The 60487-nt window shown below is 41.0% G+C and overlaps 1 protein-coding gene across 1 annotated transcript; it reads right to left on the bottom strand.

Annotated features, from left to right (window-relative positions):
• Positions 1-16007: 16007 nt before the first annotated feature.
• On the bottom strand, positions 16008-55044 carry PITPNB (phosphatidylinositol transfer protein beta). The gene is made up of 11 exons (XM_062590215.1): positions 54987-55044; positions 52664-52694; positions 51672-51817; positions 49657-49748; positions 49037-49044; positions 47688-47762; positions 46277-46360; positions 29771-29848; positions 23355-23465; positions 22261-22383; positions 16008-17962 (listed from the first exon to the last, which is right to left on the bottom strand). Exons 1-11 carry the CDS (start codon positions 55004-55006, stop codon positions 17912-17914), a joined length of 819 nt encoding a protein of 272 aa, XP_062446199.1. The 5' UTR covers positions 55007-55044; the 3' UTR covers positions 16008-17911.
• Between the last annotated feature and the right edge of the window lie 5443 nt (positions 55045-60487).

The raw sequence follows: 60487 nt of genomic DNA, 5'->3' as shown, positions 1-60487 counted from the left end.
ACAAAGAAAATATCTTTTCTGGTATCTTAAGACAGTATTGAATTGTATGTGTTTAATAAAAATCATAGTTATGGCTCCAAGTTTGAGACTTTGCTGTCAAAACAGAGCAATGTCCCAGGCTTGCTCTCTTCCCCACCTTGCCCCCGGCTCATGTGAGAAATTGCATTCCCAAAAGGAAAATTACTGAAAGATTCATTAATGATGTAAATATAAGCAGTGAGTTTGTGTGACCTGTGAGCACTCTCAGTTTTACTGCAGCAATCTGTAAGAATTGCTTAAGGCCAAGAGTGGAATTTGGGAGGCACCAGAAGGTTGAAAATGGGGTAAGGAGATAGAGGAGACAGGAGCATCTCTGAGAGCATTCACTCACCCAGCTGGACTAAGTCAGACCTGTCTTTGCAGAACGCCATTTATTTCCTCAAATCACCTCATTGGTTGGGATCAAGACCTTTTGGCAGGATCTCAGAGCAACCTTAGTTTATGAAAAACCTTTAAAAAATAAAAGAATCAAATCACTTTTTGTCAGATTTACAAAAAAAGGCCATCACCAACTACTAATTTTTTTTCAGAGGTTAGTAAAAAGGTAGCTACCATTACCACTACATTCCACTGTTGCTTATGCAGGAGTTTTATAGTTAGTGATATTAGTTTGTTAAGAATAAATGAGCTTATGGGGGGAAAAAAAAAAGAAGTAATTCTAGTATAGTTCCTAAGAGCAAAGACTCTTGGGAAAAAATAGCATTGCTAGAAAGTGTGAAAATACAGAAAATGACACATTTCTGTTGGAAGAAACACATATACCAAAAAATTATCCACAGTCTCCCCATGGATCATTTGATCACAACAACCAAATAAATAAATTCTTTTTTTTTCCCTGCAAGAGTCATCCATAACTAAATAATTCATCTTGGTAGACATCCAGGTATCCTGTGAGAGGTTGTAAAGGCGACGGAGCCAGGCTCTTCCCAGCACTGCTGGCAAAAGCACAAGAGGCAATGGGCAGAGGTTGCAGCATGGGAAATTCCAGATGGATGCAAGGAAAAGCTCCTTTACCATGCGGGTTTTCAGACAGGGAGTGGGGTCTGGTGGGCTGTGCAATCTCTGTGCTTGGGGAGACAGCCTCCATCAGGCACAGCACTCCGTCACCCCACTTCACTTCAAAGCTGGTCATGCTTTGAGGGGGTTTGACCTGCAGGCCCCAGCAGTCCTGCCAACCCAGAGTATTCTGCGAGTCTGTAAAAGCTTCATAAACAGTCAAAATATTAGCTCTTCTTTCAACTGAGAAAATAATGACTTGTTTGAGGCGGGAATGTTCTTCTCTATGGCCAGTGGTACCTCAGATCTACAGAAACATCCACATGTTTATGACAGTTGTTTGCTACTGCATAGTTGAAAAATGAATAATCCATTATTCCTTGAAGAGTTTCAGGCACAGATTACCTCAAGACATCAGTGAGGTTGGAATAGGAATATTTTAAAATGGAACAGGGTGTCTTGAACTTTCACACTGTATCATCATTTGCTAAAGCTAATGTTAAAACTTTGGGAGACACCATTATCTACAAATAAATGGAAAGTGAAAATAAATGTCTGCAATAGCTAATTACCCAACACATACATTGCATAATAGAGCAAAAGTTGCTACAGATAAGACATTATTTGAATTTGAAAACTGTCTAACAGAACATTCAGTTATTTTTCCTCATCTGGCAGAAGTTTCAGAATTACAGGCTATATTTCATTTTGTCAACCTTGACTATTTGGAAATGCTGGAGTCTGTCCCCACGAGATACTTGTTTATAAAACCTACAGCTGAAGGGGTTTTTAAATGTTTTGTAGCAATTAGAAGTTTCTTATGTGCACTGAGCTAATATTTCCTGGTTACAATTTAAATGCTTTAGAGATAAGAAGACACTTTAATTGACTGAATGGTATTTATATTTCTTTCCTATTGTGCTAAAAGTTTATGATGCAGTCTTAAAATTAGAAGTCTGACTTGTGCATGTGCTGACTTCTGATATAAATACATACATAGCAATAAAAGAACATATGATGTACCTATATGTATATGTATACATATATGTACATATATGGTGTATATATTAGCTTTTATAGACCTTATTCTCATAATTCTGTATCAGTGAATACATTTCACCCTATTTTACCACTTTATTCTTAAAATCAAGTTAGCTAATTTTTTGAGAAATGAGCATTAACGCTGGCGTAAGCTGGCAAAAACAAATAGATAATGCTTGTTTGTATGAGGTGTACTGAACGCTGTGACACTATGTTTCAGCAGTCATGTTAGGAACTGGTCTAATGTTTACCTTTAAATCCTACTCCTTCAATTGCTCAAAGCTCATGAAATACATTAGGTACATTCCTACCTCAGATGTAGCCACAAAATAATAATTCTTTACATAAGCAGAGTTACATAAATTGGTAAAATTGGATAAATATTGATTCCACTAGCAAGAGCTTCAAATTAAAGACAATTTACTGGTACAAAGTTCTAGCAATCATGTTTAAAAAAAAACTATTGAAATACAGCAAAAAAAAAAAAGAAAAGAAAAAGTTCCATGCCCAAAGTTGACCATGATTTTATCCAGCATAAAATAAAGTCCCAGTGGGACATTTTATTTTTTATAAAGCTGTGCACCTCTTTATCGGAGGAGCATCAAAGCACGTAAATTGAGAAGAAGCTGACTGAGTATGAAATCCTGTAGATGCGGCAGTACGACGTTTGCACGTTCTGCGTTCGCGGGCGTATGAAGACACCGCGCTGCGGCGGCGCCAGCGAGGCGGGAGCCCGCGGCGCGACGGCGGCGGGCGGCCGTCGGGAGGGCCGGGCCCGCGGGCGGGCGAGGGGCTCCCCGCGCGGCGCTGCGGGGCGTCCGCAGGGAAGCCGGGACAAAAGCGGCAGCGCGGCGGCCGGGCCGGTCACCGCGCGGTGACCCCGCCGCCCGCCGCGGCGCCGGCAGCCCCAGCCGCGCTTCCCGAACGACGTCCTGCGAAGGGGCCTCGAGAGCGGGGCGGCTGCTCCCGCTGCGCCGCAAGGCGCCGGGACCACGGCGACCGGCGCCATCCCGACGGGAGCCGCGGCCGCCCGCCGCCTCCGCCCGCCGCCCCCCGGGACGCCGCCGCCGGCCTTGGGAGGCTCCGGCGGCGCTTCGAGCTTTCCCTGCCTCCAACGGTGGGTAAACCGCAACACGCGCTCCGGCTCACCTGGCCTGAAGCCCCCAACGGCGGCTTCGCGCGTGCCCTGCGGCGTGGCCGTGGCGCCCTGCAGGGCCCCGGGCTGCCCCGGCCCTCGGGCCGCGTCCCGGCCGGGCTCCTCGCGCCCCGGCCCGCAGCGTGGCGCCTGCGGAAGGCCCCGGGTGCCGCCAGGCCCCGGAGCGCCGCCTCACCCTTCGTCTCCCTCCTGCCCGCAGGCCCGGGGCCAGCCGCCGCCGCCGCCACGCACCAGCCCACGGCCCCGGGCGGCAGCGGGCGCCATGGCCCAGCCCGGCCCCGCGGCAGCCCCGTCCCCGCGGCAGCCCCGTCCCGCCGGGCGCCCGGGCGCAGCGAGCCGGCTGGAGGGCACCGGGAGTGCGTCCCGGGGCTCCAGCGCCCAGCGAGGCCGTCAGGTTTCCACCACTGGCTTCTCTTGCCGTGGAACAATTTAACTTTGCTTTCCTTTCTCTGACCTTCCCTCACCCGCGTGTAAGGCTTTTGAGATACCTGCTGCGCTATCGGCCGAGGAGATCAGCTGCAAACCTCTCCCACCTGCTAGAGAAGCACCTGGAATCGGCTCCTTCCGCGCGTTGTACTTGGTGTTTGGCTGGTTGCGCTGGGCGAGCGCTCGGGCGGCGGCGCGTGGGGCTTCCCAGGCTGCAGGCGGACCCGCGTCCGTCCCCGTGTCCGTCCCCGTGTCCGTCCCCGCCGCTCTCCATCTCGGCCACCAGCTGTCCCCACACCCAGAGAGACAACAGCTGTTTCACAGAAATTATTTCATCAGAGCCCTTCTGAGCGTAGAGGACGAACATTTTAGTTACTCAAAGGGAAAGGCTGTGCTGTAGTTCACAAACACGGAAATCAGTATATTGGGAGGGACACGTTTAACAAAAAAATTGTTAAAAAGTGTGCATATTGTTCATTTTCATGTAAATCTGCTACTGAATGATCTGAAGAACTGGAAAAGACTCTTTTGTTAACTCTCATTAATTAACAAGATCCGTCTTAATTAAGCATTATGGCTTTTTTCCCTACATCCTCAGGTATATTTGTATTTATTTTAAAGCAAAAGCAATTAGCAAACATCCCATTCTCATTAACATAGGTTATGGATCCCCTTTCAAGAAGCTGACAAATTATCAATGATGTGAGGAAGAAGTTATGCTGATATTTTTACCATGATCAGAGGGGTATTTTGATTTTCATTTAATCTACTGCTCCAGTTTTAACACTCTAGTACTTTATACCACAGGGCCTGGGGAGATATTTACTGAAGGAAACACGCGACCAAGACTGAAGCTTAAATTGTACATAGCAGTATTTGGTGTAAGAATTAATTTTGTTTCTTTAATGTGCTGCTGTAACAAAGCTTGATTTCAAGTAGTTTGACCATAATAGAATATTTCTCACTGTAGCGGTTCTGAGATAGGCAGGAAACGTAACAAGAACAAAACAACCCCCTTTCAGAGGTACACACTAACATCCGAGTATTTTTGCTTCTCTGTAAAAAAATTTACCAGCTAGCAAAGGAAATAGCAAACTGGCATGGATGTGCAGCTGTAATAATGTCGTTAGTAGTGTGGTTACAAAAACAAGAAGCAAGTAAAACTTGTAACAGTGGTCTTCAGCTCCACAAGGAGGACAGAAAGGGGCAATTACATCTGCAAATAAGAGAACACATCAAAACTACAGGAAAAGGGAGTACTTTTCAAAATCACATGCATATTGCAGTCTAAGTGAAGCACATGCATTGCTTTGTAGCTTTTTTCTCAAGAAACTTTGCCCTAACAAATGGTACCGATAGGTAGCGACACATAACAATACCTAAGCAGAAACAATGCAAGAAAGCAGCGGGCTTCACTCTCAAATGTTGCATCTGCACATCAGAGTCAAGAGCAGCTGGCGACTGCTGCAAAACATGCAAAGGCCTTACTGAAACAGGAGCAAGGGTCCTGTCCCTGAGGCCTTTTTGCAGCCCCCCGTTTGAGGTTTTTCTTCCTCAACTGACCAGTTGCAGAAGCAGGCACTCACAGTTTTCATGTTGCCAGCTCAGCCTTTGCTCTATGTTACCAGTTATCTACGTACTTCCCAGAAATGTCATCTGTGGCCACTTAAGGAGATCTGTACAAAATAACCTGGAAAATAGCTAAGCCTCAGTATTTCAATAAAATGCATTATTATTCATACACTGTAGAATAGACAGGGAAAATCAAATAAAAGCCATTAGGACCTTGACCAGCAATAAGCAATTGCACAAAAAACAATTTTAATGTTACCTGCCTTAAAAAAAAAAAAATAAATAAAAAAGGCATACCACTGGAATCCAAATCCACTCGCACCTTTTCTGAGATGAACACCAGCCATACAAGTAAAGGTGCTTACCAGTGTAACCAACATGGACATTTTATTTTTAATGCTCAGTTACTTCTGACCAAGCAATTATGATTTAAAGATACATGGAAATGTCAACTGCTTTAACCACAAATCAGCCGCACGTTCTTCCTCTCTGTCAGCGACTCTGCAGAGCATCCCCAAAATAAAACAAAAGCAGCTGAGTCTACAGGAGGTGGAAGGAGGGAAAGCCACACCACACCGGTACCAACACACACGCACTTCTGCTTTGCAGCAGGGCAGAGCTGCCTCGCACCTTCCCTGGGGAAGGCGGCTGCAGCCCGCCTGCCCGGGCAGCGGGGACAGACCCTTCCCAAGGATCGTCGCTTATGTGCGCAGGCATGGCAAGGAGACCTCGAGATTGCCAGCAAGAGCCATACCTGTTGGCAGCACACTGTCGCCGTTGTCCCTGCTGTGCCTTGGGCGGCCCAGCACCAGCAGCGGTCCCTGCCTCAGATTGCCGAGCTGCCCGGCAGGACACCAGCACGGGCAAGATGGGGCAGGTCACCTACCACCGAAAACAGCCCCCAGGGCACCAGCCCTCTGCACCCACCGCCGGGAAGGCGAAGAGCCCCTTGGGCTGCGGTTTGCTGGGAGGCCTGGGCTGTTGACGATGCCGCAGAGGCCGGCGGCAGCCTTGTGCCAGCCCACGCTGGCAGCCGTTGGGCTCTGTGTTTCCCAGTGGCCTTGCTGGTGGTAGTACACAGGCAGGGAGAGGTCCCTTCCAACAGTGCCTGGTGCCTCTGGAGGGCACCTGCCCTCTGCAAACCTGCCACATCCGCATAGCCTACATCCTCGTCTGCCCACCAGCGCCTTCCACAACCAAGGGACTCTGCAGAGGCACCTGCACCCGCCATGGGGAGGGTGACAGATTTCTTTTTTTATTTTTCTGGACCAGTCAGAAGGGAAACAAGAGGAGGCAATAACTCCAGAGCATGATAAGGGCTTGTGGAAGCAGATATGATGAAGAAATACAGGTCCCCCAGAGGCAGAGGTGACCCTGCATGCAGCAGGGAAGGGCCGTGTAGCTTCTCAGCAGCTTTCACTCAGCAGCTCAGAGCAGAAGAGCTGGCAACAACTAATGTTAAACAGCAATGGCAAACAAAGAGAACAGCGACCGGAAGAATTTGGCATCAGCTAACAAGCTGTTCCTGCTGTTCTCTGCGAGCGGGGACAAGGCCTGGCTCGTGGCCGCAGGCACTCCACACCCGCTTGCTGCTGCAATGTCTTTTCAAGCACACCTACACGACTATTAGCCTTTATTCTAAAATCACTACTGCCAGGCAAGGATGACAGCATCAAATTTAACGCATGGTAGAGTCAGTGTCACTTGCTCAAGACAGTTTGGGATTGCACCTCTGCAGCCATCATTTGGGCACCAGTGATTGCAACACGTCTGGTGCATGATCTCAGCCTGAGATGCTAATGCATGCAATGGATGATGGAGTGCCCTGCCCATTTCCTGGTGTGAGTGAGGTTTCATTCCCACTCACCCTCTGCAGCAGCCAGTTCTGCCAGGAACCAGCCTTCCTGCCGACAGGCGCAGCAAGGGCCATCCCCTCCAGAGCTGCAGCTCCCCGCAGCAGAGCTCTCCTCAGTCACCAGCCCTCAGGGCCTCCCGTCTCTCCTGGCACACGACCGGGGCTCCCAGAGCCAGGCCGGCCCCGTGCCCCAACTCCCTGGCAGGATGAACTAGCATACCTCAGGCTCGAACTATCAGCCAGCATCCTGCCCCACGCAAAATCTGCTTCCCCTTTCTAATGCCTTCACACCCCAAGGGAGCAAGGTGGGCTCACATGCCACATCATACCCAGTATCTACAGAGCTGAGCTCCCTGGTAAACAGGCTACAAACTTCTTATAAGTTACAAAGCCATTTTATTCTTCTTGACAAGCCTAATCATACTTTTTTAATATTTAAAGTGAAGCACTTATTTACTCCAGCTCTTCGAGAAGAGGTCACAATGTTAAAATCCATCTGTTAGGCATGGTTAAAAATAAAGTAGCAATAAGGCCTTAAGGCAATGCTGTTCAGTAGCTCAGGGGTTTGAAAGATGCAATGCAAAGAGAAGGAAGCTCTTGTTCATCACTGGTGCACCCAAAATAGCTTTATCTTCCCATTCAACACACAACGAACTTCCTGACATGCATGTGTCACTGTGCCAGCCTGCTGGAGGTTACAAGTTCAGCTGCTACAAACACGAAGGTTTTTGTGCAACAGGAGCAATATTAATCCTCCTCTTCTGCTAGTGGATGTTGGCAGATAATAGCAGTGCTCTGAGATGTTAAAACTACAGATCTATCAACAACCTGGAAAACAGAGGCTGCACACAGCAAGATAACATTTTGGACCGATATTATCCATAGCTGCAGGAGCAGCCCAGAGTTAGGAATACGTCTGGCCGTATTGTTGGTAGAAATTTTCAGTTCTGTCTGCAAACAGTCCATCACCTTCTCTGACGTTCACCTCTATTTACTGAATACAGCCAGATTTTTTGAAATCTTGGTCACAAGCCATTCATTGCAAGTACTGAACACTACAGTCCTGAATGGGCTGGACAGAACACAGCCCTGTGCTGCCTGGAGCGAATACTCAAAATTATGAAATTAAAGTTGGTTTTCTGTGAACATTTGCTAATAGTTTATTATTTCCTGCCAGCAAGCTCATTTGCTGAAATTGCTAACAGGGAACACAAAAGGTTTTAGCACAGTTCACGAGTATTTAAAGAAGCCACACAAACTACGTCAGTAAAGCTGCTCCAGGCCAGTGGGGCGTGCCTGCGTTTTGTTTGCTAGCGTCACAAACCTTCTGTGCTGGAGTAGGCATTTTCCTTGTGGAATTTTAGTGTAAGGAAAACAATAACTGAATTCATTTCAGTTTTCACAAATGATATAGAAATGCAATACAAAATCCTTTAATATTTTTATTTTTCCTCTCCTTTGTACTAAGTGTTTCCTGTGCAGTGTGAGAGTCCAGCGAGCGTCTGGTCAGAAAAACTGCATTTCAGTCAGTGATTAAACAGCTGTGGTTAAATCATTGGAGAGATTTCTACCATCACTGTTAGCTAATGGTCTCTACAAAGCTGTGAAATGCAAATGATCCTCTTAAGTTAGAGAGAATGACTATATTCATGCCTCTCCCAGTTTCACCTGATTTCTGCTACTGGGACAGAGCTAATAACAAAACAAAAATATTTCCACCACACTAAAATGAGCAAATAGTTCCAGAAAATGTAGTGGATATGTGCCATGAATAGATTGATTTATCTTTGGAAATGCGACTTGTACTATAAACCTTGAAAACTGACAATGCTTTTTACCTGTACCGAGCAAGTCCAACTAACTGAAAAAACAAACACACTCACCTGCTGTTGGCTAGGCTATACCTGCCTTTTCAAAATTTTAACATTCCCTACATTTCTGCACCTGTACTGGTGCATGCACACACTCCAGAGCCATTTCCCATCAACCTTGTATATTGTGTGAACATATTAAATGTCTGTTTACATGCTTTAGTGTGGTCTAGTGCCATAAGAGAGAAAAATGAGTTGAACTGCTATTAATAGACACTTTGTTGAGTTATATTTAGTCCCTTTAGCTTGTTTTCTTTTTTTCCTCGTTGCCAAAATTATCACAAAGCTAAAGGATAATTTTTGAAAGCATCTGTTGTTGCTCAAAGACACTGCTGTTGTTTGAAGAAACTAAAGAATGTCATTTAACACAAACATATAAGTAGACAATGAAGGAAAAGAATCTCCGATACCTGCCCAAAGCTCTCAGGGTTTTAGCTATATTGAAGCAAAAGTCTCAGGGCTTTCTCCCCAGAGGTGACCACCCGGGAACTTAACCCTAGACAGGAAAATATCTCTGAGTTTACTCCTGAAACACAAAGCTCACAGCCCCTACGAAACATTCATACTATCAAGAGAAATGGGGGACAAATATGTGTTATTTGTTCTTTACTTTCTTTTGTATCATCATTTCCATGTTATGTCTCTGGCTTAAGATGCCAAATCACTTTAAATAAATTAAGCCTGCACTAAACATGCACTGTTTCCATATAACAGATTACTACAATTGCCAAGGAATATTGCAGGATCATGAAATGGGAGGGGAAATGTACACGTAAACCCAAAGGAGAGGGGCTGCCGTCACCCTGCTATGATACGTCTCACAGTTCTGAGGCCCAGAAATCCCCTGGGGTGTGAGGCCAAATGGAGAACTTTGAGCCTTCAATCTTTCGGTCTTTGGCCAATCTTCAAACACCCCGTTTCTGAAAAGCTGCAAAGCTGGGCCTTGCTGGGCGAGCACACAGGTAGCTGCTCCAGCTGCAGCGGACAGCAACAGGCAGGCAGGCAGGGGGCTGGCAGGGCGGCACCGCTGGAGAGCCCGATTGAAGAGATTGCTGGCAGCAGGAAGGCTGCCGCAGCACGCTGGAATAGTCACATAAACACACACTGCTAGTCTAATATTTTGCAACTTCCCTTTCCCAAGATCAAGGCTGCAACCTTACATCCTAGTAAGCGACATACAGTAGCCCCAAGCTCTCCTTCATGCCACAGACAGCACCATGGTACCTGGCCAAATCCCCTCTTTACAGGATGACAAATTATTTTCTTTTTTTTTTCTTCTTTCTTCCTTCTTCTTCATACGGCCAAACTCTTTCTCCCCTTCTCCCCCCTGCCATTTTCAATAAGCCCATTGCTACGTTTCCTTCTGTCTGATAGGCTCCGGACAGTTTATTCTGCACTGGGTCAGTGCAATCACCTCTCAAATATTAAAAGCTTTTAACAAATAAATTTTAAGGAGAAACTCACTGATGAAACGAATGAGCAGCCTGCCATCCACTCCCTGCTCTGCGTATACCTCCCTGCTCCTCACAACACACTCCTCCCTCTCCTCTTCACGGCCTGTTTCTCTAAGCAACGGAAACTTCCTTCATTCTTGACAAGCCAGGCAGTTTCTCGCGTAACAGACACAGCCATGCAGTTCAGTGAAGAAGGCTCAGAAGTGCCACTGCCTTGCAGGTCAAAAAGCAAATGAAGTTAGCAGTAGGTTTCCTCTTCCCACGGCCTCTTTCTGGTAAGAGGTAGAAAACCTCGAAAGGTAGAAAACAAGCGGGGTTGCATGGCACTGATGTGCCAGCTTGGCGCTAGATTGGCCCTGCGTGAGACGGCACTGAGTCCCTGCTTGGTGCCTTTTCTCCACTGCGAAACACTCGCTTAGCATGTGTGTTGTTTTTGCATTGGCTGTTTCCTCTCAGCCAGCTACTTGCTATGGTGGCCACATATTGCTGAATCACCAGCAATAGCAAAGAAAGGACAAGAGAGGATGATGACACCCTCAGAGATGTCCAGGTAGCGGAGATGCAGGCGCCAAGGGTGCAGCTTGCTTTGCCTCTCTGCTCAGAGATCTCCTGCCATTTCCTGTAGGCACCTGAGACTACACTGACAGTTCGGAGATCACACCCATACCGACAAGCATTTCCTGCTACCGAGGCCCTTCATGCGAACGTCTGCTGTCTTCATGAAAGGAACTTTTGTATAAATCCTAACTGTCTGTGCTAGATAAAATAAGCAAATGCATCAGTAAATGAAGATTCAAAGCCCCTGCTGCACCACAAGGGGAAATATGGTTTACCTCTCCCACCTCCTCATTGCAAGGGAGCTTTAATAGCAAAGGGCAGCAAATGAGGGGAGGGGAGGGGAGGGGAGGGGAGGGCAGCGGGGAGCCCCGATCGCCCACAGCTGGCACAGACCCTCCTTAGCTGTCCGCGATGGGCACCAGTTTACTCAGTCTAGAGCAAAGCAACACAACATCCCTGTCCCTCCCACATTTGTTTGCTGCCACAGTTCTAGGGCCAGGGTCAAGGCCCAGAAATGTAAGCAAAGATAGCTTGCAGCTGACAGTTTTGCAAGGGCATGTTAAAAATAAGATCTCAGCCGTTTCTGCCAAAGGGCTTGGTTATGCTGAGGCATGGCCTAGCTGAAATAACGTTCAGAGCTCAGTGTTCACTTTAATTATGAATTTGATGAGAACATTAGCTCAGTTCTCAGTTTCTTGCTTTATTGTTGGCTTCAGTAGTTACTACAGCCACAAAGCATCAACATCAGACCAAACGCATCTAGCACCATCTGTGTAAGAGCTGGATGCCAGCTGCTCCCCCTGTGCAGACCATGCCTGACCTCGACACCTCTCTAATAAACATAATGGCCAAAAGAAGAGAAGGCGTCATGTCACTTCACTGCAGAAGCCACACCATTTGCCAACAAGAACAGGGACATCAATCACTTCCCCACAGGTCTTGGTGGAGGCCAGGGCAGACCTGGTCCCGTGAGATGCCCATTCTGCTGTTTATCCTGCCCCTATTCATCCACACAAATGGTGAAAAAGTTGTCCCACAGCCAGAGAGGAAGAGGACTACTGTCCCCTTACGCAGAGGTGCTCACCTCTTGAAACACGAAGACTTTTCTGGGACTGACAACGTTGAAGAGTGTGATGCTGGAGGCGAGCCCCGGGGAGGTGGTGTGGCCGCGGTCTTCTGTGCTCACCACTGCCAGCCGAATGCAATACAGGACCGAGAGCATGTCAACTACATGAGACAGCTCCTAAATGCAGCAGAATCAGCTGAGTTTGGGAAAACTGGTTCCCTTCTCAGGGGAATCATTTTAAACCTGATCTTGCAGAAAGAGGAAAAGAGAAAGGATCAGTGTGACCTCAACAAAATGCTAGGGTGAAAAAAAACCTAACACATCCAAAATTCCAAAACACAAATCCCATCAGATTTTCTTCTGATATTTCCCAGTCAACACATTAAGGCAGAAAAAGAAAAATATCCTCCTTTCTCTTCAACAGTTAAAAAAAATCCTCTCAAAATAACAAACAAATTCCTTACAGGTCCCTTTTAGGACACACTCTTATGCGCAACCAAGTATATATATTTAAAAGGTTACTGTTGGAATATGGTTCACAGCAGTCTATAGCTGTGAATAAATATCACGTTTACATATCCATTATAACAAAACTATGTTGCACTCCCATTACTTCATGTTGGTTTGCCATCTGGAAGCTAAACAAGCTGTGTAGTAAAAAGAGAATTCAATTTTGCATTTACCAAAATGAGCCATACAAGTTTCAATTTATAGCAGATGATTACACAGTCTTAGCAGGCAGAAATCTGTCCACAAAGAAACCGTCATGCCAACGCACGAGCACCGTTAGGACAACTGCATGGGGTTCGACCACACCATATAGCACCTTAGAGAGTGAATTTCCAGCAGTAACAACATTCACAAAACTAGGAACCAATCTAAAAATGCTTTTGTGGGAAGCTCATCCACTTCCCATAGCAGGACCATGCGCAGAGCTGAACGCGTACGGATCAGAGTGTGACAGTGCTCAGTTTATGTGATACACTGTTTTTTTTCAAACCTTCCGCTGGTAAGCTAAGGCTCCGCCAGCCCAGACCGAGCAGGGTTTGGGTTAGGCTGCCGGTGCCAAGCCCCAGGGAGCCGTCGGCGCTGCGGAGCCTCCTCCTCGGGCCGCATCCAGGCAGCAGCCACCGTTCCCACCTCTTGGGCCCCTGTCCACGACCAAAGGCCTCCTTCAGCCTCGGGGACCCTCCTTGCCTGCCTGTTTCACCCCTGGTGGGACTGAAACGCCCAGCGCTCATCCCCAAAGGCTCTGCCTCCCCAGGCACCGGCAGCAGCTGCAAACTGCCCCACCGCCCCGGCCGGCAGGCCCTGAGCCTGCTCCTGCCCCAGCCTCATCTCAGGTACCTCCAGCTGCTGCCAGGCTACTGGTTCCCAGCGCAGCCTAGGGAAGGAGGCACGTGCATCTCACTCGCTTTCTCGTTTGCGGCCCCCTAACTTCTGTTCAGGTAAAAAGCACATCCTTCTGCTGACCGGCAAACTGCTAAAAGCAGAAAAACACCTAGTTATGGAGTCTAAGCTGCTTTCTTGCTCCTGCTGCTGCTCTTCCCCAGACAGAGCCCACCCGCTTTCTGCACGGCCCTGGTTCTCAGGGCAGGACCCTCTGCCCTGTAGGCCTGCTTCTGTAGGGAAACGCTGTGTCTCTGCTGTACCTCTCCAGATGGAAGTGTCACTGCAAATGACACCCAGCACCCATACAATGCATCTCGCGGTCCCCCAAGGACAGCCAATGGTCAAAAGGGCCATGAGCTGAGTCACAGCAGCAGCCGCCCTGGCTGCGCGCTGAGCTCCTCGGCCGCTCTCCAGCCGTGTCAGCAGCTGCTGCTGCAGCGGCACTCAGAGGCAGCGGGGCCAGACAGTAAATCCTGTGCTAGCCACCTTGCTGGCAATAGCTCATGCACAGCAAGTACTGGGGAGAGGGAAAAAAGTTGAGTAAATCCTCATTACTAACACCTCCAAGAAGCAAAGCAGATGCCAATTTAACTTATCCTTTCATCAAGAAATGCTGAAAACTGGGACCTGAGCGGAAAAATGATACTAGTCTTGTAAAACCTGCACACAAAGACACCTTGCAATAAATCGCCATTGCTCTTGAGCTTTTTTTCTAATTTATCATTTACATGACTGAACGGAACATCTTTCCCATCAGTTCTGATCACCTCTTCCTCGCTCCAGCAAAGATGTCAAAAAAACACAAACTTAAGGCTAAATAAATAGTGAAATTTGTTTTCAAACTTTCTGGAATATTTTTATGCTTGTCTATCCATCATCTGCCTATTTAAGCAGAATGCAGACTGAAGCTCAAACGGCAAACTGAGTCTTAAGAAAAGTGTTACTGCAATGCTATGAGAGAGCTGAAGCTGGCAAGGGAAGCTTAGAGCCCAACTTTCAGTGGTGCACCAACAGGCAAGTTTTTGCTGGGTGAACAACGAACAGAGTCTCTTCTTGTTGCACTTTGTAATTCTTGCCTCACTTATGGGGGTACAATCAGTAAGAAAAAAAAAAAAGACTACATGCATACATAGTATTTGATCACCCATTTTTAAAAAACCTTTAAAAATCAGTAATGGTTTCCAAAATTGAGCTGCTTCAGTCGATTTAGTAGCCTTCAGTCTTTTTCTAGAATTCTGATCCCAGAGGAAAAGGGCTTTAATCACCAGTAGCAAGCTCCTGCTCCTCATCAAGAGGTCAGCTACCTTACCAGAGAATGTATGTAGTCACTGAAGCAGCAAGGAAAGGCCAGCATTGACAGGGAAATAACAGGGACTCGCATGACATTACAAGCACCTCTTAGTCAAACATAGCCTATCTCGCTGCTGCCTTCGACAAACAAGCCTGCTCCCCATCCTTCCCACAAGGCACGCCTGGAAACCACGCATCTCCAAAGCAAAGGCACTCACGGGTGCTCTTTGCAGCACGCCTGCCAGGCAGGTGAGAGTCATGAAACACTGACAAGATGGGATCAGCTGTGGGAGGGAAGCCACCACCCTCATCAGCACTTTTCGGAGGTCCCCTCAGCTGTGCAGCTCATCTCTATTCCAGATTCCACTCTTCTCTTAGTTACTGCTTTACCTTTCCCACTGTAACACATATCTTCATTCTTCTTATGACTATACTAAATGCTTTCAATGGTTAACAGAATAATCTAGTGCAACCTATTTGCATCTCTCTTTCTTTACTCCATTTCTAATTCATGTCTCCAAAAGGCTGTTCTGAAGCTTTGCGTATCACTGATGTCAGACTAAACAAGCCTGTAACTGCCCAACCTCTCCCCTGCACCCCAAACTCATTCTCATATATAACTCCTATATAGTTACATAGTCTTACCCCAACCTCACAGGTTTCTCAGACATCCTTTCCACAAGGCCTGCAATTTTATATGCCGCTTCTCTAGGTATTCTGGAAGAACACCTGCTCATCACTTCAGCCTGAGCACACCATGCTTTTGGAGATTAGCCTCTGTGCTGGGCAGGGTGACTCCCATGTCTCCATCTCTTAATGTCATCTTGGCAGTGCTGCAGTCTCCTCCTTGAAACTGACTGTAAGTTCTCCACCCTGTCTTCCCTGATCCTTTCCTGGCATAGACCAGGTGCAGAATTAACAGCAGCTGTAACGTATGAAGACAGCCACAAACCAACCAGAGAGCAACTGTATCACCACAATAATTCCTGCAAATGTGTCATTCTGCAAAATTGTTGGCCTGGCACATTAAGGTAGCAGTCATAATACGGTACTAGAATAACACAAGCAAAATACCTTCCCTGTACTCCAGTGAGTGAGAAGGTTCTGTTACTCAGCTTCTTGAACCCCTTAAAAAAAAAAAAATCCACTAGCATTCAAAAACAGGTTTGAGCTCACAACCAGCAAAGCACATCCTTAAAGGATTTCCAGACTTCTCATATAGCTCAATAAAACTAAATGCCATGTCATTAGAAAACCACAAATACTAAGACCTAAGACAAGAGACAGAGCATTTTATGATCAAATTTATTTAATTAAATTTGACTGTTTTACTGTAGGTCACACCAGAGACTGCCAAAGTAAACTAAACATTTTACATTCACTACAAGATTCTCTCAAATTGTCACAACTAGTCCAAAAACATGAAAGGTGTAGGGTCCCTTTCCCTCAGTTTCCATTATGACTTACATTAATGACAGTGGAACTTACATTCCAGCACTGAAAGGAGAATTGAGCCCTTAGGTTCCCAGGCTTGCAACAGCCCTCCTGGTAGCAAACAGTTTTAAAATCATGTGTCTGTGTGCGTGCACATGTGTATGTATATTTACAAAACCAACCTCCTGATGGTACAGAGAGGAAACATCCATTTAAACTGCTAATCCATACAGGAAAAAGATTAACTTTGCTGTGTGGAAGGTAAGAGGGTGAAATTATGCTGGAGAGATGCACAAAAATATGTCCACGCGTTGGCAGACACTTCAGTGCCTGGCAGTCCAGGCAGGCAGGTGCACTGGCAGGGCGAGTCATGCGGCAGACCTGGTCCTGCTACTCTTGGAGTCCAGGCAAATTTTGTCACTGTAATGGAAATCAGACCACTCCTTTTGTAAGCAAATTAAGTCAACCATGATTCCAAAATACTTGGATGTATGTGGGATTAGAAAGGAGCTGGATGCTTAAAGCAAGGCTTGCCCTACAGAGGTTTCTGGGGATGCTGGGAGGAAACTAGGCATTAATAGACCTTTATCTAACTAGTGTTTCTAAAATAATTTTTCTGCTCTAGCAAGCTTTTTGATAATATACATCTATGATATGCTCTATCTGAATATTTTCTTAAAAAATGCTGAAGACATTTTCCTATTTAAGAGTTATCTACAAGAGGTCTTTATTATATCATCTTTCTTTTTATGTGTCTACTCCTAACAAATATCAGAGAAACATGTCAGATGCTACAATTTTAAACTTTCATCATATCTGAAAGTATACATCTCTTTTAAAGTGTATTTTCAACATGAAAAGAGCTAAAAATCACAATTATATTCCATTGCGTAATGTGTGTGAAATCAAGACCATTTGCATAGTTTCCAAACTGAAACTTTGGAAAACAGCAATTTCACTAACAGGAAGTGTTACTTTAGAGAAGGGCAATCCCTTCACACTTTTACTGCATGGCCTAGCATATACTTGAAAGAGTCTATAAATATTGTCAGTTGCTTTGCCTAAAAAGCTAGTTTCTAGAAGTTTTCAAATCACAATTATTTTATAAATCACAAGCCATTTTTCCTTAATCTTGCCAATTTTAATGAAGAAAAAACATCAGCATTTCAATGTACAAAAGTCCAATAAAATGTGTTTTTTGTTTTTTTCAAATCAGTGAAGGGGTAAAGTTTGAGTCAAACTCATTCAATAATAAAAGTCCTCCAATTTCCACTAATAGAAGAAAATTTCTGTTTTGACTATAGGATAATGACAACCCAGAAATAAATAGCTATAAATACATTCATTGTTCCTATTCCAAAAATAATCACATAGGGAAGACACAAAATTGAATCTGTTTTTTGAATTTGTTTCTTTACAATGAGATATGGGCAAGTTATAGCAGAATGACTCAAGACAGGAAAAAAACAAGTACGGAATAAATTGGTCCAGTATTGACATTCATGAAACATACCAGTTAGCATAATTCTGCAGTTAATTCATCCTTTAAATGACACTACTCAGTTGATTTTTTATTTGCTTCAGGTATACATAATGAAAGCAGTTTCCTTTGCATCTTTGTTGAGGATAGGTATAGTACCCTGGAGACACTGTAACAACCCCCTTCAGTATGCATGTGCGTATATATAATTATATACAAATAATCATGCATCCACACACACATTTGTATATCAACACTGCATTTGACGGTTAAATCCATCATCATTCATCATTGGCAGCACTTGTTCCTCTCACTTGGCCTCGATTACGTAACTGTGGGGGAAAAAAAATATATACAATTAAGCATTAACAGTTATTTCAAACTCTAAATTCCAAAAAGGTGATTTCACTAGTTTCCAAGAAAAATAGGGCAGGGCAGTCAAAACATCATCAGCACTGAGCAAGGCCATGCCAAAGCAGAGCAAGTTTTGCAAAGAAACCTTAAATTTGGTACCATCCTCCTGAACGGTGGACAGCAGCTCCAGTCCTCTGAGAATTTTCATACAGATCAGCAGGATTTTAAAACTGCTTTGACTGGGAGATCCCATCTGTGGTGTTAAAGCAGTCACAGTGGGAAACATCAACATTAAAGTACTGAACACAAATACTCAAAAGCCTCCAAACTCTTGGACAAACTGCTTCCTGCACTAACAATTCTAACAGAATTTAGTTATTTTTAAGTTTCTATATGGAAATGGATTTTAAGAAATTAACTTGCTTTGAAGATGGCAGTCCACAATTTTTCTAAATTATTTGGACAAACCTAGACTGAATGAGTAGCAAAATAATACTCACTGGCTTTTCTGATTTGTGCCCAGAAAAGAACTTGCAGGCTTCAGAGCTCAGTGTCAGCACAGTGATAAGGGCATGCATTTTGGGTTTCTGCACTAGATAAGCACAAAGAAATGGCTTACATGGCCAACATGTAAGGCATTCAACAACTGGACTGAGCATCTGCACAGTCTACTACAGTGCCATTTTGTGGTGAAGGTCTCTTAAGCACACAGGCCAAAAAGGATCGTGTCCAACTTTTGATCACATCAAAGTTATCAAGCAGAGGGGAGTGAGGCCCAAAAGCGTTATCTGGATATATATCCATTTAGATGTTTTCTGCCAACTCCCATCATCAGAATATTAATATTTATTCTCCTTTTTCATCCAACAGTTCACTTACACGGCTTGATTTGCCTCAGAACCTACAGAGAACTCCTCTAGACGTCAGCAGCCAATGTGCCTCGTACGGAACCCTTCTTACGCATCTAAACGTAAAATAAAACTGTAAGCTACCAAATAAAGAACCTATCTTGCTGTTGGTTAGTAAGAAAGAAGTAATGAGCTACATGACTTTTCCCAGCCAGGACCAAAACAGGAACCAACCTCAGCAAAAGCTGAAGTTTTCTGGAGACTGGATATACAAAGCATTTCTTTTCGGTGCAGAAAGTCTGGAAACCATACAGCAGCTGTAAACAATGCTTCTTAGGTTTCTAAAAGCCCATGATGCTTCAGTGCTACACTACACTGTTTGAAACATCCAGTATGGCATTTCTACTGTTGCAAAGGCATGCAGTAGATCACAGTGCTTTGGCAGGGTCAGGCGCTTTTCTACTACACACTGATTAGTTTATGTGTATTTAATGAGGCACAGGTGCTCCTCATCTCCACGAGTCAGATATATAAACCATTAAGTGAAAGATAAAGAAAAATCTAAGAAAAGAATGTGCTGGGATAGAGAAAGTCTGGAAGGACACCAATGGGAATTCAGGGAGTAACAAAAAAGTAACAAAAGCAGAGATCCTGACAATCAAAACTAAGGTGAAGAACAGGACTAACAAAAGAACTGAAATGTGCACAGAATCTAAAGAGAAAGATTAGTTCAAACCAGGAAGAAGAAAGGATTTTAATGAGAAAGAACAGCAACAGAAAGTAACGTGTCATAAGAAAATACAATGCTGTCAATATTAGATACTGGCTTGCTTTCTGCAGTTTTTTTCTTTAAGCATCAGAAAACTGCATAGTGTCAAAAAAGCTGAATACTTCTTTGCAAGGCTGCAAGCATGAAGATATTCTTGGCACACTAAGCACTTTACCACTAAGCTCTTTCTTTCCAGTGGTCCAGGCCATAAGACAGATGTTTTGTGGTTTATTTAGGATTTAATGCAAGTTACTGTTTGTCAAAATGGACGAAGTAGCTGGATATAAAAGATAAAAACAAACTATTTGGTATAAATTAGTGTTCACTTTGTATTCGCAGTGACATTTTTTGCCTCTACATTGTTATGCTTTGATAATGCACCTCACCACAAAAATTTTGGGACTGCATCATTTATAGGTGTTTGTAGATCCTGCTATTATATTAAAAAAGAAAAAAAAAGTAGGTCTCCACTCCTCATTTCACAATGCATATAGAAAAGCTGTGTTAATGTTAATGCATTTCTCTTGTGAAAAAAATATATTTAAGTTCCTGATGATAAAGTCTTACACAACAAACTATTCGAAATAATTTATTTGCCTTGCTGTACAAAACAAGAAAACATTAGGGAAACAGATTTGCTGTTTAAGAAGAGAGATCAATGTTACCCAGAAACAAGTGATGCAGGTTTTACTTAAGAATAAGAATTTAAAAAGTAGCAAATACTTTGCTATCAAGATCCAATGTTAGTGATGTTGCATAAAGAAATAAATTCTGTTCCTTTTGCTCCTCTCTAGGAGACGATATTTATACAACAAACTGTTTCATAGGAATCAAAACAACACAGAGCATATCCTGTTTGTGCAAGAGAATCATCTGTGATTTATTTCTGACATAGTATTTTGCAAAAAAATGTACAAAAAGCAGTTACTTACCAGTGAAAAATGTGAAACATAACCTTCTCTACAGAAGACCGACATCTATAGTCCACACAGATACAAAAGGGAAATTTTCTCATGCACACAGATGTATGTATCAAATACTGGGTACTCTCTCCAAACACGCACCTTGTATGCAGTCCTCACACTGCCACTATTCTTTCTCACAGAAATTAGATGAAGTTTGTTTCATTCGAAATTAAGAACTGTGAGTGTTATAAAGAGAACCTTTCTGATAAAAGCCAATTATACAGAGGAAAATGGTTACTCTTCCTCCTTCACAGACAGCTAGCTCTAGGAACAGGTTCTGGCATAAAGCAGAATAAAAGAAAAATTCCATGCATTTTTTGAGAACACTTGCCATAATAAAAAAATATCCAAAAGCCAATGAGAGAGCACAGTGATTTTGAGAAGGAATGGACATTATGATTTTTCAAAATGTGTTTCTGGAAACAGCCAAAGCAGACAATCCCTTCAGCTTATCTGAAAATAAATGTTGTTTTTACTAGCTCAAAACATCTCCCATTTCACACACAGACACACACACAGGGAAGAAGTACTTCTTCCAACCCTGAAAACATTTCCACACAGTGCAAGATGGCTAAAGGCAGTTCATGAAGTCAACACATGAAGAGCGTAGCAACTGCAAATGGAGAGGGAATTACAGCTAGTGTTGATACAAAGAGCAAAGATGTACTAGGCCTGAAGTAAAGTGCACTTCAGAGTCACCATCAACAACAGATCTAAAGCACAAAGCAATCCATTTAAAGATGTCTGGAAGCTGAAATGAGTTAAACCATGCAAAAATCAAGTCATAGCCGAGGGCACACATGTGTCTTCACAGAACCAAGACAATAGATGGAAAGTGACAAGTTGAATGGGTTTGGGACAAAAAGTAACTGGCATGGCAAAATAGGAAGGAAACAGAATTGCAGCTCCACAGATTGCAAAGAACCTGGAAAGACATCAAGATTCAAAAACAGAAAGGCTCTCGACAAAGGTCATGCTCTGAAAAGACTAAAAAAGGAAGCTCCTTGCCTAGCCTATGATGTTCCTCTATATCTTATAGAGTAGGGAAAGTGCCCCATGGGTAAGTTTCCTTCTAGACCTCAGTCCAAAATCAGATCAGATTATATGCATTTGGTCTTCACAACTACCAAAGCATGAAATTTGAGACTGTCTTATGACTAATTTTAGTAACTACCTTTTGTAGTTCAAAGTCTTAATTTTGTCATGCTAACCAGGATAAGTGCAACTGTTGTCATGTGACACATACAACTTGCTTCAAGACATGCTTGAAGGGAAACTAATCAGTTCTAATGATGATTAGCAACTAAACAAAGCAAGACATATGATACAAAAGTGCGAGGACAGCTCTGAGTTCTAACTCACAAGTGGTTAAAAAAAAAAAAAGCACTGAATGGGACTTTGTGCAATGAGTATGATAACATATATAGAGATGCTCAGTGCAGACATTCTGGATTTAGGGATTTCTCATAAGCTTCTACCTTACAGTCACTTCCAGCTTGACACAATACAGTATGCAGAAGCTTCAAGTGCATGGATCTGCACAGAAGAACCACTACAGAAGTCATGTTTATCAGCAATTGCCCAAACACATGCAAGGGGACAGATACTATTCAACTTGCCTCAGTTCTTGAACCATCTAAATGGCAGAGCTACAGATATATGGCATGCAAACATCAATCTTAAAACATTCTTACCGCTTCCAGCTCCTTTTGTGTTTCATCCTCCATTCTCCTAATGTCTTCCATAGTCAGATCAATCCATTTGTCAATCCAACAGAACAGCTGGCGATGAAAGTTGGTAAATATCCTTTTTTCTTGCTTTAAGAAGATAAGTAACATTAGATTGCAGGTCTACATTTTGCCAGGCTGCTGAAGTGATTGCAGTTACTCCATTTGAAGAGGTATAATCTTTAAGTAGGTGCATGCTGTTTCACAGTGCTACAGTTCAGCTTCTCCACATTCTTGGATCCTAGTCAAAGCCACCTCCTTCTCAAAACCAGTCCCACACTAAAGACAGTCTCCTGTATCTCCTAATCCTTGCTTTGTACTGCAGCCACTTATTATAGTTTGTATTTTTGCTATTACTATCATATTTATTGAAATACATAAAGATTTAAGGCAGTTAGCTGTGTGATGCACTCAAGAGCTAAAAGTCCTAGATACAACAATAAAAATGGCCTCACTTTAGTTGTCTGTGAGGAAACAACATATGGAAGAGCTACTGGAGTATCATGTTTTGGTTAACTCACTGGTCTAGAACTAGAACGAGCACAACAGTCTACATTAAATAGATTATACCTTACTTATAACTGTTCTTACAAGCATTCAGTTCCAGTAAAATCAAATACCATAGAGTTAGTATGAACATAAGAACACTTTCATAAGAAAACTAGTACATATGATACTAGAAAAATACCAGCACATCTTTTGCACAACTATTAACCTAAGAGAAAAACAGACTCAAAAGACTTTTACTGTCAAGCATTGGGGCTTGCACACTCAAGGCTTAAACTTACATGATAGAATCATGGCTTCTATTTTCTCTTTTTTAGTTTAAAAAGTTATTTTAGGACTGCCAATGCTGAAACACCATTGCTGATAGACCAACAGTTCTAACTGCTGAGGAAACGAACAGGAACTGCTTGATTGTAAGCAGCAGAAAAGCTCATCACCCCCCCAAAAAAATGCCTGAACAGAACCAACCTGCCTACATACTCCTACCTGCCCCCCCCAATCAATCCCACTGTCCCAGCAACATCCCAACATCACAGCTAGGGAGAAGTACTTACCTTTTGGATAAAGTTTTCAACTTTGTTCTGCAATCCCCACCACTTAAATTTGATAGTCACCAACTTGTAAGCACACATTTTAGGACAGTCTTCATCAGCTGCTAACTCTTTCTGTTTATGGACAGTTGGAAGGAATTTATTTTATTTAAACAAGGGCTTCAGACAAATGTATTTAATATGATTATTAGAAATTATCACTCTAAATATAAGCACTATTAAACATAGTAACTGGGTACTAGAGATTAACAAATATCATCAGGTTAAATGTGTAAGAAATTCCATCTATGCTGCAAACACATACTATAAATCTATAAAACTATGAAGTTTTAACATTGCTTTTATTTTCATGATTTACACTGTCATATACTTTCTGGGTTTTCTCTGGGACAATGATGCTTAATTACAACAGCTGGCACCAAATTATTTTATATTTTTGGATCTACTGCCAAAACGCAATTATAATCTGAGCTACCTCATTACAATGGTAGAAAACACATAAACTTTTTTTTTTAAAAAAAAAAGATTCAAATAAAACATAATACTTCCTCCCTATTCCCAGATCACTTCTCACAAAAGCATAAAAATTAAGTTCATTTCAGTTCTGTTTTGTCTACACACTGTAAAGAGAGATTAAAGCCTGGCAAAATCTCCCCAGTTCCTCTCCCTCATTTCCCCTTCCTAGGGGACTGTGCCAAAAGAGTATGTTTTTACCCAGGAGTAGAAGAAATTTCTAGTTGTGTAGCACAATGTACACATTCATTCTGGCAAAGTGAATTGCAGAGCTCCTGTTCGCATGAGGAAACAAAAGGGAAAGGATCTCTTCTTCCTCAGTGGCAAGTAAAGTGGCCTTAAGATTCATGAAAGCTTCAGTTCAAAGAATGCTTGGAAGTAACTCTGGTTCAAAGACTTAGTGGAGGAAAAAGGATCCCCAAAACAATGAACTGAAGGGAAATTCAGGAGACAACCCTCACCATTCCCTATAACAACAGAAATAGGGCTGCTAGGAAAGACAGGAGCACTGTCAAATATAGTGGGCAGGAACAACCACCCTTAAAATTTTCTACTCCAAAATTCTAAGCATGGATTTGCTTAGAATTATTTAACTGACAAAAGTATTAACTAGATGTAACTGGTCCTGCAACCTGTTGAGACAATCTGCGGAGAGGGCTGAAGAAACTCTTCACTCCCATTTATCTCACAAGGCGATTCAACGCATGGGGCGTGTTTAACCAAATTTCTTCCAAGTTTGCGTAGGAAGAGTTTGTAACACAGTTCAGAAGTTCAGAGCAGCAGCATTGCAATACACTGTAAAGCTGCTAAAGATGTATCTGTTCAGAATAAGAAAACTCAAAATATAGGTATCATAAAACTAGGTTTTATTATAGTTCTTACTTCCAAACAACTTTGAAGTACCACTGATGTGTGCAAATGGTATACAGATATTTCCTAACAATTCATGCAGCCAAATTTATACAATATGAGACTATCATGTTTTTAATTTAACAAAGCATTTTTTTTTACTCCAAGCCATATAAAGGAGGAAGAAAAAAAAAAAGGATAAAATGAAGCCTATAGTATCTTAACCAAAACCTGTGTTTAGCAACTAGTATAAGTAGTCCACAAATGTTTACTGTTAATATCTGCAACAAAATTCTGAATGGAAATACTTATGGCATTTTTATACTAAGTTTCTATTAACTATGAAATGGACCACTTCCTTTGGTCATGTACAGAGTAAAAAGATTTGGGAGATATAGCTATACATTTAAAAGATCTCAGACAACAAAAACAGAATAATGTGTGTTTAACAGAACTTTTATCACAAAGACTCATCAGAGAGCTCTTTCTGGTTTTCATTTACTATAAGACGACTGATATTCTTTCTAGTCACAAACAGAAAACAAAGTACTGCTGCTGTTTTGTGCTCCCAAACTGCATGCGTCTATGTCCAGGTACTAGTAAAAGGTCAGAATTAAACAAAAAATGAATATATAAATTCAGTGCTTCCCAACCCAAGTACTCTTCCTCCTCTTATGGCTATGTTTTTTTTTGGCCAAACAGGCCATTCTTGCATCAGCCCCCCTGCTTTCCTCCTGAAGAGGAGAGGACAATAACTATCTAAGGCAGGATGCAGGTTTTTCAGCACTGTCGATAAGAATAACGTGAGAATTTTATTCTGCTAGCCAGCATATTTAGCCCAGGTAGAAAGAGTATTATAATAACGGAAGTTCACATACATGCCTGCCCCCTTTGTCATCTTGAAACACACAAAATACACATTTTTTCTCATGAGATTCCAGCCTTGTCTAGGCCCAGGTCAAACCTGCAAACAACTGCACAGAGTCAAACCAAAGGTCTACCTGGCTCAGTATTTTGACAGCAGCCAGTGGCAGACACCTAGGAAAGAATATAAAACTCAAGGGAGAAAATACTGGTAATTCCCCCAGAAGCTCTACTGATGTCTAGCTATTTACAAGCTCAGAAAACTTCTGAACTAGAATTATTTTCTGTCTTTGATACACAAACAGCAGAACTAAGATCATGTAAATATGTATAGATTGTGTATATATACCATGTATATGATATATGATATTGCTGAACTCCAGCTTAACATTTATACAGTATCTATGGCATATAATACACTTACATTGATATTTAAGACATCTTAAATATTAAGCAATCAATTAACCAGTTCCCATACAGTTTAAAGTTTTGATGCAAGGGAGACATTAAAAAACAATTAAAATTTGAGAGACTACTTACAAAAAAAAGAAAAAACACTGCACTGAATATTCTAAAGTCTCTTGGCATGCTAAGCTAAAAAATCACTGATGCCTGAACATGTGGCGGCAACTTACAGTAACAAAACGAGTTCAGTTTGGAAGTTATTACGAACAAAGCTCATGGTATTTTAACACTGTGCTCATCTGCTTATTTTTGAAATGTTCAAGCTTAAGTTGAACTAGAAAGCACTATTAAGGGAAAGGTATAGATGGGTTTGGATCTTAAGAGACTATATTCAATAGGAGCACATAAGAATTAAGTCTCTACTTCCACTAGCATTTCACTAAGATATTGAACACTAAAGAGCAGGGGAAGTAGCTGATAAAATGAAGTTAACATTCACCCTAGATTGTCTCTAAGGTCCATCATCATCATAGTATCTAGATACCAAACAAAAATAAAACACACATACCGACTTCAGAAAAGAATGGTAGAGGACCATCTTTACAGAGATTTAGTCTTTAGGAAGCAGAATATATATATATATATATATATTTATATATAGGCAAGTTTTCACAAAAAAATGTGCAAAACATGCTCACAAAGTCTTTTGCTCCATGTATTCTGTGGCAGCTAGTTCTGCAAGTTTCCCAATGGAAAGAAAAGCACAGTAACTAGTATTTTGTTCTTTTTGACTACAGAGAAACAATTGCAGCCACAGGTGTTGCTTAGTAAAAAGTATATTATTACTTATTATTCATTTTTTTCTTCAGTAGCTATAGAAAAGATGGAAGTCAATCAATTTTTGTACAGCAACTAATCTTCTGTGCAAATACAGGCCATTAACCAGTCATGCATAACTCTCAAAATCCAGAAGTCCCAGAAGTAGTAGTCCTTGCTGCCATAACCCAAGCTTGAACACACTTGCTGACTCTTTGAAATCTCCCCATTTTCCTCTGGGGAACATAAGCAGCCAATGACTTATCACACAAGCCAGCATTTAAGTGTGCATGTGGCATCAATTAGCAAAATCCTTTTCCTTCTGGAGTCTCTCGTGCAAGCACTCATTACTTAAGTGCTCAGCTGTGAAGTTACTGCTACAAAATCCCCATAGAGTCATGATAGTACTGTGGTGTCTGTACAATTGGACTATCAAAGGATCTGCTTTCATCACATTGAAAAGACAATGTAAGGAACAGCTACAAAAGCCCAGTTAGGTCAGCAGTATACATTGACTTCACCCTCAGGTCTAATTAAGACAAATTAAAGCATTTGAAATACCCCAAACACAGTTACACAAGCATTTCGGTTGACAACGCAGCTTAAGGGCAGTGATGTGCCAGCTTTAGCAGCCCATACCCCTTCTGCTCCACTGCTGTATCACATCTCAGTTCTGTTACAGCTGCCTGTGTTGCCACATCATTTCCCATATACTCACAAAAATCAGACAGTTGTCTTTCCCATGCAGCATTCAAACCACTGTACCAGCACATCGGAAAGGGTGGTACAAGAGTGAATGGTTAGTGCTGCACAGAAGTGCCCCCGCACCCAGGGCTTCACTCCACAGTGGGACAGGTTGCTTCAATGTTACGATCTTCAGCTAGCTGATAACTCTCATGACTGTCTGGTTCTGTTTAGCAGGCAATGGTGGCTATGTGCTTTGTTAGACATGGTAGTCAGCTATTTGACAGTTAAGACATAGCAGAAGCCTCTGATATGAGAAAGGGGAATATCTTCTGTCTACCCTTCTGCTTGCATTTTAGGAAAGGAAATTAGGGACTGATTGCCTGAAGCACCAATGCATTCTATTCCAACATCTGACACTTATCTTGATGCACTGCAAAAACTAATAGTAAAATAATTAATGGTGACTTCTAAAGTAATGAACTAGAAGAAAATTCACACCTTGCAGGAAAAGTACTTCACATTAGATTTAGAAAGAAACATTCTTTCTATATTATCAACCTTTCTTGGTAATAAAAGACTAAATGATTTTAATGCTAATGTCTTTAAATGTTAATGAAGTCTAATGCTTAAGAAAATTTAAGAATTTGGAGTACTATTTCTAATGTATTTTAAAAAATAACTCACCAGCTAGCTATTGAAGTATAATTCTTCAAAGTACACCCTAAGAAGTAAAATTACGCCAAGGTTTTTTAGACCTCAAATTTCATTTATATCGCTGCCAATAAAATGTTGCGTTTAAAATAACAACAAATTGTGCATATTTGTTATATAGTGGTCTACAGCAAATCTGCTTCTAAGTTTTAATGGAGCAAGGTTCTGGAAGAAATGGGAAGGGAGCTGTTTCAAGGCTCAGGGAGCAGATTTTAAGGAAAATTTATTTCAAGATAGGATCTTCTTTATGTATGCAGCAAGTGTCTTAGGCTAAATTGTCAAGAGAAGTATATAGTGGGTAGTAAGGAATTAAAAGGGTGAGGTAAGGGTGTCACTGACATATCTAGATCAGTACTTACTATGTTGCCTATTAGAACATCAGTCTTCAAACATGATTTTCCTGTAGCTGAATATGCAAGCACAGCGAATTTATACCGGGTGTGATTTTAAGTAGTAAGCTTTCACATGACAGTCATATTGATGACCAATAATGTAAAGTTGTTTATGCAGAAAGGAAGCACTAATGTTGAATAGCTTTCACAGAATTTAATGTCTCTTTAAAATAGATTTCTCACACTATCCATTAATAGTATTATGGAAATCTAGCACACTGCATTTTGGTCAGATTTGAAGGGGAGGAGGAAAGAAGGGAAGAGAAAGGTAGGTGATGTTAAGCAAACAGCATGCATAATGCACTGATAAGAAAACAACCAGTATAAAGGCTTAGGAACCACACTCATGGTAAAAGACTGATAGTTTTACCTTAAAATAGAAGTTTTGGGTCAAGTCATTTTCCCATGGTTATAAAGAGCTTATCAGAAAGTTGCTAAATGACCAAAGAATGTGGAAAATTAACTCCCCAAACAACCCAGATTACGTATCTCAGACTAAGAATTTCAGGAACATAGTAGATGCATCTATGCCTACAAACACACACAAGATGTATTATCTTACTGAAGTAAAATGCTTCATTATGATGAAATAATATAGGTTTTCTGTGTGCATTATGCATATATACCACACAAGTTAAATACACTCAAATATTCAACAGGGCAAGCTAAAGATTGGCTTCTATTTAATTGTCACTACATTCTGCTTGTTTTTGATCATCCTAAATAAAATACACACATGCAGGATCTTTTACTGTGCTCTAAGAAATATATAATTTATATAATCTACAATATCTATAAGCATTTAAATATAAGGAAAGTTCCAATTAGTTTTTTGCATTTTAATTTACCTCCAGTGCCTAACACAGTTTGATGACTTGCATGGAATTTGTCATATTCAACTGTCATCCTTCAGTAAGGATAACATCCATCCCATTTAATTTGTATAGCTTTTATTGCAATTTTTTAAACTTGTTCTTCAACTAAATCACTATTTTTAGTAGCAATATTAAGCAACTTTGCTTACTAATACATTCAGAAATTTAACCAAATATGAAAAAGAACAGAAATATTAAATTTCTATCCTCTGTTTAAGACTAGCATCACTAGTACTACTGTCTAAGGATTTGTGAATATTTTTTGCCAATTAAGACTTTGTAAGGTTGTAAAGTCAATTCTCAGTACCTTCCAGTTTGGCCCTAAAGGTCCTCTCTTGGTCTTAACAGACTGGAATAATGCTGGGTCTTCATCAGCTTTGTAGTCCTAAAACATAATAAAAAAAAAAAAAAAAAAAAAAAAAAGTGTGTCAGAAAAAAGAGCATACAATATCCCACTATATAAGGCTTCTCCTCAAGACTACTAAGTTGATTCATCCAAGTGGTCTGGAGTAGGACAGGGGAGTTGTTACTCTGTTTTTAAGCTTACGTTCAATATATCATCACACCAACTTAATCCACTGAATATCACAAATGGTGCTTGTTATCTATTTATAGGACCTCCTTCTAGATCAAAATTTTCTTATACTGGGCACTGTGCAACATAGGCACTATCCTCTCAGTTTCATACACTTTTTTGGGGTAGGAAAAGCAATACAGAAATGTGTATGCCAGTATTTCCCAAAGTTCCTGATATGCCCACTTCAGAGAAAGCCAAGAAGAAAGGGAAGAAGGCATAACTAAACTAACTTGCAAAATTAGAAACTGCATAATCTCAATCGGTGAGACACGCTGCCAAGCTAAGCACAGAGTGGATACAATCTGAGTGGCACTGCTTTAAGCTTTAGAACAGACATTACTGCTTACCAAGTCACAAGTAGTGTAAACAAAGATAATACTAGTAAAACTGAAAGATGGCAAATGCTTCCAATGTATGGATTCATTTATTATACTGATGAAGGGTATAGAAATCATTACTTGATAAAGATACTACTTAGGAAATCAGGAAAGCATATGAAACCCTGACCTCAGTAATTGACATCAAGTGAGGTTCACACAGCATATGAAAAACAGCAACCTAAGAAAACCATTATACCCACGCAATAAAGGAGAACTGCAAAAGTTTAAGTTACTTTAAAGTATAAGAAGTACTTTGTGGGTGCTACAGAAAAGCCTAATAAAGCCCCAGAAGTCTAGCAAAGCTTCATGTCTCATTTAAAAAAAAGATAAGTTTTAACAAGGATAAAATTTTCAGAACAGAGTGGAATGCCACCAAAAAGCAGCTACTGGCATTTTCCCTACTTCTGCATCAAAAAGTTGTCACAAGGAATCACAATTGTAGACCATTTCACAGATGAAGTAAAACCAAACATTTACCCTTCTAATCCATCCCCTATATTCCAAATGAAACACTATCAGCCCCAAGATAAAAAGAAATGAAACAAATGGGTCTCCAAATACTACACCTGAAATATCTTTTGATATATTCTCTTGAATATATTTTGTCTGAGGCACACTGAAAGCATTCAATTACATCTTCATTGCAGAAGTATTGTCACTTGGTTTCTCTACACAACTGAATTATAAAGTTCTTTTAGACAAAAGCATGAACAAAAGCTTACTTAAAATAAACCCAAACAGCGTAACATTACAGAACAGGAATTGTCAGACTGGGTTAAACCTGGTCCATTCTAATCCAATATTCTGTCTCAGTGGCCAGTAACAGATGCTCTGTGGAAGGATATAATTAACTCACTGACAGAGCTTTTAACCCAGGCAGTAAACATTTTCATCTTCAACATTGTTTTTATGTAGAAAGGATGCACCTCTTTGGCCATGGAGGTTGCTATAACTAGGTATTTCTCTCTCGACCTTCATTTGAGGCCTTAACTGCACTCTGTAGTAATTAGTGTCTAATGGATTACGAACTGTGCAAGAGCATTCCTCTCTCCCATTCTTTCAAATGATTTCTTTTTCCATTTCATAGAATCATAGAATCACTAAGGTTGGAAGGGACTTCTGGAGATCATCTAGTCCAACCTTCCTGCTCAGCAGGGTCACCTAGAGCATGGTAGACAGGGTTGCATCCAGGTGGGCCTTGAAGATCTCCAGAGAAGGAGACTCCACAACCTCTCTGGGCAACCTGGTCCAGGGCTCTGTCACTCTCACAGTGAAGAAATCCCCCCTCATGTTCAGGCGGAACTTCCTGTGCTTCAATTTCTGCCCACTGCCTCTTGTCCTGTCACACGGGACAACTGAAAAGAGTTTGTCCCGTTCCCCTTGACACCCTGCCTTCAGGTACTTACACACACACACACACACACACACACTGATCAGATCCCCCCTCAGTCTTCTCTTCCCCAGGCTGAACAGGCCCAGCTCTCGCAGCCGTTCCTCATAGGGCAGATGCTCCAGCCCTCTGATCATCATCGCAGCCCTGCACTGGACTCTCTCCAGTAGCTCCGTGTCTCTCTTGTACTGGGGAGCCCAGAACTGGACACAGTACTCGAGATGAGGCCTCACCAGGCCTGAGCAGAGGAGCAGGATCACCTCCCTTGACCTGCTGGCAACAGTCTTCCTAATGCACCCCAGGAGACCATTGGCCTTCCTGGCCACAAGGGTACATTGCTGGCTCATGGTCAACTTGTCATCCACCAGCACTCCCAGGTCCTTCTCTGCAGAGCTGCTCTCCAGAAGGTCAGCCCTCAGCTTGTACTGGTGCCTAGGGTTATTTTTCCCTTGGTGCAGGACTTGGCACTTGCTCTTGTTGAACCTCAGGAGGTTCCTCTCTGCCCAACTCTCCAGCCTGTCCAGGTCTCTCTGAATGGCAGCACAGCCCTCAGGTGTGTCAGCCACTCCTCCCAGCTTGGTATCATCAGCAAACTTCACTGGCTTCCCTATTATTCTTATATTGATATGGGGAAGCTGAACTTCACATCTGAATTTTTTTTCACCATGATTATCTTTATTCACCAGGAAAATTCCAAACAAAGTTGAGTACAACAAGCCATATAAAAGAATCTGTTAACCTTCCTCAGCCTCTCCAGAACAGTTCCATTTCTGTATCTTTTGTGTGCAACTCATGTCACTTTATTCGTTGGTACTACATTATATACAATTCAGGAGCTGTTACAATAATATAGTCTTTAAACTGGCATAAGAATAAAAGATAGTGTTTAACACACGACAGTTTTCAAATCTAGATTCTACCATTACCATGAAGAAACAAAGGCTACTTCTAGATTGAAATTCCAAATCTGCAGAGTCAGGCTATTCAAATTACAGCTGACTAATAATATTTAATCTTTTACTTATTAATGCTTTCACAAACATTTTGACATTTACAATGTATTTTTGCAAGCTACGTGGAACTGGAAAATACAGGAGGTCCTGTCAGATGAACCTGAATTTACTTGCAGAAACACACCTATTATTCCCCAATTCTTTCTAAACCCCAGTTTTCTCCTGTTCCTCTCAGTTCTTTCAACACACCTACCTACACTGTGCATTAAAATAGACTGAAAAAAAAACTGTTTAAGATTTTTCTCAGCCATTACATAATTAATAGATATTTAGATAAACAGACTAAACTTATGTTATGCATTGAAATATATATTTTAAAAATTGAGCAAATATTTTCTAGAAACACCAAGGTGATTCAAAAGTCAATCATATTGCTAATCAATATATATTTTATAAACTTCCACAAAATAGTATTTGCCTCCATTTCTCCCTCCAAGCTGAAATGATATAAATATGTTTATAAAAAGAATATGTGCTTTTAACAAGAATCCAAATAATAGAGAGAAAATTTAACTAGGGTGTTCCCACTGGTGCTAACAGAATACTTTATCCAGCACTTGGAAACAATATGAGGAATCACCAGGAGCACTGTACATTAACCTTGAAACTCAGCAACATTTAAATGCAAGTCCACTTATTTATATCTTGAATTGAGTTGTTATAACTGCAAAAAGACAATTAATAATATTTTCATTTTGAAATTTACTAAAAACTTGCTTATTTATAATTTTAATAATTTTACTGGAATAAAGCACATCCCTTTTATAGGCATTAAAATAAACAAATACATTCCTTCATGTATGATGGCTTCAGCATACAGTACACAGCCCTAACTCTCAGTTAGGCTTGCAAGTAAGCAACAGCACAGAAGGAGATAGCTGGCTAGCTTTGCATTCTCTCTCCTTTAGGAAGCTAAAGGGGCAGTGAAGAGAGAGAAGCCTTTGGCACACAGTTTACAGTGCTTGCCACTAGTTTAGATTTCCCATTTTATTAGTTATTTCAAATACTGTGGGTGAAGATAGCTGCAGCCTACTTGAATCCTCAGGTCTCAGGTACTCTGAAGTCTTAATTTGATACGTAATTTTACAAACCTTGGAAGGAGAAAAAAATCTTTACAAGTAAATCACCTTTAAAATGAGCATTAATATCCAAAAATACTGCGGCAGCATGTTTTTATATAAATACTTATACATTTCACATTTTAAATTTCTCATTATAACTGCCTTTTAACAATTCCATTTAAACACTAGAATGGATGACATTGCAAATGGGATTAAATTATACTAAGGGATAAACAATTTTCCAAGAAACACTTTGTTCTAGAACACTAATTCCTGGCATAAGTACTGCTAGTTCTTTAAGGTGGTCATGCATCTAAGGAGAACCATGAAACACGAAGAGTTTTCTTTCGCATTTTAATGTCAGTTCTGTAAATAAAAACAGGTTCTGTCTGCATTTAGACATGACCTTGACTTTCTTAATTTGAGTGTCCATAGTCATTTTAAAGAGTTTGATGTTGCATGTCCATGGATCACTGCAGAGCACAACAGACTAAGAAGTCTGAAATCAAGGAAAGGACAAGATCAAACCAAGTCTAACACATATCACATACTGGGATTATTAGGAAACTAGGATGGAAAAAACCAGAAAATTCTACATAAGAATTCTCTGGTACACCTGTATTTTGAATATTATATTAACTGTTGGTGCCCTTTTTCTAAAATGATACAACACACCTGGAAGAGTCATAGGGGACAGCAAGAATGGAAATATGGAATCACTTCCACTCAGATAACAAATAGGACAGACCCAAAAATCTTCAGCCTGGATAAGGATGACTGAGAGGGCTAAAATATGGAGATCTATAAAAACAAAGAGGGAATTCGTATATGTGGGGACTAGAGCAAGGATAAGCTGAAAACTATAACCAGATAAAACTATCAGTAATCCAAAAAGTTTTTTTTAAACAATTTTCAACGCAATTACAAGCTGACTGCTACCAAGTCTATCAGCGGTCAATAAGAATCAAGAAAGAGAATGCAGAAGTGGCAATATTATTCAAAAGAGTACTTTAAACCAGATCCACTGGAAATAACAAGTAGTCATCTCAGCCTACCAGCCATGCCTAGACAGCCTTCACTGCTCACAAACCTCACACTAAGTTTATAGCCAGCCTGATAAAGAGCAACTGTTTCCCTTTGAAATTTAAGTTTTTAGGCTAAGGATGAAATATATTAAGAGTTAAAATTAATGCATGTATACACCAGTGAAAATGCTGCTTTTTTTTTGAAGCAGAACATGACTTATTTTTTGCTCTGTTTCAACATAAAGTACCTGACTATGCAGAATGATTGGTAAAGGTCTCCACACAGATGGGAAACTCTTCAGAAATGAAAAGTATGACATTAGCCTGGGATGGCAACAATTTCCAGGCAGCACATCAGTACTTAGGCAGCCATCCCATAGGATAATAGCTTTAGACATCTAACCTTGGCCCTAACACCCTGGCTAGACGGGATCTCCTCTAACTTCTGCAGCTACTGGAATATTACCAATTTTATACACAATACCCAGCATCCGGCATTCATGCGCTCAGGGTACCAGAGCACACCACGCCTCAGCTTGGCTAGCCCCAAGCTCAGCGGCAACATCTTGAGGGACAGCTCTGCGGGGTACATCGCAGAGAGGCTGGGATACCTTGCAGTGGGAGCCCATCAGCTGTCCCACGCACAGGCATCTGGCTAGAGAGGCAGCATTTTAGCCATTGCTTTGGTCACAAAGAAAGCGTATCAGGAGCTGCAGGCCCAAGCACAGGCGTGCCCACGAAGGAGAGGCACTGCAAGGGCAATTCTGAAGAGAAGGCCATGGTACGTAAATGAGCTAATAACAATAAGTACAGAACGTTACAATGTGCTTTATTGGAATTGCAGTTTTACCACATTTATTGAACCAAATAATTAAAACTCCAGTCATTACCCTTTTCCAGGTAACTGTATTGGTCGTCAGGTTTGATGCTACAAACTTCTGGTTTTGCTTTTGTAAGCTTCCACTAAAATTCAGTGGGGAATGCCCTGGTCATGTTGCAACAGGAGTTCCACTCAAGCTTCCACCAGGCTCCTCTCATACCAAAACCAGAATGTAATTCCAGTTTTATTCAGACCTGTGTGTTTAACTGAATGTCTGTGCCACTTAATCAACAAAAGAAAAAGGCTCATTCAATAAAATTGAAAGAAAGCTGTAAACTCACATGACTTTTTGTGATGAAGCAGCAGTTAGGATACTCAAAAATACTGATATGACTTCCAAACAAAAACATTTCCCCCTTTTTCAGTCCTGGTCTTCTTTCAGAGATCAAAATTCTAACACACTACAACACCAAGACTTCTTTAGAGGCCTAGCTTGATGAATACATGTAACTTGGTATCACCTGACTTCTAGATAAACTCAAGGTCTGATGCACTCTCCGTTTATAACTTACAGGTCAAGGAACGTGCAGCCTGGATTTCCTAGTAGCACATGTATCTTTTATAACAGAGTGATTTTTTTGAAAATCTTTTCTTAAAGGAAACCAAATGCTCTTACGAGAAGGCAGTGTTTGGCTCAATGCCCCAAAGCTGTGCTACGACAGCAATGCGTCACAGAGCTCTTAACACTTCTTCCGAAGGACAGACAGGCTGCAGCAATATAACTCCTTACTAAAGCTACACCAGATCATCCTCAGCAGAAGCATGACATAATTTGGATTCTTTCTTTACAACAGTATTCTCTGCAGGGAATTCTCTATATAACTGTCAGAGAAGAGAGTGCATCAAACACCACAGCTCATCACCGGATGTAGCATGCAAAACTGCAGCGTAGGGATTGAAGAGAAACATTTTATGACTGTCTCAAATTATCTGTAACCCATAACTTTAACAGAAAAAATAGATGATTCTATACTTTAGGAAACAGGTACAAAAGACTAAATTTTAAACAATTTTCTGATCCATGAAACTACCTGGACAGCAGTAAGAAATGGAAGCACCAAAAGCATACAAAGATAGAAAGCAGAACATCTCTGTCCTTAGTGGAAAGGCAAAAGAAAGAGAGATAATACAGTATTTCAGAGACAGTGAATATTTTTTAAGCATAACTAATTACTAGTTTGATAGATCTGAATGGTAACAAGCTATTTGTTGAAAATAGACATTGAACAAGAGATTTTTTCCATCGCATTAACCTCAGTAACTTCATAAAATAATTCATTTTATCACTAAATATTTTTACAATGAAATGCACACTTGCCTGAGTTTTTTTATACAGCACTAGCTACTAAATAAATGATAAAATGCCTCAAGTATAACTGATAGTCTAAGGTTAGAGTGAAGACATGTTCTTTTAAAATGTTTTATTTAGCATCAAGAACCATGATCTATAATTTTATAGAGGTACCTGTGAACTCAGTTGTATTTTCATCATGTATAGCACATGTTAACATACTCTTTTAAAATCCCACAATCAACAGCTGAAGCTGTGTCAGGAAGTGCTCTAGGTCCAACCTACCATATTGCTTTCAGCACAGTCTCAGCACAAAAAAGAAAAAAAAAATTACTGACTCCTCTCAAGAACAGTAAGTTGTTTTTCAAAGAACCGAAGTACACCTAACAAACGTCTCCGTGGTAGAAGAACAATTAAAAGTTTTTGCAAAGAAATGCACTTGCTACAGAATGATAAACAAGCTACCATTTAGGATTAAACAAATACAGTGCTAAGTAAACCATGTGAAGCTGTATATTAAAAAAAAAAAAAAGTATAGGCGTCTGGTCATACTTTCTCGACAACATTGAATGTAAGTGTTGCCTAAACAGGTTATTCATTCCTCTACCCCTTCTGCTTGGGAAGCAGACAGAAGTTCACCTTCCTTAGCATCCAGTGTTGATCACTGCTAAATAGCACACTATTTTGGTCCAATCTGAAAGTGTCAAGGCCAGTAAGAAAAAGCCACAAGAGACTGGATGAACCACTAAGATTATGAAGTGCACATATATTGATGAGGTGACATCACTTACAGCTGGACTATACCCTTTGTACTAGCTTATAATATTCACCTCAAAAGACCAAAACCCCTTCAACTCTAAACATTCAGTCACAGTAACAGGCACCACTCTTTACAGTCCTGTCGCATTCAGGACAGACGGGAAAAATCAACCTCTTCCAGGAAGGCTACCCAGCACTAACACATACCTCATTATCCCAGCATGATGCCTGCAGTTAATCACGCACAGGTGGAACACTTCAACCCACTAGTGGGCACTCCCTACAAGTTGCCACAAGGCACTGTCAAAGGTCTGCAATAAAATGGTTCCAAACATGGCTGTAAATATTGAAGTTTACCTGATCTAAGTTCCTTTGTAAACACTAAGGTGTAAAATCAAAGTAAAACATTAATGGAGAAAAAAAATGACTTTTAGGAAGTCAGCATGCTTGTTTAAAGGAAGTTAAACTTTGGGAAAAAAAGGCTTTAATTCTACAGAAAGACAGCTTCTACATTCAGTATAAAGCACACAGCATAAGTATAAATGGTCTTGCCAAATGATTAAAGTGATACATACTTGACAATTCTATATTTATATTGCAATCTCTTTCCTGAAAGGATTAAAAAACAAAACAAGGATACCAATAAGCATCACTGGCTCCAGGTAATAGGATGTTCACCCAAAGTATTCCAAAAAGTCAAAATTAAAAATTGCATTCACTCACTTAAAAAAAAAAAAGCTGTGGAACTTCATACATGCATATTATGGTGTATACCATACAAGCTTATAGAAACGCAGTGCTGGATGCAAATTTTAAAACACACAGTGCTCAGATAACTAAAGAGTAACTCAGCTGACACACACATTCTTTGCTTTGGAATTTTGGCATTTAAATTCACTTATATGTGCAACTTTGATATCATTGTTTTGCGGGGCAGGTTTAGCTCAGTTGGTTAGAGCGTGGTGCTGTTAATGCCAAGGTCATGGGTTCAGTCCCCGTATGGGCTATAATGAGGGCTGGACTAGATGACCTCCAGAGGTCCCTTCCAACCTTACCATTCTATGATTCTATTTGACTAAACACCATAAGAGCACACCAGTCCACAAGACCTAACATTATCTGCCATCCTTCCTCTCATTACACACAGGAACATAGGTAAAAAGCAATTGTGCTCTTGCCTTTAGGCAAGCCCAGTTGGAAATACTGGAAATACATATTATCTACAAGTAAAACGTTGCAGTGAAAACAAAAATTCAAAGAAAACATGAGTCATAATAAAATTCTCTATGCTAGTGACCATTTACAGAAGCTTTGAACCAAGACACTTCAAAACTCACTTAAGCCAAGTTTTGTTAAGGACGGAAGGGAGAGAAAAAGAAAAGCCTAGATTAAAGGCTAGATGGACAAGAGACTATTGTAGGAACTCCTCTAAATACATAAACTCCACCAGCATGCAAGGAAGGAGACTGGACTAAAGCCAGAGCACAAATAAACAACAGTTCTTTGCAGAGTTTAAGGAAAATATCTATGCAGCAAGACTGTAACTCCTGACAACAACAAGCCCTTCTTAGGAAGAAAAGCAGTCAACTGTTGGAACAAATAGTACAGCTAAAAAGATCTGAAGGCCCCCTGGAAGCTAGACAAGCAATACTTTATTTTGCAGCAAGGTAACAATATGGAGGAGTCGAACAAAAAATTTCACAGAAATAAATACACAAGTATTGTATAGGCACTTTCTGCCCAAAATTTCAGTATCCTATGCATGAATGCAACGGACTTATGGAGTTAGCTTTTCAGCAAGCTATAATAGCTAATTATCTAGAGAAATTGTGAATCATGTAAGACAAAACAATAATCACAACAAATCCTGAATCTATGTGCTTTTTTCTTTTTATAATTCTTTGCTGAGCAAGAAAGCTATTGCAGCCCTCCAACACAGGCTAAAAGGTAGCACCAGACACAAAAGTTAGCAGGACACATCAATGTAGTGGGAATAACAACATTACAGAGGTGATACCACCTCTTCTTATGTACAAGACCTCCTAAAAGTAATAATAGTCTTGCTGATAGCTCATTGTTCATTCTCCCAGGTACTATAAAACTTGAAAGTATATATACACGACAGAATGATTTCAAGAAAACTTAACCAACACAAGAAATAATACAAGTCTGGTGTCTTATCTGTAGGGTCATGACAAAAACTTCGAGTAGTATAGGACAGACTAGGCAGGCAGACAATTTCTAGCTTCCCAATTCAGTACTGCATTAAATCTTTAAACAGCAGAACACACGTATCAGTGGTGTTTAGCAGATACTACATGTAACACTGATTGAGAAAAAAAACCCCACATACTAGTAGTTTTCACTTGTATGACCCAAAGCTCTGTAAATACCCGTTGTCCACAGCATGGTAAAAGTTCAAAATCAGGTTGATCAAAGTATGTCATATTCCCAGCTCAGTGCAAGATTCCTGCATCTCATAACTGAAACAATCACCAGCCCTACTTTCCAATTCTTGATATGCAAGAGTATTCACATATTTTGGTAGGTTTAACTAAATGGCATCTTCCTCTTAATAATGAGCATCTTATGATCAATTCCTCAAGAGCATTATAACTACCATGTGAATTATCACCCGATCTCACCTTTGAAAGAATGCTTAAGTTCAAATGAAAAATAAAATCAGTCTTGTTAAATTAGTATAGAAGAAAAACTGCAGTATTTTGCTTTGTAGTAAACGTTAAAGTCTCCACAGAAGAGACTCTTCTATAAGGTAGTTGAGAAGAAAAGTTTTAAGTACCCAGGGCAGCATGAAAAAAGCCTTAGTAAGGGGACAGAAAAAAGAAAAAAAGGAAGAAAACAGTAGAAAGGTAGAAATAAGAACAATTAATATATACCTAGGTTGTTCCATGGGTTGTGCAGTTTAAAATCACTGAGCCCTACAGAAGGACTTAAGCAAAGTTCAAAAAGCAGACAAGTTTTTCCATTTTTCCAAACCTGTAAATAACATCCCCAATATGAAAAAATCCTGTTCTGTTAGCAGCTGAAGTTTGGGAGAAAGTAAAAGGGCTATCTAATGATCACCTGAACAAGCATTTAATCCTGTGCATCTTTATTCCAAGATAGTACTGCTGAAGGTTGAATGGTTCATCTGTTCAAAATCAGTGATTCAGACAAGCCTTGCTGGATTTTTTTTGGCCTCCCCAATCTCTGGATACTTGCACATGAGAGAACACTGGCAACCAGGGATACATCCATGCAGTGATTTTCAGGAGGTGCTCTGAACATAAGACAACGTTGTCATTTAGATACATGGATACTGATCACTAATGTATTTTTAAACAAGTCAAAGACATTACAGAATCCACAATCCCAGGGATCACATGGGTTTTAGAAGTCTAGTCTTTCCTCAGTAGCAGCTAAATGAAGAGAATAAACATTTCAGACCCATAAACACTGTAGCATTCTTCAATAGACGGTCATTTGTATTCTAGACTCTAAAAACTTCAGGTAGTTTGATAGTGGAGTTTAACAAGACTCAAAACTTCATAATAAAGATACAATCACATGATCCAAAATCATCTAGACATCATCCACCAGCGAATGGATCCACATGCATCCACACACCTGCCTCATCTGGACACCAAAATGAAAGAGCTTCACAGAACTGAAGTCTGACAAAAATTCAGTTTAAGGCAATATGACTTTCTCTCTCTCTCCTTCAAACTGAAAAATTCTTGATTTTTATTAAAGCAATTAAGAGGCATAATGTGATCCTTTTGCTAATACAGTCTACTTCATGACCTAAAGAGAATGTTCCAAGATTGCTACCAGTAAAATGCTTGATAATGCTAAGCTCCTTGGCTAGTAAAATGGACTTTTTAGATGCACATCATATCTGAGTCCCAATATAGTCTCAAATGAGACATCTCCTCATTGCACAGAAATAGCTACAAACCTGATTTCAATTTCTTTGTTTTCATTATGTTTATTTTCTTTCAAATTGCTTCCAAAAATGTAGCCTCTTGTGATGTTAATTGAGCATTCACTTCTGCTTACTCTTTAAGAATTCTTCCTCTCCTGGGAAGTGACTGTTATATACAGATCACATAAAGCTACTTAGATTGTATGCTGGAGATGATTAAGAGAGACCAGAATTAAAAGAAAGTCAGACATTGACCAAATTATTTCTATACATTTTAAACAAGCATAAGTTGGCATATGCATGCCATTAGCATCTTCAGTAAATTTACTATTTTTATATTTATGCTGATTATAATTCTGAAGCTAATGTGACTGCCACACTACAATGGCTTGGCCAAGGTTCATTCACACACACAATCACAGAATGGTTGAGGTTGGAAGGGACCTCTCGAGATCATCTCGTCCAACCCCCCCCCCCGCTCAAGCAGGGTCACCTACAGCATGTTGCACAGGATCGCATCCAGGCAGAATTTAAGTATATCCAGAGAAGGATACTACACAACCTTTCTCGGCAACAGTGCTCTGTCACCCTCACAGTAAATAAGTTTTTCTGTTTTCAGTTTCACTGAACACAAAGATATATCTTGAACATATGAAATTCTTTAAATCAAAATTGCTGAATCTTTTAAATGTAGTTCCATTCTTTCAGTAATATTGTTATGCAAGACAGCACGCCAGGGTTACTTTGTTACTTTTCCAGGCAAAGCAATGACCGATAGAATAAATGTGTGTGTATACATATACATATATATATATACACACACACACACACACAAACACACACACACAGAAAAAACCCCCACCCTTTCCTTTGACAGTGCTGAGGATTCCTTTTCCCACTGCACCTAAAAAGTCAGCACACCAACCCTTCTCAGTCACTTACAATGATAACTGCCAAAAAAAAAATCATTATAACATTGAAAGAAATTGGACAAATAATGTAAGTGAGTTCAGAGACTACCCAGAGTGAACTAGTGATCGTTCTAATATAACTGAATAAAAGAAGAAACTGCAGGGAAATAATATCTGGGCAAACAGAGTATACGGAACACAGCTAACGCTTTCACAGAGGAAGTTTTCTTTCCAGAACTATAAGGCAAAATGCAAGCATGTGGATCAGGACAATTCTATTACTATGATACATCTGAACTTCCAAAACCAAAAACTAACAAAGTCCATTACCTAAACTTCAAAAAGAAGCTAAGTTATCTTAGCACATATTGAAAGTCTCTCTCATGAACTAATAACCAGTATAAAATAAGAGATGAAAATTTGCAGATTCTAGCCTTTTTTTTCCTAACAGAAGAGACTGTAAGTGGAGTCCTAGAGAATTTCTGTTGTCCAACAAATTCTTAACTGTCTAGGAATGGGGGCAAAATTGGAGTGAAAAGGACGTCAGTCTGCAATAACTAAGTTATCTATGTTAGCAAAAAAGCTTAAATACAAAGTCACTCGTTTTAGCAAAGAGTCAAAAAGACTTTGCAAAACTTTACGCCTGGGAGGTGAAACAGACTATTCGAATTATATGGTGAAAATCAGCCCTAACTACTCCTATACAGTGATGGGATCTATTGTGACTTTCAATTTGAAAATATTCGCTCAATGCGCAGCTACAGGTAAAAAGGTAAATGGTGTTGGGAGTTACTAGAAAAGAAGAGGAACATAGAAACATCAGCAGTGACTAAGACACTGGTTTAAACAATTCAGCACTCATATTTCTTATACTCTGTATAGGTCAAACATTATACAAAAGATTAAAAAAAAAAAAAAAAGGACAGTATACTGAAAATACTACCAAGGACTTCCATACATATGAAGTGGCTTCCATATGAAGAAGGACTGACAGATAAGGACTCTCAGCTTGGAAAGACAAGATAAAGAGGAAGTTGAGGAGAAAAAAGAAAACAGTCAAAATCTGTAAGATAAATTGTGCACAAAGTGTAAATAGTTTCCCTTCCACCCTCCATAAAACTAATTAAATTATCAGGCAAAAAGGAAGTACTTTTCCTCCATACCACCTAACACAGTAGGGAATTCATGATGCCAGAAAGGCCAAAAGTATAAATGGGTTCAAAAATGGATTAGATGTGCTCTTGGGCATGCAAGTGGCTAAAGAATGCATCAGGCCAGATGTAACTGCTGGCTCAGGAAGTCCTTTAAAGACAGACTGATCTTTGCAGAGATATGCATCTCCCAGCTTCTCACACTCTACACATGCTAAGTTTTGCATCCTTCCCCTTTCCCCAAATATTTGCTACTGGCCACTAACAGGATATTAGGCTAGATGGATCTTTGTTCTGAGCCAAAAATGAAAGTTCTTCTAGCATACTACCATCTGTCAGTCTTCAATACAAAGCAAACTGGCAATATCACAGACAGGCCGTGTAATCTAATAGTATAAGAGGACATACAGCATAAGCTGTGCTGTTCACTAAGAATACTTCAAACAGAATAAATACTTAAGCTCAACAAGCATTAACAATGAGCACAACCCTTTGTTTGTTGACACATACTGTGATCAAGCAAGCATTCTGACAGATGACAGCATCGTAGTTGTCTGCCATAATTCCAGGCATGGAAAAGAGAATGCACAACATACATTTACCTGCCAGTTCATCTCTAAGGTCATATGGAATGTCAGAAAGAACAAGAGGCAGCAAAACGATTCCTCACTGCATTAAAATAGGCAAGACATATTTAATTTGATTTACATGGACGTTCTCCAAACAATTTATTTTCACACATGTAAATCCACAGATCATCTCCTACATATCAGTTAAGTAATACTGTAGCTTATAAACTTATGTGGGTAATATAAAGGGAAATTTATGAAAGAGAACCCTTTGTCCTCTTCCTCTACTTTTCTGCAAAGGAGCCCTCTTCCCACAGTGCAGGGCATTCAATTTCAGAAAATAAAAGTTACATAGTATGAAGAATAGGTGCTCGTATGAAAATTAGACAATCAAAATTATTATATAAACACAAACTGATAAATATAGGTATCAGGACATACCATTTTCCTACTTTCCACAAATAAATGACTACACATAAAACAGTCCAGCTGTTATGATTAAAACAAACCAGGCAACAACTGAAGTGGATAAAGATGTGTAGAAAGCAGCAGCAGTAATACCAAGTGAGTGACACAGACAGGCACATAAAAGCAGTGAAGTTGTCCTCTAAAGCTGCATAAACCACCATCTAAAATCAACATATCCTACCTTCTTAATCAAATCAGTCATACACACTATGAGTTGGTTAACAAAAAATTGATAATACATGTGAACAGTAAGGGAATTATTACAATTATTAAATGTTGTCTTGTTAGCAAAAATCTTAACATGGCAGAGAAAGCTGAACTAGTAATCCTTTTGTATGTTTACATCAGTAGAATTTGATGCAAACAGTTTCAACGCACCACTATTTTTCAGTGCAAGATACAACTGAAAAGGCAGTAAGTTGAAAGCGTGCATGCCCATGACCGAACAGAGCTTTTCAGAAGGACTCCTATCACATACATTGCCACATTCTCCTTATCCAGCTGCCCAATTCCATCACATGTATAAGCAAGCTAACATGGGACCTTCATGCACTTGTGTTTAAAGGTGTGCCTTATGAATTCATACCAATGCTCCACATAGAACTTCACTGAGTAATCATGTACTTTTACTGATAAAACCTCTCCTTAGTTTGTTGCTTCTTATATGAAGATAGCAAATTAAGTTCTCAAGGAATGGATCACAGGCTCCTGGGGACAGATTTCTGGGTGTATTCAGGATGCTTCTATTTGCTAAAACAATCACTAAAGAGAAAACTGAAAAAGTAATCCCAAACTTTTTAAAGAAAAAATAGGTTTGTCTACAGCATGCCAGATGAAAAAAAAATCACCTGTTGAAAACTATCCTCCTGAGCAAAGCTTTTTATTTATTTATTTATTTTAATAATAACAATAATAATAATAAAGCTTCTCTTAGACTTCAATAGCAAAACCTGATTGTTTCTACTGGGACTGCCCTAACTCTAGGGTGAAGGATGGGTAAAGAGATAGAACAATTTAAATAATTTGTTACCAAGAAGTAGCAGCAGAAGCACAGGAATAGCTTGGTGGAGATACTGTGCTTGAAGGACCATCTGGGATAGGTTCTTGCTCTTGGTCTCACACACCAAGATGAGCACACAAATACTTGCTTGATTAAATCAATTACTTTATCTACAGTTAATTGTAGACCTGTGCCAAAAGTCAGTCACCCTTGAAGTCAAACTCAGTAAATTAAAGTTCAAAAGTTCCCTATTTAGTAAATGCCTTTGTAAAGAATGCTTCTATTCATGACAATTTTCATTTATCTGATGGATAAAATCCATTGCTTTTTTAGCTTATTCACAATCAACAGAAAGCATCAATACCATTAGCTGCATGTTAAAAATATATCCCAATAGCTGAACATTCACTTACTCCTGGTTCTACTTGAGTTCTATCTGCAATGTCAATATGGACAACTTCAACGCTCTTCCATGTGTTTGGATCCAAATTGTGCACCTGCAAAGGAGGAAGAGGAATGATCTTCACATTATCATCTTAACACAGCAGATGCAGTATGTATACATGCCATGGATTTTCTTCTGGACTTCATAAAGATAGTTTGTGGTCTCCAAACCTCCCCTTTCTTCTTTCATCCCACTAAAAGGGAATATACTCTAGAGCTGCAGTTTAATTCACTCACTAACCAATTTTAAACTAGCATAGATTCATTAAACCTTAAACTATTCTGCATTCAGGCAGCCTGCGTTTAAGATTAAGCTGTATTCTTATGTCACATTCATCACAGCCAGTGAGATCAAACACTAGAAACATTACCCTTGCAGTACCTAGACAAGCTTTTTGAATTAGAAATAAGCCTGCACAAATTCCAAAGCACAGATATGGCAGGTTTCAATAACTTGACTAAATCTAGAAAATCCCTTGAATCATTGGCTTGTCACATTTTGAAGCTGCCTAAATAGAGAACTGTTTTGAAATGCAGCCTTTATATGCACCAGGTAAAAGATATGTGGTATGAAGGTACATAAAGGTCCCAGATGTAATCAACTTCATACTTGTAGCCTGTTAGGCATACCTACATTTACAATTAAAAGCAAAGAGAACTGTCCACGAAATGCTTCTAATTTCTATAGCAAATCCCTTCATTGGGGTTAGAACAGTTCATCCAGGCACTCAAAACATACTGACAACCATACCTTTGTGAATGATTCATAACATACCAACAACCATACCTTTGTGAATGATTCATAAATACATTTGTCACTACCAATAAAAAAAGTCTCCTGAAGAAAGAAAGGAGACTTATATACTGAATCAACCCTCTTGGGACAAAAAAGTAGTGTATCACCAGCCTGGAAAATTTACAGAAGTAGGTTAAATATATAACTCTAAGGAAATGTACAAAGACAAACAGCAGTTCTGTCCCACTCTAAAATCCTTGCCAAAGCTGTTTTCAAACTTGCTAGCAAAAGCAGCACTATTATCCCTAAGGTAAAAGAATATGAAATAAAAATTTTACACTTACTGAAAACTGGTTTTAATATTCAGATGAGAATCAAGCATCTGCACTGATTTCAAAATTAAAAAAAAGAAAAAAAAACATTCAAAAAAATCTTTTTCTTGTTCCTATATCTCTTTAGAAGAAATAGCTGGATCACTTTAAAGGGACCTGATAAATGCCTTTTGTTTTAAGTTAGTCACTGGGTAGGGCTTTCACTTTTTACAATAATTACCAGCCACTGGAATAGCAGATATAGAGTACTTTATTTGGATGACTATGCATTGATAATGCATATTAATGTCAGGTATCTAAATTCCAACTCACATTTTCTGATGTCCCCAAATCTGGTTTATGCCAGGTCTCAATTTTTATGAAGAAGTCATCTTTCATGTATTCATTCTGTAAGAATTAAAATCAAACAGCAGAAGTCTGATTACTTCCTTTCTGCTTAACTTGTAGATAAATGATTTATATATAACAAAGTCACTAGTAAGCCTTGACTAGCAACACATTCTATTTAAAGGCTAAAAAGAAGCAATCCCTTTCCTTCACACAAAAAAATGGGCACCATGAGATAACCTTTATCTAAATCTGAAATATCAGCACTAAGTACTAACTTAAAACCATAGCCATATTTAGGAAACTCAACTCTAACCTGCATATGTACAAATAGAAGTAAGAATACTTTCTCATTTGACATCCCTCTTCCTCAGCTCGGAAATTCTTTATCTCTGTGTTCAAGTTTTCAGATTAGTTGTTTTGGCTTTTCTGTGTTACTAATAAAGATATATTTTCCTGGAATTTTTAAGTAATTGAGACTTTACAATTTTTAATTTTTTAATATTTTGAGAGGCAGATATGATAGCTAATAATGATAGCTAATGAACATTACAAGTTATTGTATAGCACAGTTAAAATCATAAAGGTCCAACTACCTCTAAACTGTAAGTCTAGAGAGTAACACAGAACACTTCTAACTTCAGAAGTAAGAAAGTATATACCAGCGTGCAAGTGTCATCATAAGGAGTCAGACTAAACATAGTTCACCAGCTGATCATAGTTCACCAACTGATTTGTAGCTCCGTATGTTATGTCCAACTGATGGCTATCTAATCATGTTTGAAAGCGAGCAGATAAAGCAATTTAACATTAAACTGATGTGTGTCCTTAAACAGGTTAAAGTCTTCATGACCTCTTTGTCAGGTGTCTTCAAAAAAATCCTAACTATGACAACCCATCTAGACTCTGGAAAAACCCATTTTAAACCCAGAGAAGATTTCACTTTGCAGAAGTAGAACACAGAGAGCCTGATTTTACTTCACTGCTCTTCCCACATTCAAGATTCTGTCAAAACATCTAAACATCTGATTCAGCTTTTTTTTGCATTATGTCACACCAAGGCAGGCATTCTGCAGCTGTACTGGTAAGTGAAGACACAAAAGAAAATGTAGCAAATGAAACCATTTCTCTGACAAATTACAGTTGTTTCTAATTACAGCCAAGTAGCAGAAAAACATAGTAACAGGGAGCTCCATGACAGAAATTCTGGTAAGGCATATGTAAAAGCTTGGAGGTAGCTTGCTAGAGTCAAAGAGTTAATTTTAACAGTAATAACAGATTCAGAACATTTTTCAAAAACCCAAAATAGACCTCATAGTAATTCAAATACTCACTGTCACAACTGGTGAATGGAATCACACATGCAAGGAAATTGAAAAGGAAACACAAAATATTATTAGATATAATAGTTTCTGACAAGTCTCATATATAAAGATTGCTTCAAAGGATAAGAAACACTGAAAACTAGTCTAATAGCATTTGCGTGCCTCAAGTCAGCAGAATTCAGCAAAATACAATTTGCTAGCCTTAACTTTAGAAGTTCATTATACTTCAATATTTCAATCAACAAAGACAAACCAAAGAAGTAGACCCTACTCTTAGAATTTATGCAATTAAATGTATTGAAATAAAGCATTCACAATATCCTAACAGACTATGAGGAATTAAATTCCTTTCAAACTGGCTCTGTTATGTATTTGGAGAAAGACAATCAACTCTTTAGTCTTACGCTAGGGATACTGTACAATAAGACCACGTAGGAGCCAGTAAACTGGTTCATTGAGGTTGCTCTTCTGAAGCAGATGTCCTTTTCAGGATAGCGGATCTCACAAAAGTAACATTACAATTTGAAAAATATTTACCACTTGATGGTACACAATTTCATCCTAAACCATTTGAGACTACCTCTTAATGTAACTGTGAAAATATAATATCTGATGCAAGACATGCTTACTTGTTCTACAATATGGATATGCATTCCAAGCCTTCTCATGGAACACCAGGGAGCCTTCTGGAGCAATCATCCTTACAAACCCAGGAACTTTACTGTGAAAAACAAATATCACTCACATGTTTTGAATTTTTGCCAACAGAATATCATCAATGATTTTTTTCATTCTAGTAAGAAAGGCATTTTACTCAAAGTTTTTTTTTAAAAAAATATGATGTACAAGTAATCTACCATTAAATATGCAGAAACTCCAACAATGTTACTGTTCCCAAAGTAATTAAGATAAAATTAGGGAGGTAATCACAAAGCAATTAAGAGCAAGTTAGAAATAATTTTGGAAGCTTTATGATCACAACAGAAGCTGTGCTATCTACACCTCCTTTTCTCAAGTATAAGGAAGACGACTGTTGATGGACAGTGCTGCCCAAGAGATCTCATCTCTAACCCTCTAGGCCTGGAGCCTAGATGGAAGGCCATTCAACCACTTCAGCCATACCTCCAGAGGAAAACTTCAGTTTACCATCATCATCAGAGTTACTGATAGTAATCTCTGATAATAACTGCCCACTCAAGTCCAACAGCCTGTCCTTGACAGTTGTCAAAAACTGGATGCTCAATAAAGTGTTAATATCCCATACAAGAGAAATTTGTTACTACCTAGGTGAATATTTGAGGCTGATGCTCTGAAGTAGGTGAGTCCAAACAAACTTCATATATGGATCTTCATAAGGGACAGGTAGATTTTAATCTATGTAAGCATTCTATCCTGTTTTTCCCCAAATATGGCAAGTAAGTTCCTGCCCTTTCTTCTTTTGCAGTCAAAGGAAAAAAGCTAACTGATCCATGCCTTTTCACGTAAAAGGAAACTCAGACCCCACTTACCTAGGGCTTCTTTTCCTAGACTAAGCAAACAGTTCTTTCAACTCTTCCATACAAGTCATTGGTCATTCTCTCCATATCTCCCCCCCCCCTTTTTTTTTTACCCTCTAGCTTCTTTCTAGCTTGCAAGCATCTGAAAGCCCAATGCTCTAAGCCATAGAAAGATTTACCATCCATAACTTTTACACAATAATCATATATAATACAGCCCTGAAGAACATAAATGTGAAGGGAAATATCCACATTACTGATACATTTTAATAGTCAGATGCTTTTGAATGCTGCCACTGTATGGAAAATATATCCCATGTCCTATTTGTGCCTTTTCTTCTCCTCTCCCCCTCCCCCAAAATAGCCCAGCACAAATATAATCAATTCTCTAACTTATTTTTGATCCTTTTTCCAATTATGAACATTCTGAATACTAAACCTCACAACTTGACATCAGATACAAATTCTAAAAAATATGCCTCCCTTTGCCATACTGCAGCCCTCTGGAGTAGTATCAACCACAAAACTCTAGAGATTCAGATACAATTTCGGTCATCTCCTCAAATAATCCAGGTTTTATCAGCGTTGCAGTACACACAACTCCTAAAAATATCCTCTCTCTTGCTCATTCTTTCTAACTAAATGAATTACTCCACCACATTGCAGGAACTTGTGTGACGCTCTGTAGAAGGTTACGAAAAAATATCCAAGCAATAAGAACTCATATATCAAATTAAACAAAGACATTCTTGCTTTACAGTGCAATAGCCATTCTCCTTTCATCCACTCTTCTATATCAGCATTACAATACTTCAGACTATCCTGCAAAGCATTTGTGCTACTTACCTACCATTTTGGTTGCATGCTAATAATTCAGATTATTCCTACTTAGGTATCTGCCTATTTGCAGAATAGACATTTTACATGTTACATATTACTTCATCCCACATATTTAAAATCCACTGTATTTCACGTTTTCCCACTCACCAGAGTGTTCACACACAATTCACCAAGTTAGAGTGGCAGAAAAAAAAAGACAAGTAAGTAAGTACCTCAGAATTGCAGAAGTTGACAGATTCTCCCCTCATTGTTAAACAGTTCCCCGATCAAAACCAACTGAACATAATATGGATCAATACTTTTCTCACCTCTTCAAATGATAGATTTTGTGGGTATATTGTCCCTTTTCGCCATCCTTTTCATAAGGCTCATTTTTTAAGACCTGAATTCCTTCACCACCTCCTGTTTCATTTTTACTAGCTTCAGCCACAGAATAAAGTTGCCCGACTTGATACTGAAAGGTTAAGAGAGGCAAAATTTCAGTATTAAAATTAGACAAAACATTCAATGTGCACAGAATTTACATTTAGTAAATCAAAAATAACATTATATGAAGAGTGACAAAATTTCAAAACGTGGCAAAATTTATCTGTGGTTCATCAGAATCAGATCTGTACACCACTTGTTTCATATTAACATAGCTCTTTGGTATAGTGCACTAAACATGTTACTCTTTCTTTCCTCATTCCACAAACAAAGTATGTACGTTGTCCTTAATTTGATAAAATAAATATAAACTTTAGTTTACATGTAAGATTTTGAAATGATTAGTTTTATTTCCAGCACTGAGCCTCCCAAGTTCATACTTTTAATCAACTAGATACTAATTCCACAGAACCAATAAAATGCAGAAGATATAGAAGAAAGAAGGTATAACATTTTCCCTCAGAAATGTATTTGGACATCTGGAAAGGAATTTCAGTTAAACAAATTTCTGTATTATTTAAATTGTTGGTTTCTGATCTTGGAAGATGGTCCCTACCATCTTGAAGTCACTCAGTGCCTGGACCAGCAGGAAAATCCTGCTGTAGTGCAGAATATCACAATTTTCTTTATTGTAAGCTACGGAGTGGCTCCATAGCTTATAGAGTGACTAAAGATTCTTGGCCTGTAGGCATTTGCTTCCTTTGAGGTTCACTGATGTGCAAGAGGTTCATTCTCCTTGACTGGTGACTTACACATATAGTAGATTGCTGGATGTACAGGAAACATCTGGATCCAGGCTAGTTAGATTTAAACAAAACACTAACATCTTCCCACCTAAACCCCCAAAACAAAAATAGGTAGGATAAGGACGTACCTCTTGCACTGAGCAAGGTAAAACCACTCGGCTGAAAAAGGAAAAGAGCAAAATCAGTAAAATGAAACAAAGAGTCGGGTTTCATCTGTTCTGCAGTAACATATACAAACCATAATAAAGGCATTCAAGAAGGAAGCGTTAAAATCAGTTAACCCCTTTTTTCATTGTACAAATACTTTATACAATAAAGTTGGATATAAAGTAACAAAATCAAGTAAAATACCATGTCAGATATTTTACAAAAGGGAAAGAGGGATTAATAATGTTAGAAGTTGCAGAAGAAGAGCCAGAAAACCCAGAAATTATTCCCAGCTCTACCATGGCTTTGTATTGCACTGAACTTGTTTAAAACTTTGAGACCTTAGTTTTTTTTCCTCACATATAAAACTCAAAATAGCCTGTCCCTACAATTTAAAAGGAGGACAAACGCACAGCCCCTAAGAGCCTACAAATTAACTTTGGCAATTACTGCAGTTACCAATCATTCAGAAGAACCACCAGAGCTCATTCCACATCTAGGGGGCAGAATCAGGTGCATTTAGGCAAACAATTCAGTTCCAATACAATAAACTTCACAGTTAACAACAACGTCAGGAAATGTAAAAATTAATATTTCACAGTAATAGTATACTGTAGAGACAACACGTTTAGTTTCACCTTACATGATAAAATAGACAAAGGCAATGCAAAGTATTTTTGTAAAATCTCTTTAAAAAAAAATACTATAGTGAGCATTCAACTGTGAACAGATATCCTTAAAACAACATGAAGCCTTCTAAATGATTTTTCCTTTTCAATACAAGAATCATATTTATATAATGATATATATAGTTTTATGAGGAACAAACTACTGCTTTTAGTTGATGTTAACTTCTTCACCAACAAACTAAGTGACCATTAAGATTCAATCCAATGGAATACTCCTGAGAACATATAGATAAATTTAGCTTCTCCACTGATTTAAAGAGGAAAAAAGCTACAGTTAACTCATTCAACTTTTACTACCCTCAGCATTTTTGGGAATGGTGGGTTTGAAAAGTTTTTATTTAGGCCTACTACAAAAAAGCTGAGTCCACCCCTTCCCAGACCCACAAGGCAGAACGTGCTGTACTGTTCAGAAACTGTCACCCCAGCACATCAAGTTTAGTCTTAAATAAATACATTTTAACAGTTTACATGCTACTTCTCTCCTATGTCTCAATGAAATAATTTCATTTTAAATGATCTCAAATCTTCAGAAAGAATCTGAGAAAAACACCACTCATCCCAAATATGAAATCATGGCAAGTTTCAGGTCAAAAGTAGAGTTTACATCCAAATACAGAAAAGGCAAAAGATAACCAAAATTGATTATAATATATTAAGCCCTCTTATATGTCATTTTCCTGACCAGAAGTCCCTACACTTCTTTTAAAGCTGGCTAGCAAGAACCATGAGGACAGAAGACATCAGTCTTAGCAGTAGCAGTTGCTGACTCAATATCCAAAGAAGAACCGTTCATGACCTGCAAGGCAGCATACTAGGCATCCGATGACTTCGGCTTTAATCAACACAACATCACCACTCATAAAATAGAACTATAATCGGGAAAACACAGCTAATACGTATGTGTGGGAAAAAGGAGAGGCATTAAAGAAAGAGCAGCTTTGTTCAAACTCAGGAGCAGTAACAGACAAATAACGCGGTCATTCCGCAGAGCAGAGTGCCACATGCAGCCGATGAGGACGCGCGAGTAGAGAACACAGCGCAGCGCTCTCAAAAGGAAGCGGGCAGACAGCCCTCCTCCCCCGCCAGGACTGGGGCAAGCCCCAGCGAAGAGGCGAGGGCAGCGGCGCGCTCGGTTCGGCCGGCCCCGCCGCGAGGCCCCTCTGCCCGTTCCGCCTACGCGACGCCCAGCTGGGAGCTCCGGAGCCCCCTGGAAGCCCGACGGCGCCCGGCGAGCGCCTCTTCCGCCGCCCTTCACCCTCGAACCTTTGTCTCTCCGACCGCGGCGCAGCCCGGACGCTGCCAGGCTCGGAGGCAACTCGCAGCCCAGCGGGACAACCGGAGCTGCCGACCCGCCCGCGGGGGCTGCTCGCGGCGCACGGGGAACGCTCTGCGCAGCGGCGGGCGCGGGGCCCCCGCGCGCTCCGGCCGCGTCTTCAGCCCGAGGGGCGCAGCGGGACACCCGGCCGCGCCGCCCCGCGGGCGCCGGGGATAACGGCCGCAAGGGAAGCGGCCCGCGGCCCGCGCCGGCCCGGGGAGGGGGCGCCGCGGCGCGGCCCCGGCGCGGCCGAGCGAGGCGGGAGGCCCCGCGGCGCGGCCCCCGCCCGGCCCCACTCACAATTCCTTGGTCAGCACCATCTTCCCCGCGCAGGCCCGCACTGCGCACGCGCCGCCGGCACCGCCTACCCGGCCGCCACCGCGCGCTTCCGGGACACGGGCCCCGCCCCTAGGGGTCCGTGCGCCCAGTCCCGTCGCGCCGCGCGCGCGGCGTCATCCCGCTGGCCCGGTCACGCAGCGCGCGGGGAGGCCGCCGCTCTCCCTCTGCGACCAATCGGAGAGCGTGCAGCGCCTTCGCCTCATCCGCGGGCAGCCAATCAGCTCGCCCCGGCAGCCGCGGCGCCCGGAGGCGCAGCCGCCCCGCGCCAGGGGGCGCCCGGCCTCGGCGCGTCGCGCGCATGCGCGCGGGCGGCGGCGGGCGCGGCGCGGCCCCGCTCCGCGGGAAGGGCCTTCCGCGCCCGCGGGGGCGGCGGCAGGCGGCGCCGGGCGCCGGGCTGTGCTCTGCGTTGAGCCCCGGCGGGCTAGGTGACCGGCTTGTGCTGGGGATGCGAGGCCACTCGTGAGACTCTTTCCCTTCCTAAAATTTCTTGTTGCCTCAGAAAAAATGAAGCCAGTGATGAACACGCAGTTCTTACAGTGCACGGCTCCAGGGAGCGCTGCGGCATAGCTGCTGCCTTGGGAAGGTCGTTTTACAAATTCCTTGCAATAAAATGTATTTGCTATTTTTTCTGAGTTGGATCTAGTTACACAAATTTTGCTGAAGGAAACTTCCGTTGGAGTGAAATTCCTTCTGCTAAGGAAGCCCAGCGTAGGGGCAGTCACGCTTGTAATACTCATTTCAATTTTGTTCCCAGTACAAATAGCGACGAACAGCAAGACCACAGGATGCCACTACCCACCTCACAACATGGTTCGCCGCTGTTCACACATGCAGTAGACGTGCATCTCCTGCTTACTTTCCAAATCTGTTTTCAGCGCAGTCACCGAGGTCACTGCGCTATCGTCGCGTTGGACTGTCAGCACTGCGGTACTTCGTTCAGCACCCCTGGCAGTAATGCTGCCACGCCTCTGGTTTTTAATAAAAAAAAAACCCGAAGTTGCCTTAGACAATGTGTTCCTGGCCAGACCCTCATCACACAACTTGCTCTGCTTCATAAACTGCTGGGTTGCTCCTGCAGTAATGAGCAGCCCGTTTTGTCACACGAATGAGGATGCAGTGAATCAGTAACAGAATTGGTAGTTCTCCAATTGAGGATCTCCAACAGAATTGGAGGTACCTCTCCTGAAGGAAAGATGCTCTTACTGCTGTATCATTAAGGGTATGCAAGGAGCTGGGATTAACGTGACCAATGCTGCCCTCTTGTGAGAGAACTTCTTTTATGCCTTACCTCATTCCCAGACAGCAAGGACACCAGAAATTAGCCAAGGAACTGACATGCATGCAATGAGGAACAGGACATAGCCATTACTGGGCTCAGACCCATCTGCACCCTCCAGTCCAGCAGATGAGTGATGACAGTAGATCATAAGCTTTTATTAAAAACAAAAAACAAAACCTAAAAGTTTCAGACTTCAGAGGCGCTAAAAGGTTATATTGGTCCCCAGAGCAGAATACCCAGAGAAGCGCCTGGAGCCTGTAAAGAACTGAAACACTAATCCTCGGGAAGAAAGTCCCCACATGCCTCTGCAATGCAGCCTGGCCCCCGTGCCAAGGGCTGTACTGCCAGCTCCTGGCAGGGATGAGTTTTATGGAGATCCTATGGGGTGGGACAGGGACACGCTCTCCCCAGTGGCTGCAAGAGCAGCGTGTAGCCCAGCTTCCCTTTTGTCCCAGACCTCTCTGTTAACATAACCATCCAAACTGCAGAGTGGGGCAGCAGAGAGACTGGAAAAATACTCACTTCCAGAGCCCAAACCCTCAATCTAAGTATTTAATCCAAAAAAGGAAACATGTAGCGCCTCTGTGAGTTCACATAGGGATTTCTCTAGTAACAGATCTTTATGTAGGAGTCTCTTGAATACCATAGAGACAAAGCAGTACAAAGAGAAAAGAAAATGAAGGCGATGACGAAGCTAACACAGGTGCCAGGGAGATACCAGATTAAAATAAACCAGCTGGAAATTTTTATACCTATAAATGAATGGTGTTGCTTAGAGAGATGGTATGGGGGATAGAGGACAAGAACCAGTTATAACTTGGCTGTTCAGAGTGGGAGCACAGAGGAACTAAGTGAGGATCATGTCCTGCAGAGACCTTACCCCAGAGTCGGACCCAAGCCCCACCTACCACTGGGCTGCATGGGACGCGCCACAAGGGCCAAGCTTCCTCATGGTGGGCTTTTGCCCTGTTTCTGTCATGGTTAAAGTACATCCTGTGGCAAAACAACGCCCTAAGAGCAAAGCAACTGGGAGACAGTATTTCTGTTTCCAGATGCTCAAAAGTCATGAGTCTGGTGAAATTACAGCATTTATTTAAAACAATGCATTCTAAATATACTTGTTTGCTTTGTAGTTTCTGAGCATCAGCTTTCATTTTTTGGATTTTTCTTCATAGCTATGCAGACTACCTACTTTCCCTTCAGAGCAGTTTGAGATGCTCACAGAATCGTGAAGCTATTAGATAAACAAGGAAAAAAAACATCAAACACTTCAAAATCTGTCAGAAGGGAGGGCAAAAGTTTGCAGCTTGGCACTGTATGTGTGGGGGGGAGACTCTCCCTCCCTCCCTCGCACCCCAAAAAGGCAATGTGCTGCTGTGGAATAGCTCACAGCTCTCTACAAATGCAGAGATGTTTTCATAGTGAATAATGCTGCCCTATTGCCAAGAAATGTGTCATTTTAAATAGACATTCCTGACAGCTCTCAACCCATAGGAAGATTAAATGCAGTTTTCATCTGTGTCTGGAAGCTCTGGAAAAAGGTCCTTGCACCTTACTGAATGGTAGACTTCTGCTTGAGGATCAGCCCTAGCACGATGTCCTTGTTCCTATATGCCTGAATTGCATCATCTTCCCTCGACCCCACTTTTGATCTCCTCCTGTCCATCATTTCCCCAGAGAAACCAAGTTTTGTTTCCCAGTACCAAGAACGAAGGATGCATTTACACCCCGCCTCCATTAGAGCAAAGGAGAGCAGAGGAGTCCCAGAACAGGAAAACTAAACGTTGCCAAGTGGCCCTCCCACAGTATAAATGAATTTAAAGAAAATTCTCAGTAGATCTCTACCTATAAAAATATTTTTTTCATTCCAGCACTGGCATGGGGGAAGGCAGACGCTACAAAAGCTGCCACTCAGGCTTGTGCCTGCCCTGGCTTAGCCAGGAGGTGAGGAAAGCACACTGGTTGTGCCAGGGAACAGTGGTGAAGCTTTAGAAGTCTGCTTCCCAAAGCCTGCCAGCATTCAGCAATTTCCTTTATTTGGCTTTTTCAAAACCCTGGCTGAGCACAGTCCCCTGCTGCTGCACTTTCCCCATATGGGCAACATTCGCCTTTTATTTACTCAGCCAGCTGCAGTGTATGCTTGCTCCAAAACCCTCAATCTCTTTGTTTATATCCAAATTATACCACATAGGATAGTAGCATCTGAGTAGCTGCATCCTGCTGATGCCAGAGGAGCCACGTCAGCCCAGCCAAGCTCCTCTGCGGTCTCCGCTTGGGGAGGGGACCTTCCCGGCTGGCCGCTCCCTCCAGCCCGTGCTTGCCCTCTGAAGGCAGCCAGGGTCGCAGATCGGCAGCGTGCCGGGGGCTCCCGGCTTCTCCCAGTCGGAGCCCACCGCCTGGCTGCAGCCCCGCGCGCAGGCGGCCTGCTCCTGACGCGGCAAGGCGGCAGCAACGCGCAGCCCGTGGGCAGCTGGCCTGTGCCCAGGTGCAAAGGGAGGGCTGCAAAATGCTGCTCAGTTCCTCATGTCGTCATACCTGGAATTAACTGCAAGTGCTGAGGTACCCTAAAACTCAAGTTTTTGTAGATGAAATGCTTCTTGAGATTTAAACCTTAATGCTGTAGCTTTACAAGTATCTAACAGATCTCAAAAACTAATCGAAGTTCACTTCCCATATTAATCTTTTTTAACTATCTTTTCTTACACTGCTGCTAAAGATGATATTGTTACTGAACAGTCTGCATCTGACTGAGCAGGTTTCTCTGGGGGCTTTCTGGATTCATATTTTCCTGATGCTCTTTGTGAGCATTTGTATTAGGTCTCATGACAGAAAGAAGTTGCAGGACTAAGGAAAATCCTAGTTTCTGAAATTCTTTTGTATATTCCCTTGTATACTTTCTTCCTTGCTCCAGTGCTGCACTGTGGGCTCTGCTCTTGCTCTGCCACTTCTCTGCAGAAGCAGCAGGACGGTGGATGTAGACATTGCCATTACCCACACATGCCAGGCTTGGACACAGCATAGTGTCCACAGCATAGCTTGGACACACTGCCCAGTGTGCTGACAGCACAGGTAACAGCACCATCACTCTGAAATGCCAACTTCTCTTCCCTTCTGCAAGCTCCTGGGCCCCTATTCTTATGATAAAACAGGGGGTTGTAACAGCCACACACATTTTCACATAATAAACAGCAAATGGGAACACCTTTTTCAAATATTTGAACACTCTCCCTTTTCTGCAAAAAGATCAATGTTGTGCATTTCAGTGCACAGATTATATTGATGTGTGCTTCAGAAACAGTGCAGGTGAGACAAGTGCACCAGAACTCTGATTCTGATACCTGAAAGCAGCTGGAGTTCTCCCTACTCCACATGCCGCACTACAGGAGCCCAGATTTTTCCTCTGCATCTCCAAGCATCTTTCTGATGCATCTGCATGTCCTGGCCACATGCAGGAGGTGCAATGTGCTCACACTGCCACCAAGTCTCAGCCAAGTCCGAGAACTCTCCAAGAGAAGAAAAGATGCCTGGGATGGACACCTCTTGGAGACTGTTAGCCACTGCAAAACAAACTAACGTTCCTTTCCTATCATGGGAGAACATGGGAGAGACTTGCTAAAGTCAACGTAGTTCCCCGATTGCTTTTGGTTTGTGCAGGTGGCAGTTACTGCAGTTCCCTATGAAATGGCTTCTTTTGAGGCCAACGAACCACCAGCCACAGTTCTTTACTAAGAAGACCTCACACAGATGAGAAAATAATGAGGAAGCAAGACCATGTGGCTGCCACATGGCCAGGGACAGGCCACTATTGATGAGGAAATTGTAAAGCAAGAACAAGCATTAATCAATCAGGAAAAATTATCAGAAAACAGACAAAGGTAATTAAGACAGTAGAACTAGAGCTGCAAGTACTGTTTTCAAGGAAGTTGATGACACTTCTCTGTGATCAATGACTGCTGCCGCTAGTTGGGAGTCGAGAGGAACAGAGCGACACGAAGTCCTCCACGCACCTGGTGTGCGCTGGCATACACTATGGTGGCATACGGCAATCCAGCGTGAACGCATACACGGACGCTCACAGCACATTCCAGCCTGATACGTGTCCTGATATATGTTTGCATATTAAGTATAAAAAAAAGTTTTTAAAAGAGTGTTTTTTAAAAAAAGTTTAAGGTCAGATTTTGGA

The sequence above is a fragment of the Rhea pennata genome, chromosome 17 (assembly GCF_028389875.1).
Source record: "Rhea pennata isolate bPtePen1 chromosome 17, bPtePen1.pri, whole genome shotgun sequence".
Classification (NCBI taxonomy): Eukaryota; Metazoa; Chordata; class Aves; order Rheiformes; family Rheidae; genus Rhea; species Rhea pennata.
This window is presented reverse-complemented; position numbering and strand designations above follow the sequence as displayed.

Bases quoted from the DNA above. Each gene is read 5' to 3' on its own strand.
- PITPNB (XM_062590215.1), bottom strand. From the start codon at position 55,006: ATGGTGCTGACCAAGGAATT. The intron at 22,384-23,354 runs GTAAGTACTTCT...ATCTTCTTAAAG, and splicing joins TTGAAAACTTTATCCAAAAG to CAAGAAAAAAGGATATTTAC. The intron at 17,963-22,260 runs GTAAGAATGTTT...TTTCCCCCACAG, and splicing joins CACAAAAGGAGCTGGAAGCG to TTACGTAATCGAGGCCAAGT.